Raw genomic sequence first — 72,089 nt, forward strand, 5'->3', positions numbered from 1 at the left:
TGGCAGCTCAGAAGAGAAACATGTACACTGATGCCAGCTCAGAACACCATTAATATTTGTTTATTTAGCAGACGCCTTTATCCAAGGCGACTTACAGAGACTCAGGTGTGTGAACTATGCATCAGCTGCAGAGTCACTTACAATTACGTCTCACCTGAAAGACGGAGCACAAGGAGGTTAAGTGACTTGCTCAGGGTTACACAATGAGTCAGTGGCTGAGGTGGGATTTGAACCTGGGACCTTCTGGTTACAAGCCCTTTTCTTTAACCACTGGACCACACAGCCTCAACTGAGGCCTGTTTGTGAGATCAGTTATGTATTGCCTTTGATTTGCTTTGTTCCTGAAATAAAACTTGATTAAAAGTTAACGGAAGACAACTGACATTATTTTTAAGAAGAAATCGAACCTTACATGTGTGTGCTTTCTTTGGAGTGGGAGGAGCTTTCCCTGATCACCTGCACTGTCGGCCATATTACTCAACAAACCAATACATTTTGACAGGTCAGTTTGAGTTGTACGCTTGCTCATATTCACAGTATTAGTGAAACATCCTTTTTGAAAGGCAGCTGCTTTCATTACTATTTTTCACAAATAAATTGAGGTCCGCAAAAGTGCTTTCATGTGAAAGGATTAAGTCTGCATTTTTACATTTTGGTCTACATGCGGACCAGCGGACCAGTTATTTGAAGCCCTGACTATATGCTAAAAGGAAATAATGTGTACAGTCTGTTTTGGCGCCATCATATTTAACCAAAATGCTATGAATCCTATTGACTGTGCACCACCAATCCCGTTTAATTTACACATCACAGCCCACCAGAAATAGTATGCAACATCATGTACACTCGCCAATCATTTTAACATTTTTCAAATTGCTTCCCACCCACCTCGTCTTCGTATTCTGGTGTGTTTTTTATATGTACATCAAGCAAAGTTGGCGACTCAGTGAGTGCAATAATTTGCGTTAGAAATGGGTAGATTAGTTTGCTACATGAGGACCAGCACTGGTATTTACATTTACTGGAGCTGAGGATGACCCAAAGCCCCAGTACACTATTTGTCAGGAGTCTTTGTCAAACAAAACTCTTAAACCTGCAAAATTGAGATGCCATTTATCTACAAAGCATTTAGAATGTGAAAAAAATAACTTTTTTTTTAAAAAAAGAAATGGGAACTTTGCCATCAGCACTTTAAATGCGCAAAATGACAACATTCCTTGATGAGCTGGAAGCAAAGATTTAAGCCCAGGAATCTCATTAAGTTAGGTACGTTATATAAATACTTTTTAACCATTAGCGGTCCATTTATTCAGCGCGTCAGGTCCAATTTATTTTCACACGTGCAGTTTATTTTTGACAAGCTGTTTAAAAGTATTTTTTTTTACAGTAAAACAGGTTTAAAAGGCACTGCATATCAACAGGACACTCATTACTGCATCTCCAGCCCCGACCCACCCCTTGTTCGCTGTATTTTTCACATACCTCTATCTGTATTCATGAGATACGCCCCTTTTTTTCGGCTTCTCTCGGCTCCTATCAGTCTCACTCGGCCATTGAATGGTTTTCTCTGCTTTTTTCCGGAGAAAAAATGACTAGAGACCTGTTTTTTATGTCTTTTTGATGACTCCGAGTTACCCGAGTTATCACATGCGTTATTGTCACAAAGACGGCCGGAGTGGGTGGCGTCAGACCAGATGCAGGAAATAAACAGACAGAGAGGTGTGGTTTGATGGAGCTGAGCGAATGGTTTCGCTCAGCATTTAATAAACAGCACAGAAAATAAAAGGTTTTAAACACAAAACAGGGCACGGCACTTGCGCCAAAATAAATAGACGAACAAAACGGACTAGACAGTGAACAGACAGACAAACAAAACACGGTGAGCAGATAACACTTATATTTACGCTTTTTCACTTTTAGTTACTCCTTCTCTCTCTCCCGTTCTCCACTCACCGAACACCCAACCCCGACTGAATGAAAATGTGCATCTATATATACTGTTGTGCTGGGATTCAATTACTAATTAATTATTCACTTGAATCCCAGCACGTGAATTCATTACGTGCAACCCCGTGCTCACATATTACATTTAACCAGCACGTGAAGTGATTTGTGCCCTCCTCGTGCCTAAATACAAATCTACATTTTTAAATACACGTGAAACACAGACCCGTTTATATCCCGTGTACCAATCTATACACCGACATTAACACACGCACGCAACATACAACACATAAATGCACACAGGGGCGGGGCGCATTGCCACAGTTATACTAACGATTTTTCCCAGAGATACTTGCAAGGACAAGACGTGAATTTGCTGCAGACGGTATTACAGTCAAATTGTCAACGATTTAAATGATAAATCCATCTAGGTATTCTTTCGCATTTGATTCACACAGTACATATACCTCTGGCAGGTATGCAGAACAGGGAGAGAAGCGCTTGACAAGGGAAAAAATGTGCTAGATGTCAAAGTGGATATAAGAATGGCAGTAATAAAGCCAGTTTTCTTGAAAACATTAAAAGTAGGCCGGACATTTCCATCAAAGGATTTCAAAAATCTGGAATTAATCTGATGCGATCAGAAAACACAGAGGCAGCGTAAACTGTCCTTTACTGTAGCAGGGCTGTTCTTTTTTATGTGAAGCATTTTTGGGTTATTATTTTTTTTTCTTTTAACAAGGGTTGAAGTAAGTAAAGAGAAAATTGTTTACTCCAAACTTATTAGAAAGTCTTTAACAAAATGGTTGATTGTTATTGTCAATATGTGTATATACGACTACTTAAGACACCCATCGCACCGGTATGGCAAAGTCCATAAACAAAACAAAACATTAAAATAAATGAGTTCTGCACCATATAAAGCTGAGCTGATTTTACCAGTGCTTGTTAGTCTATTAACCACTTTGAAATTATTTCGAAGCAAATTAAAGCATTTTCGTTTCGGCTTTATAGTAATATAAGTTTTTTCACGTGGCAACACTGTTCTACAAGTACATGATACTGTGATCTTTCTACTGTGTTATGTTGTGAACCATAGCTAAGTTTTAAAACTGAGAGATAGCTTATGCTTATTGTAAAAGTTTACCGGTAACTTAAAATTAAAGGGCCATATAAGAACTGATTAGAAGGCCTTCTTTGTTGTTCTTCAAGTCGCCGCAGTGAAACTGTAGATGCTATAACAACTTACTGTAAATTAGATATTGTTTTAGCAGACAGATTTCATTCAGTAAACATTTATTTGAATGTTTTGGGAATTAAAAGTATAAATGCAAAATTTTTCTTGTGAACATGATAAGTGAAAAACACCCAAGGTAGCAAATTCGCCAACTTTAATACCAGTCAAAATGTCCAGTTATACGGTATCTTCCCACCCCCTACAGCATTTTCGATTGACATTTAGTGATGTAATTTCCTCCCAGCCCGAATTCAGACTTCAGGCCAGCCAAGGAGTGAAACCGGACTGGAGAATTGGGAGCCAACTCGAGTAACCCAAGTTCTGTGGTTCATGGAAATGTGGTATAACTGGTGGTGAGAACAAACGAAGGCTTGACATTTGAAATTCAAAGGTGCATAAAAAAAGGTGCATAAAAACAAGTAGGTAAGCAGTTTTATTTTACATTTATGAAAAAAAGAATACATCTAGCTGAAGCATAAAAATAAATAATAAAGGTGCATATCTAGTACAAAAATAAATGAACAATGAATTTACAACAGAGTGTGCGATAAGACATATCTTACCAGTATATGTTGTAAATATTACTGTCATTTTAGATTTCACATTAGTGGAGCTGAGAATTGGAAATGTTATAATTTGCACTATTGCACAGTTGAGAATCCTGAGGCAAAGCGCACCAGCTTGAGGGCGGGGGAAGGGCTTTGCATTGGAACATCACATCAGCTGCAAAGCTTAGGTGCAGACAGAAGTAAGACATCACTTAAAGCTTGATCTCTATTAAATTACATCATCCCCACCTGCGGGGGCAGTGTATACATTTGAGGAGGTCAAGCCTTTAGTCCAAGCACGTTCAGTGCTTACACATTCCTACAGAAGAATGTGTGCAATTATTAAAAAAAAAAAAAAAAAAAACATAATGAAATATATATTAACAATATATATTAACATCACTCTTGGACTGATACACTAATGACCCAGTTGTGTCAATGAGTTTTGCAGGTGTGAATGCTCAGTAATGACTCAGTTGATTCAATGAGTTTTGCAGGTGTGAATGCTCAGTAATGACTCAGTTGATTCAATGAGTTTTGCAGGTGTAAATGCTCAGTAATGACCCAGTTGATTCAATGAGTTTTGCAGGTGTGAATGCTCAGTAATGACTCAGTTGATTCAATGAGTTTTGCAGGTGTGAATGCTCAGTAATGACCCAGTTGATTCAATGAGTTTTGCAGGTGTGAATGCTCAGTAATGACTCAGTTGATTCAATGAGTTTTGCAGGTGTGAATGCTCAGTAATGACCCAGTTGTTTCAATGAGTTTTGCAGGTGTGAATGCTCAGTAATGACTCAGTTGATTCAATGAGTTTTGCAGGTGTGAATGCTCAGTAATGACTCAGTTGATTCAATGAGTTTTGCAGGTGTGAATGCTCAGTAATGACCCAGTTGTTTCAACGAGTTTTGCAGGCATGAATGCTCAACAATGCTGTTAAAAAGCCAGGCTTACCCTTACCTGGACCCTATGTATATGTGAGGAAGAAATGGAAAAATCAGATTGCTGCCAATCACTGCGCTGAACTCTAAAATTGTGATTTGCTAAATAAAAAACAATGACAATAAAGTGTCTTAATGAATTATTAGTGCTTTAGAATGTAAAGCCTATAATTACCCAAAGCCTGCAAAGGATCGGTGCCATGAAGGTGGGCATGTAATGGAGACATTCACATTTTGTGGATAGGCAACTTATCACAATGTGACCTTATGTTACCACCTTTAAAAAATCAGCTTGGTTCCAAACAGAGACAAGTAAAAAATATTGCAGATTTGGGCAAAAAACACTATTTGATTTTTCAGAAATATACGTTGATAGATGAAATGGTAGTTATATTAGTCCAGAGAGGATAGACAAAGAGAAGGAGATGCAATCCCTTTTATTGGACTGTTGTGGGGTGGCCCCACCCCTGTGTGTATTTTGTGTTTTATGCTTTATGTGGTGTGTTTCATGTTGTCTGTTATATGTGGATATAGTGGTGCACAGAATATAAATTGGGCTATGTAGCACAAGTGTTGTAATATGTATTTACGCACAGGGACTGCACAATCACTTCACATGCAGATAAAATGTGTATTCGTATGTGAGCACAGGGAGTGCACAAATGAGTTCAGGTGCTGGGATTCAAGTGAATAATTAATTAGTACTTGAATCCTGGCACAACTGTGTATATAGGTACACGTTTCTCTCACTCGGGGTTGTGTGTTCAGGAGTGGAGAACGGGAGAGAGAAGGAGAAAATAATTAAACAATAAATAAATGCTAAGCGTGCTGGAAGACCAGCACGATACTTGTTTGTTTAGTGTTTGTCCACCGTTTGTTTGTGTGTCTATTTGTTCTGGCCCTTGTGCCCTTTTGTTTTGTGTTTTGTTAAGTCTGTGTGTTTGTTTCACCGTCCGTTTATTCTTTAATAAATACTGAGAGCAGCCATTGCGACTCAGCTTCACCCCGTATTCACTCCATGTGTTTCTGTTCCGGATCTGATGTCATCACTACTGCCATCTTTGTAACATGGACTAACTAAACAAAAATGAATCACAAGCTTTCAAAAATCCTTTCCTGCTTCCACCTGAAGAAGAGACCTTTGAGGTCTTGAAAGCTTGTGATTATTTTTTTGTTTAGTTAGTGTAATAAAAGGCATCACATCTCATTCTCTTTGTCTATCAGAAGTATATAAAACCTAAGTTAGATTTTTGCCAAAATGTAAATGTTGCATTTCAGAGGGGGCAATTTCCCACCGCATAGGCACCCATTCATTAACAGTGATGTCTATTGACTTTCTTTATTCCATTGCACACGTACTCCTTTGCACGTAGAGCTGCAGTTATTGATCTCTGCTGTGGTTTCATTCTGAAAGACAAATAAAGATGGGTTACTGCAGATGAAACAGTCAGAGATAATGGGCAGAATTATTGTATCGAACACGTGGTATAATAACGAGAGCTTTAGTCGCAAGTGATTTTCAAACTAAATGTGTAATTAAATCAATCTGTTAATGCTTTGAAATTGAGTCCATGAGGAAGTTATGAATGCATTTCTCATTAAAAAGCTTAATTGTCACAGGTCACGTACATCACTTCCTGTCTCAACGACTAAATAAGGGGAACTCGTTAATAAAAATGCATGTTAACGAGATCAAGAAAAATGAATGGAAGCATAATTTGCTGTTATAGAAACTACTAGCATACAGCAAGATGGCTCTCCCACCAGCAAGCAGCAGCCAAATGGAAATAAAAAATTAATGGGAATATCTATTTTGTGTATAATTTGTAAACTTAATTTACAATTGTGCAGAATGTGCATTTATTAGATAACTTAACATATAAAATGCTGATTTACGATTATCTGGCATGTGGGTAAAAATCGGACGCCACAGATTAAAAAATGTAAACTTTATTTATTTATTTTTTGGATGCCATCTATGTATGTTGGTTGAAATTTGTTTTCTTATAAGAACAAAAGAACATAAGAAAGGTTACAAATAAGAACATAAGAAACTTTACAAACGAGAGGAGGCCATTCAGCCCATCTTGCTCGTTTGGTTGTTAGTAGCTTATTTGTTTATTATATATTTATATTTGTTTATTTAGCAGACACCTTTATCCAAGGCGATTTACAGAGACTAGGGTGTGTGAACTATGCATCAGCTGCAGCGTCACTTACAATTACGTCTCATCCGAAAGACGGAGCACAAGGAGGTTAAGTGATTTGCTCAGGATCACACAATGAGTCAGTGGCTGAGGTGGGATTTGAACCGGGGACCTCCTGGTTACAAGCCCTTTTCTTTAACCACTGGACCACACAGCCGCCTTATTGATCCCAGAATCTCATCAAGCAGCTTCTTGAACACGTACAGTATTATAAGATGTTATAATATATGCATACAAATGTGTGAAGGTGAAAGTGTGCACTGTACATAAAGTGTGGGGGGAGTCTGACAACATTGCAAATACCTTTAGGCAAAATCCATGTCAATGATCTTGATCACTTTACTTATTCCATTGGTTTGGAGACAATCTCGTCCGTGGCAATAGATCTTTTGAAAACAAGCCCTGACAGCCCCATATTGCACTTTTTAACTATTAGATTAAATGTTTACAGAATACTTAACAACTGCTTTAAGGACCATGCTGCATGATTTGTTTATTATTAATAGCGTTATACTTAGAACATAAGAACATAAGAAAGTTTCCAAACGAGAGGAGGCCATTCAGCCCATCTTGCTCGCTTGGTTGTTAGTAGCTTATTGATCCCAGAATCTCATCAAGCAGCTTCTTGAAGGATCCCAGGGTGTCAGCTTCAACAACATTACTGGGGAGTTGGTTCCAGACCCAAATCACGCTTTTATTTACAACAAAGTGAAAACATAGAAATTAAAACGTGATTTGGTATGATTTAATGATAACGCTAATAAATGAATCACGATTATAGCAGTAGTTTTTACGTATTCTGTAAATATTTAGTCTAATGGTTAAAAAGTACAATGTGGGGCTGTCAGGTCTTGTTTTCAAAAAAAATATTGGCAAGGACATTGTATACAAACCAATGGAATACCATGTGTGTATGCGTGTATGTGTGTGTGTGTATGTGTGTGTATTTAGAGAGAACGGCGTTTGCCCCTGATTCTGTAGAGCAGAAATGGAGCACTGAAATACTGCACTGAAATGATATTCTGAAGACATGTCTTGCCCCGTTATAGAGCGCCTGCCTCATCATTAACATATTCGCCGAAGCGATTCTGATGACAGTGCAGTGGGGTCCCAAATAGACAACTGAGCGCTGTGTTAAGACCCGCTGAAACCAGGTTTATTTAGTGGTGCAATCAGGAATATTAACCGTTTGCGGTCCTATGTCGGACCTGGTCCGACATTGCAATTATTCCTATCCGGTCCAATGTCGGACCCTGTCCGACATCATCAGAAAAATGCAAAAAACAGGTTTCTAGTCGTTTTTTCTCTGGAAAAAGCCGAGAAAACAATTTAATGGCCGAGTGGGAGCGACAGGATCTGAGACAAGCCAAAAAAAAAAAAAGGGCGTATCTCATGAATAGTCATACTTGCCCCTGGCATCAGATAACAGCGGCCATAAGGAAACAAGCTGGCTGTTACTGAATCAGCGCACAGAGAATATCACGGACATTTGCAGAGCTTTTTTGAGATGTTATAGTAATAAAATAATGACTTGGATCGCATTATTGAGGAGTTTGGTGATAAAACGAGTGATCAGAAGATGATTGATCGGTATGTACGACTATTATTATTATTATTATTTATTTCTTAGCATATGTGAAAGCTATAGCGAATGAAAGGGTGGGGCGGGGCTGGAGATGCCTAGTGAGTGCTTTGTTGATATGCAGGGCCTTTTAAACCTGTTTGACTGTGGAAAAAAATACTTTTAAACAGCGCGTCTAAAATTAACTGCGCGTGTGAAGATAAATTGGACCTGACGCGCCTGACACACACTTAATAAATGGACTGGAAAAGGGTTAACAATTGAACACACTATAAAAAGCAAAGTAGTCCTAAGTAACAACTGCGTGTGTTTGGACTGACACAGAAAGAGGAAATCAAAGAAAGAAAAGTAAAATAAAAGAATGACTAGGATGAGTGAGGGGTATTTTTCTCTGCTGTACTCCATCGCTAAATTATTGTAGTTCACATTTAGAGGATGCCACAATGATAAATAATTTGCTTTATTTATGTATTCATTTAAGATTGAGTAGTTTGGTATGTAACTATTCACAAACCACTATTTCCAACATCCTTACATTTACAGTTTGGAGGTACTGTAGAGCTATAACTACGTTACTACAAAAACAAATCCATAATTTAAAAAAAAATGATTTAAATAAAAAAATCTGATTTAAATCAAATAATTACGATTTTTTTCTTTTTTTTTCTTTAATTAAAAAATTGACCTTTTGAAAATCCTGCCCAATGGACCTTGTAGAATTGGGGTATTATAGTGTGCTAATGTCCTGCAGTGGAGACGGACACACACTTCCCAGAGTGTCTAACCACTGCACTGGAGAGCCAGGCTGGTTCACAAGAACAGCGTCAGAGCTCGTTGCACCTGTAGGGTTCAGAATCATCACAGCAGATGCAAAGCATGTTGGGAGTTCTGGTTTGATTGCTGTGACTCTGGGAATAGCAGTGGATTCATTACGTTGTTTTATGTTATTAGAATTGTTATTGTGTATTAACTGTTATTTGTTATGATGGATGATGCTTGAAAAGTTGTTTTGAAAAACTTGAATATTTTGGTGATCCTGATCATGTTTGTTGCCCTGAAGAGATGAAGCCAAAACGTCTGTAACAGTTTTTGAAGACATCAAAATGAATTTGCAGTGTTCTTGGGATGTTCTCACTCAGGTTCGTCCAGACAGAATATATTCTCAGGTTACAGTTTAACTAACCAGCATATAACAGTTTTTGACTGGTGTTATCTGAAACCCATCACTATCTCTTACCAGCTTATAGTGGTCTTTACACCATAGATAGATGGAGAGATAAACTGAAAGAAACCGCATGGATATTTCAATTTTGGTTGTTTGTGATGCCAGTATTCATGTCTCACCGTTATGATTTCCATTGGAACTGTAGAAGATGTAAGTTCTGAGCTGTCCTTCTGTTTGTAGATGCGTCCAAACCATTTCCTGTACTCCATTCTCACCTGGTGATAATGAAAAAGAATCAACAATATGCCAGCGTGACGTTCAGTCCCCAGGCTGGGGAACATTGGTTTCTACAACATTGACTGAAAAGACTGATATTGTATTGACTGTGGTACCAGTATTATCAGTCACTCTGCAGAAACCCATTCAGCGTGCTTCCTGTCTTGGCAGTCATCATTGTGCAAACCATTTTTGGGGATATAATGAAAAACAAATTACACTCAGTAATTCTGCGTGGCCATTAATAGATAGTTTGTGGAGTACCACGGAACGATGAAATGGGATGGGATGGAATGACTATTCAGGTGGGGTAAAATTGCCCGTAGATGCCTCACTTCCAATGCATTTATTCATCAGTCCCAGTAATAGTTGCAGAGCAGTATATAATGGTCATTGCAACTTGCAGGACCAGTGATCCAACTCAAGGGTATCCCTGCAAAATACTGGATAGTAGCATAGCATAGTTATATGCAGACAATGGCTTCTTACCTGCTGGTTTAGCACACAGTGCACCAGGAAAATAAAGGGACCCTGCAGTGAGTTAATAATGACAAACGCAAATCTGAAGAACTCCAATCCTTGAAAGAATCCCAGGATCCAACTACAGCCCATGATGAAGCAATGCGCAATGGCTTTGAAAGTCAGCAGTCTAAAGAAACACAAATCCACAGAATTAGGTCACATAGTCCAGTAGAATGCAGTTCTAGTGAATGTGACTGTGATAGTGTGCGTGGATGATTCACACATGGACACGTGAGTCACACAGCTGAGTTGCAGGGATATGGTGGGCGGATCGAGACAGTGAAAATGGTGGACTTCCACAACCGGGTGTAGTACAAATAATAGATTCATTTATTAAATGTAACCACAATAGAATGTGGCCCCCAGAAAACTAGAATCATTGGAACAGCAAAACAAAACTATTTACAGTAGGGTACCTTAGTGTGGCAAGTAAGGGGTAATATGTCCTTAAGGCAGGAAAAAAAAGAGATTTTAGGGAACTCACCACCTTTTGAAAAAAGAAAAGCAGATTGCCCCCTGGAACAATGGAGAAAAATGTAGAACTACTGCCTACTGTTTGTGGTGAGTGTTCTCTGCATTTTATTAATATGTTGTGGCCACTGTTTTATATGTGTGTGTTTTATGTGTGTAGTTTATAAATTGCTTGGCTTGTTTTTAATAGTTGCTGAGAATACCCTGCGATGCCACAGCATTTATGAAGAAATTGTTTTAAAGGAGAATTTTATTGGGATTGATTAAAAGCTGATTGCTTTGCCAATGCATTTTTTCACTTTAGAAATCTGGTTGCACAATGTTTGTAGATTGATGTTTGTGTTATTTGCACATTGTTATCTTAAGATATTAATATGCATTTTTAATTTTGATATTAATTCATTTATTTGTTGTGTGTAGTGTTCTTATTCTGTGTGGCTTTCTGTGCTTGTGTAACTTTGTCAGGAGTTAAGAGGCATTTGTGACATCCTTTGACTCATACAGCAACTTTATATTAAGTCGTCTCAGCATTCATTTGACTTCTTTTAATGAATGAGTAGTGGCCCTGTATTATATAACATAAAGGGAGCCCCCATTACATTAGTAGCATGCATCTTCAGCTCTTTGTAGCTTTGTATTGCTCAGTCCTATCCTAGGTTACCCTGGCGGATGGCGGGTAAACCATTCTCCATTTACAGTTTTCAACCACCGCCCCCACAATACAGAAGATCATTAACATTAATTAGAAGGCGAATCATGCAATGTGTATTCCCTGTTTGTGTATTCTTTTGTAAAATAAATGGTTCAATATTGATGATGTACCAGAGAACAGAATTCAGCAGTGTACTTCAGAAGTAGTCAGAGATAAGAACATAAGAAAGTTTACAAACGAGAGGAGGCCATTCAGCCCATCTTGCTCGTTTGGTTGTTAGTAGCTTATTGATCCCAGAATCTCATCAAGCAGCTTCTTGAAGGATCCCAGGGTGTCAGCTTCAACAACATTACTGGGGAGTTGGTTCCAGACCCTCTCAATTCTCTGTGTAAAAAAGTGCCTCCTATTTTCTGTTCTGAATGCCCTGTTATCTAATCTCCATTTGTGACCCCTGGTCCTTGTTTCTTTTTTCAGGTCAAAAAAAGTCCCCTGGGTCTACATTGTCTATACCTTTTAGGATTTTGAATGTTTGAATCAGATCGCTGTGTAGTCTTCTTTGTTCAAGACTGAATAGATTCAATTATTTTAGCCTGTCTGCATACGACATACCTTTTAAACCTGGGATAATTCTGGTTGCTCTTCTTTGCACTCTTTCTAGAGCAGCAATATCCTTTTTGTAACGAGGTGACCAGAACTGAACACAATATTCTAGGTGAGGTCTTACTAATGTATTGTAAAGTTTTAACATTACTTCCCTTGACTTAAATTCAACACTTCTCACAATATATCCTAGCATCTTGTTGGCCTTTTTTTATAGCTTCCCCACATTGTCCAGATGAAGACATTTTTGAGTCAACATAAACTCCTAGGTCTTTTTCATAGTCTTTTTTTGTGTCAGCAGAAACTCACCTGGTGTCTTTCACTTTGGACACGTCCGTGTTGAGGCCACACATTTGCGATCTTAAAGTCCAGAGAATTGCAATGAAGAGAATGGTGTTTACCTGCGGGGCAAAGGTGTGTACAGTTTAAATCTCTTCAACACCTGTTTATTTTACAAAACTAGAACAAGCAATTATAATAACAGAATTCAAAGGGTCTATTCAGATGTACTGTGAATACCACCATTGTTTAAATATTAAATAAGGATATGTGGAGTCTTGAGAGAGGCTTTCATTCAACACTGGATGAGCACGATGGTGCACAGGGGCTGGGCTCAGGGACGGGTGTTCATTTTCTTCTTGGCTCAAGTTTGTTGTTTATTTTTTCAGTGTTAAATAGTGGAGGCAGAAGTCCATACTGTATGCCACTCTTTGTCTGTCCAGTTATTATTATTATTTGTTTATTATTTGTTTATTTAGCAGACGCCTTTATCCAAGGCGACTTACAGAGACTAGGGTGTGTGAACTATGCATCAGCTGCAGAGTCACTTACAATCTCACCCGAAAGACGGAGCACAAGGAAGTTAAGTGACTTGCTCTTAAGTGGTTGAGGTGGGATTTGAACCGGGAACCTCCTGGTTAAAGCCTGTTTCTTTAACCACTGGACCACACAGCCAGGGGTCACACAGATTAAAGTTACTCTGGACATTCTTTGACACAGGGTTATAGAGAGCGCCTCATAATCTGTGGGTATGTGGAGGCTGTCTGTCACACTTGAGATTGTGCATACATCATGAACATGGCATGGATATCTACTTACAGCGATTGTGACACAAACAGGACCAAGAAAACTCCAGACAAATCCTCTGTCATGACTCAGCCAGCAACTGAGGAGCACAATAACAGTAACAATTACACCTACACTACCTTCCCTTGTAAACGTTTACCACTTATTTTTGCACTTTTACCATGATTGTTCTATGATTATATTATGCATTTACCTAAGTTTACCCTGGTTTGTCAATTTTTTAAAATATACTTTGCCATGCTTTCACTGTGCTTTATTACTCTTTGCTGTTCTTTTACTGAGGGAAGCTTTTACAAGGGTTAATTGCCAACAGGAACTGGAGCACAGTTTATACAAGAAAATGCAAGTGCACTACAAACAAAAAACAATTATTATGTCAAAGAATAAAAAGCTATAACATTTGCAGCTGGTTTCACAGGCCCTGATTAGCACTCATCTTGGACGACCTACTGTATTGTTATTTTAAGTCAGGTAGTCCACAATCAGTACTAATTGGGGTCTGTGTAACCAGCCGTTAGATTGTTTGCTAGCTTGTAAGTTAATAGACACCACTGCTCTGTATAGTCTCTGTATATTCAACACACACATTTTGAACAATGCTAAACCCATTTGTAAACGTTAAGAGTGAACTAAGAGAGTTGTGAGAATCGTATGCTAATGATGGGGTTTAGACAATATAATGTTTGGTTATTACATTATCAGACACCACCTGTTAAAGATAAAGAGGTTGAATTAATACTCACAATGTGTCGGTCCCATACCCCTCCTTAAAGACTCCAGCAGACACAGCCACGATGAGAGCAGGAGAGCCGTACCCAGCCAGCAGCAGGTACCTCCTTCGCAGCCCCTGCCTGCTGCTGTACTTCACCACATTCAGGTTTCTCACCAGCAGGTAGAGCTGCACTCCCTCCAGGCACATCCAGGCAAAACTGGCCGTGAAGAGGTAGTGCAGGAGCCCAGCTATGACTGCACACAGCACCTGAGAAAAGACAGGCAGAGGGGCAGGTCACCTGAGGTTTAAGAGATATACAGCATCCCGCGTGATGATACCATAGACTGCAGAAAGGCAGGAGTGACTAGCTTCAATGTGGGACAAACGCAGGTGGTGAGACACGTTGGTTGATAGAAGTGAACACATCCAGAAAAAGTCTGTCATTACCAAACTAATCATTTCAGGGGATCAGCCTGATTGCCCTTCTCTGCTCCTTCTCAAGTGTCTTCTTTTATTCATAGTGAGGTGAACTGAATAACACTCAGTATTCTAGCATGGTCTAACTAAAACTACCTAGGCTTGAATACTGCTATTTTGTCCATGTAACCTAACATTCTGTTTGCCTTTTTGTTCTCCATGATGGTGAGATCGTAAGAAGTTTTCAGACCACAACTCCCCCAGATTCACAAAGGTAACCACGTCATGTTACCTTTCATTTGAGTGTGGTTGAGGCAATGCTAAATCTGGAAAGCTATGTTCCCTGTTTCTCCAGGTTATTCATTGTAGATGCTGATGTACTGTAACAGCAGACACTCAAGCAGGAAAACACCACATCAGCTTTATGTGGAAAAGTAAACTAACCTTTAACCTGGCATTGCATCAAACTATACAGTCAAAGTGTGTGCTTTTTAAAGTCTTCTATTGTTCTGTTTCCCATTTGTTTTGTAACCTGAAAACCCCTCTGTATCTGCAGGCAGTGACTCACCTTCTTTTCGGTTCTGGACACCCCAACTAGAAACAGGAAGTGAGCCAGGAAGAGACAGACACTCAGGTGCAGGTGAATGGTGGTGTTGGCTTTCTGGATTGAACGGCAGAATATGAATGTAAAGATAGCCAGGCTGAGGCAGACCAGGGATGCGATCACTGCAATGTAGTTGATCACTGTCAAGGCAACATTTTCTTGCATCTGAAAAAAAGACAATAACATTTTAATCAAAGTTTTGGAGTTTCTAAAAATGGCCACTTGGGAATATGTGAGGCATTCTTGGGATTGTTCTCTAAAACAAGCCATGTATGTCTCATATGGCCTGAGGTGAAGGTGTAAGGATATTCATTGTTTAATGACTGCAGTTTGGTAAAGTAAAAATGTTGATCTCACAAATTCATAAAAAATTCACAAAACATGGCTCAGCTTACACTTTGTCAAAGAGGCTGTGATACATGTGTCCCAATAGGCTCTATTCTCAAAACTGTAAGGATTGTTTTGTGGAATATTTTGAAGGACTGTTTTGGCTTAAATTAAAAAGTGGTTTGAAAACTCAGTAATCTTAATAAACTCAAAAAGCTTAATCTCAAAAAACATTTCATGAAATTCAAACTAAAAAAATATTCTTTAAAATGTGGTGATTAGGACGTAATGGCTTCTCAGTGTTATGTCTTTTACATGGAATGTTCTCTTTAGTTAATTAAAAGCTGGTCTTTGAAAATATGGAACAATGTGTCTCAACTATCAGTTACATTACTGATGAAACCTGTTGTTTTTGTATCAAACCGATTTTAATTATTACAAGTAAGTACACACTTGGTTACTTTTGACTTTCAAGGTTGTGCAGTTGCTGTGAAAATGATTTCTGTGTAAGGTAACTGGCTACAGACTCTAGAATACAGATTACATTTGCTGCTTCTTGCGATAATGAATGGGTTTCTTCTTCTAAACACGTACCTGTTGGAATATTAATATTTATCCAAGAACTACTGTTTCATTTGTGTGATGTAAATACCTGTGATTCGTCTAGTGCCATTAATACAGCGAAGCTGGAGAGGTGGTCACAGCTGCACACAGTGTGTGTTTGGTTGGAGTGTAACTTTGTGCAGCCTTCGGTGGACCAAGAGCTTTCCTTTCCTTTGTATTTCCAGTAGACACATATCGTCTCCTCTTTGGTTTTCCTTAACTAGAAAAGAACATTGCCAAACTGTTAAACCACAAACTGTGTACATTAACAACCCTCTGTGTCTACAAAGGCTTCCATGATTACAAATATTTGTGAACTTCAGTAAACCAAACTGTACACTTTACACAAGTGCCAAATTAACTTAGTGGGTGGTGTCTGAGTTTAGCTCAGAGAAACTAGATTAATTAATATTGCTTTTTTACATTTCATTTACTAATGTATGATGTTTGCCAGGCCCGTGCCGAGCACCGAGTACAAACGAGTACTTGTAACAAGTACTTTCCTGAGTTCAATTAATACAGTTTTTTTTTTAAACAGCTCATGGTTCCAATACTGCAGTGGTGACAGTCACTCTCAAGTATAGAGGTAGAGAGCCAATCCAGGGGAGAAGGAGGACGGGCCATCAGCTACTGCTTTCTTCCACTGTGCATTTTGTTAAAAAGCACAGGAATAGTAAAGTATCCCTCCTGTAAGAGGACAGTGTTTTATCTTAACAAAGGTAAGGGGTTTCTTATGCTGTTAAACAGGGTACTTTTTCTTGCGGCGTCTTTAAATTCAAGACTTCTGTAGCAGGGTGATGAGAGATGAAAGGAGTGAAATCTGACCTCCAGACTGGTGGAGGCACTAGAGGGGGCCCCCTGCAGGGCCTCACCAAGATGGAACATGCCTTAAGCATAAAGGGCCAAATATTCAAACATCTTGCGTGTGTCGCAAGGGGAGTTTAGAGATTTTTTTCCGCAAGTCCTTTTTGCGAAAAAAAAGTAGCGCTTCTGAGTGAGATTCAAAATAGATGCTGCGTTGGAAAAAATTGGTTTGTGGGTTCTTTCGTAAGTGCTTTTCCCACAAATTTGGGGGAGGTGTCATGAATAATCCCGCAAATTCACCACCACGAGCTAAATTGAAAAGTTAAATTGCTCGCAAATTACAATGTTGCATGGAAATCACATAAGACTTGTTACACTCCTCTTAGTTATTTCGCAGGAAGTATTTCAGGACAATCTCTGTTTCTAGTTAAAGAGAGAACATGGGATTGGTTTGACCCATGGTCCGCGCTGTAGTAATATCTAACTATATCTAACATTATCAGTGCTGTGAATGCAATAGAACCTGCAGTTTATAGAGATTGCAAAAAAAAAAAAAATACTGTACATAAATAAATAAATAAATAAATAAATAAATACATTTCTGTTTAGGCTAGATAGTTGTTAGCTTGGTTTGTTTTTATTCTCTATTATTTCAATTCTATTCATTAAAAAAAAGAAAGAGAGAACCAGACCGTTGTTATTGTTTTTATATATTTGTTGAATAGGGGAAGTTAGCAGGGCGATGTTCCTGCGTGGGGGTAGGGGCACAGGCAGGCATGAACGTGTTTAAGTTCAACACTAACCCTAAATAAAATGTTGTTCCTGTTATTAAGCAGTAGTATAATTGGAAGAAGGGGTATTTAAAAGTAACAGAAGCCAGTTTTCACTTTAGTGAAGTAGGCTACTATATTTGTTTTCATTAAAAATGTGTTGTTTATTGAAATGAATGTTCCACTTTCATATTGAAGCTTGTTCTGTACTACTCATTCAATCAAACCAAGTAGTGTAGGAATTGTAGACGTTTTTCAAATCAAGTAAGCTTATTTCATTTGTGTATAAAAAATGACAATAGAGTCGCAGTCCTTCTTTCTCAGCCAGTGTCATCTTTATGGCACGTAAATGGTAAAGTAATGAAATGTCCCTGGCAGTGGACTGTCTCTGTTTAGCGCACGCAAGAACTTGCAGAATGGATGAAACTGTGTTGAGAATTGTAAGAAAAAACATTTGAGAGCAAAATATTTAATGACATGTTTAACTTTCACAGCTGAAGAGGTGCTGCGGCTATGCCTCGTCAAGCACAAATAATGCGTCTTCATTTTGCAAAAACTTGCGATGGTTATATACCGCGAGAGAGAGAGAGTTGCGGTTGATTTCCTGTGTTAATTCATGTTAATTTATTAATTTCTGCAGCGCTGAGATAATTGCAGTTTCTCCGCAACTCTTTTAGATTTCACTCGCGATTTTACGCAAAACATTCACAATGCAAGCAGAGCTGCGAGAAAGATGAGAAAATGTGCAAGATCTTTGAATATTTACAACAAAGTCCAGTTGTGACAGCCATCTTGGGAAGGGCAGAAGCACAGGTGCTCCAGGTTACACTGATGTCAAAGCCGGATTAGGTCAGAAATGTAATCGAATAGCGATTGGCTGTGATGGATTGATAGAGGCGGGGTCAGTGTGGAACAGCAGGGGGCTGAACGGTGGAAGACATAAGTCTAGGCAGAGACGGGACAAAACAGAAATAGAAATCAAAACCGAAACAAAAATACACAGGCTGCAGGATAATGTATTGCTTTTCTCTGGGATGGGAACTGCACTACAGGGCGAGTCGAAGAAGTGGTGGAAGGGGGAAGGCTGAGAGACAGAGGCACCCCGTACACAACAACACTGCTGGTGAGCGAGTGAGAGCCCTGACGAGCCCTGGACTACACGAGGGAGACGGCAACAGAGCAGTTATTTGTGTATATGTGTACTGTGCTTGTAAATATATTTGTAAAATTGAATGCACGTGTGGGATTTGGATGCAAGTGTCTAATTTTTATACTGTCTTGGTAGTTTCTGTATACACCGAAACTTTGTGTTTGTAAAAAAGCAGTAGACTTTGAAAGGACAGGTTTTTTTTTTCCCACCATTTTGTGTGGGCTGTTTAACAGGGCAGCACATTTATTTTACCAAGTCCTTTTGTCACCAAATGTTTTTAAACCGTCTGTCTGTACATTGTAAAGGTTACAGGTTTCTATATATTGAGCTTTAATCGCATTTTACAAAAAACAGCCATTATCTTTTCTTTTCTGAGTTGTCTCTCCACCTGCTGTATATATAAAAAAAATACATCAAAGAACACCTGAAACCCCCAAATAACTAATAAATAATAACATCTTGCAGATGTGTTGTTTTCTGTGAGCACACAAGAACCTCCCCATCACAATAACACAATGGAATCCTCAAATAGCTGGTATATTCATAATAATAGATATATCTTGCAGATTTGCATTCTGCTCTAAGTGATCTCATCACACTTCATCACACTGTGTTCATTAAGCACAACCTCCATCCAAATAAACAACTGAAATCCACAAATATCTAGTCAATAAATAATAATACATTCCAGACAATCAAGAATGAAACATTACATTAGGACTTCAAAACTATCATCTTTGTTTCAAAGACAGAAAAAGTACAAACTCATTATTGGAGAAACAGATTCCAGAAACATTCAAAATGATTTCAAACACCATAAGCAGTCATGTAAAAAGCAATTAAAATGAAGCTACTTACTCTTATTATTTTAAAACCTTGATTAGCTTTCATTAAGTGTTGTCCACCTACCTCATTGTGATGGAAGGTTAAATGGACTGGCTCTGAAAGTTTGTGGTGGTTTCTGCCTATAGTAGCAGTGACCACTTGTGAGTTTAACTGGATAGATGATTCATTCTTGTAAAAGCTCCCCTCCAAGATAGACTCCATCCCAGTGTATGAGACAAACCCAACTGTTATCTGATCTGTGGACACAAGCAGTTTAGGATTGGGTTTTTTGATTTTAAGGTTTTACCCAATATACCTCCATTCATCTGCATGGAATGTTTAAAATGTATATCAGTAATGACACCCCCCAGTTAGACTGTAAATACAGAATCAGAGCCATCAGTAACATGACTATCACCATGACGACTTGGTTTACTCTGTATGTAAATGAGGTACAGACAGACAGGTCCCTCTGTTAAAATTCTGACACCCTCAATAACTTGTGTTCCTAATAAAGCGTCCAGCCAGTGTAAGTAAGCAAGTGTGATATATGGACGTTTGACAGACAGTCTTATTTTACAGCAATTGCACAGTGCTGTCTTTAGTGAGATACAAACCTTCACAAAGTAAATGCAGAACTAACAGGGAAATGGAATTGCTAGAGGTATATTATTAGCCATTACCTTGCTTATTCTCTTCCATAAGTTTTCCCAACTTAATCTCCAGTGTGTTATTATTGGCTCGTAACTGTTCCTCTGATGTGTTGTGTTTGAATGGTATAATCAGCAACTCCATATCTTGAAGGAAAAGGCAGTTTGAGGTAAGGGAATTGCTAATCGCTAATTGCTAACCCAGCACTTTCCACACTGTATATACCGCACCTCTGGACAGTTTAATTGAATGTCACCAAAGAGCACAGAGATTCTATTTTTTATTAAATCCCCACTAAATGAGCTGCTACCTTCTGGTCACAATATTAAGAACTTAGAAAATGTATGAACGAGAGAAGCCATTAGGCCCATCTAAACTCATAGTAGCTGATTGATCTCAGAACGTCAAGATAGGTCTTGAAGTGTTTCTGCCTCAACTACATGACTAGGCAGCCCATTCTATACCCTCACCACTCTCTGTGTGAAGAAGTGTCTACTTTCCTCTGTCCTAAGTCTATCTCTACTTAATTTCCAACTGTGTCCTCTGTTCCTGGTTTCTGTACTGTGCTTAATTGGTTCAGGTTAACTACGTCATTCCCTTTCAAGATTTTAAATACTTCACTCCCCCTAACTCTTCTTTATTCTAGGTTAATAGATTCAGCTCTTCATAGCTCAGTCCTTTAAGCCCTGGAATTAGTCTGGTTGCTCTTCTACGGACTCCAGGACAACAATGTCCCTTTGATCCTGCGGTGACCAGAATTGGACACAATATTCTCAGTGTGGTCTCACCAGTGCATTATACAACCTCATCATAACCTCCTTGGATTGATACTCTACAGTTGTGTCTGTATACCCAAGCATGCTGTTTGCCTTGTTGATTGCTTCCCTGCACTGTGGTTGCTGACAGTGATGAGTCTATTACAACACCAAGGTCTTTTTGTTGCTGTGCCTGTTCTAGTTCTATCGTTTTATGTTCTAGTTCTATTGATAATGGGTAAAGGACTCCTCCTTACCTAGATTGTCTGAGCGCACATTTTTCCTTAACAGAGCATCTGAAGGCTCAGTCAACTGCAGCACTGCCCTCTCTACAGTGTCCAGGTATGCTTCAGCTGCAACAGACTTCTCATCCCTGGTCAGGTTACTCCACAAGGAAGTGTCATTCAGAGCAGAGCTTAAAACAACAGCCACTTGCTGAAAGAAAAGAATAAATGGAAGTCCATTAATCCCTGTCACAAAGACGGCCGGAGTGGGTGGCGTCAGACCAGAAGCAGGAAATAAACAGACAGAGACTTGTGGTTTGGTGGAGCTGAGCGAATGCTTTCGCTCAGCATTTAATAAACAGAACAGAAAATAAAAGGTTTGGAACACAAAAACACAGGACACGGCACTTGCGCCAAAACAAACAAAGACAAACAAACACGGTGAGCAGATTTTACTACTTATTTTACTTTTACAATTACCTCCATCTCCAATCCCGTTCTCCACTCACCGAACACCTAACCCTGAGTGAAAGAAACGTGCATCTATATATACTGTTGTGCTGGGATTCAATTACTAATTAATTATTCACTTGAATCCCAGCACGTGAATTAATTCTGTGCAACCCCGTGCTCACATATTACATTTAACCAGCACGTGAAGTGATTTGTGCTCTCCTCGTGCCTAAATACAAATCTACACTTTTTAAATACACGTGAAACACAGACCCGTTTATATCCCGTGTACCAATCTATACACCAACATTAACACACGCAACATACAACACATAACACACAAATGCACACAGGGCAGGGCACATTGCCACAATCCCTTAAGGGGCCGTCCAGAATTATCTTCTTTTTCTGAAAATGTACAAACTGCACACTGGGAGGAGGGGGGCTTGTGGGCTGTGTACGGTATTTGATAATGATGACACTTTTATGAAGATTAAAATATTCTGACTCCTTCCTGCAACAATGCTACAGCTACAATATGTCACACTTGTCATGATATTCTTACACTTCATTGAGAAAAGGATCCTGACACTGGCACAAAGTTTCTTCACACAGCGCAGAGTCTCATTGATCTCAAAAGTAAAGGGTATTAAAGGAACCAAGTGATTCTGCCTCAATAACATGACCAGGTAACCCATTCCATACCCTCACCATCCTCACTGCTATAAAGAATATTTTTCATAAAGCTATTGACCTGTCAGAGTGATGCTAGGAACATGGGAGTGAGGCACGAGCATGGAGCTGACTTTCAGCACAGGTAGTGATAGTGCATTGTGACTCGATTTTTAGTTGTAAATAAAGTTTATTGTTAAAAGGGAGAAGCTGCAGCTAGCTCTCTAGCTCTGAGCTGCAGGTGCTGTGAGCCGAGGTGGACAAGCGGTGTGAGTTTTAGGAATGTGGCTTTCTGATTCCTGTCGTCTCACGCCGTTTCTGGTTGAATTGGGTCACCCTCAGGCTTAATAGGCTATGTTGAGGCCTGTGCTCTAACTGACTAAACAACAAAGCAGTCATTCGCAAGGCGAGTGAGCGGGGAGAAGTGGACTGGCTTTATGTTCTTTAGTCCTGTGCAGCAGAAGGTACTGAGAGCTCGTGGGGGGAGGGGGAGGGTTCAGGTTTAGTAAGCTGTGTTCAGCTGCACTGATAAGGGTAAGAGAACTCTGATTCTGACCTGCACCTGATATCCAGATGTAAAGTTAGTGGAATTGAAGTTAGTGATGAGACAAAACCAGGCAGAGGAACTGTTTAGGTGACTCAATGTCCCTGTCTGTAAAAAAACAAAGAAAAGCACATATTACTATTTATCTTAATAGCAACAGAATGGAAACAGTTGTTTTTTTTAACATTGGGATGCTTACACAAGCACTCATTTCCAATATGTATAATCAGTGGCAGGCCTTTGTTAGTGTCTATAGTGATCACACACTATACTGGTGTACAGTATGAAGGGGTGTCTATAGTGATCACACACTATACTGGCGTACAGTATGAAGGGTAGACAATAGGGCAGGTATGGTGAATAATTGGGACCCTCCTACCTTTGTCTGAAATGTCACATATTTGCATGTTACCATCACCTGAACATCTGATACCTCTGTTTATTAAAACAGATAGAGAGAGGTGTTGGGCATTATTTCTTTTTGGGATTATAACGCTTGCTAGGGATGTGCAGAGTCTCAGATTTTCCAAGTCATTCCCTTTAAAATGTTTTAAGTTGCTAGGTATCAATTCAAATGGAATAACACTCCCTAAACACAAAGCTTTCCCTTGTTTGCCCTTGTCTGCACAATTATTGAGTAGCAATCAATAACAATCTGAATGAGTGGTTTAATATAGAAACTGTCGTGATCAAACCAACTCAAACCACTTACATTTTATCTGTGATCATTTGTTTTCCGTTTCATATATAATCATTTTGATTTTACTTCCTGATTTTCACTTTGCTCGTTTCCATAGAAATGCGTCAATCTCAGTGTGAGCAACATCTCTGCAGTGAATTGTGGGATTGTAGTCCTGGATAAGATTTTACCCCTGATTAAGCTTGACAAACAACTACATCTCCCAGTATACAAGCCCAGTAGATGATTAATTTAGGACGATTAGCTCTGAAGGTAAGGATAAGGAAATGGTACGTGACGAATCGGTGGCATTTGCTAGTTTTGCTGCATGTTGTGTTACAGTTTACAGCACCAGTAACAATGTCAGCACCTTGGGTGAAAGAAACGAGCCTCCAAGCAGCTTTTAAATCTCTCAATGCAGATTCCATTGCCGTGGATTGATACTCAATTGTATAGATGAGGACAAACAAAGGAAAGGCTGCTTTTCTTTTTGTGAAATTATCACATTTTCAACAGGTTCATTTAATACCTGCTGACAAAAAACACATAATCTGCATACAGTACCGCTATTTAATATACACCTCTCTGAATAGCGCTTAATTGTTTGGAGCAGTATAGATGTTTTTTAACAAACTGATCACCTACATTAATTGGAATATTGCAGGTTTTCCCATCTTGGATCTTTGTTAAATCTGAAAAAACAAAACAGCACGAGAATAAGTTACCAAGTAACAGGAACTAACACAAAATATAATTAGTGGAAAGTAGGGCTGTAACGAAGGGTACATTTTGACCATCAACGGTTCGGAACACATTACCGAACGAAGGTTCGAACCTTCGATGGTACTAATTTGCATAGTTTACTAGTGTCCGTCACCGTAGCTACTAAATTATATTTTATTGAAAATCTTATTATTTTACAGGTAATCCATATAAATGGAATAAAACATCCACATGCCGTTTAAAAATACGTTATATAGAACAGTAATCATGTTTTTATAATTACACGTATACACGTAATTGATGCTGCTTGAGATACTTACTGATACATATACAGTCGTGTAGGACCATAATGCAATTTGCTGCTATCGATTATCGTCTGTAAATTATCACGATAATCATGATTATTGGCTAAATCAATATGTAACTGTGACAGGGCAGAAGCCCTGCTGCTGTAAGTAGCAGTGTTGTAATCGAGTCACAAAAATTGGGACTCGAGTTGAGTCACAAGGGGGTAAAGACTCGAGTCGAGTCGAGTCACAGAGTTTGCTTGAGTCGAGTCGAGTCACCTATCTGACTCAAGTCAATTCGAGTCATTAGTTCTGACAGTTCGAGACAGTTTGATTTGATCAGATTCATTTTACAGGAGATTAGCAATCTGCAAGTAAAAAGAAAAGAACATTGCAATTACAAATTGACAATTATAAATGCACAATAATGTGGTCATGCTTGCCCCACTGATGTGCACCATTAAAGGTCCAAGGTTTCTGCCTTGTGTTTTGTCTCTCCGTTTCAGTGAATTCACGATTCCTTGGCCTATTTATAAGCAGATTTTGTTATTGACCATACAGAGGCCCTTTTACCTATGCTCAGTTGGGTTCGATGTACAATAATGGATACCACAAAACAAAAGAATGCATTTAACCCTTTGAGGTCTTATGTCAGACCTGGTCCGACATTGCAATTTTCCCTTTCTGGTGCAATGTCGGACCCTGTCTGACATCATCAAAAAGACGTAAAAAACAGGTCTCTAGTCATTTTTTCTCCAGAAAAAGCTGAGAAAACCATTCAATGGCCGATTGAGACCGATAGGAGCCGAGAGAAGCCGAAAAAAATAAATAAATAAAAGGGGCATATCTCATGAATACAGGAGTTTGGTGATAAAACGAGTGATCAGGAGATGATTTATCAGTATGCACTACTACGAAGAGGTATTATTATTATTTGTTTATTTAGCAGACGCCTTTATCCAAGGCGACTTACAGAGATTAGGGTGTGTGAACTATGCATCAGCTGCAGAGTCACTTGCAACTACGTCTCGCCCGAAAGACGGAGCACAAGGAGGTTAAGTGACTTGCTCAGGGTCACACAATGAGTCAGTGGCTGAGGTGGGATTTGAACTGAGGACCTCCTGGTTACAAGCCCTTTTCTTTAACCACTCAACCACACAGCCTCATATATTGTGGCGAACCTTGGTTCCAACAAGCAGGGGCTTCTCATAGTTAAACAATAGATATGCGTGTGTGTATATTTACTTATTTACACGTAACTCAGTTATTATTTGTTAATATTATATTGAAATACCTGAACCTAATTTGAATACATTTGAACTCATACAGACACACCAATAGTGATGGTTGTTTTGTTGTTTTGACATGTATTAATAACGTTTGTTAATATACTTTTATGGGGGGGGGGGGGGGGGTTGCCATGACGTATGAGGTAGGATCGGACGGGTTCGCCTATCTGATAGTGTCTCCCTGTATTATAACACCTCCAGTGGCACTATCATTAGGGAGACAGGATCGGACGGGTTTGCCTATCTGATAGTGTCTCCCTGTATTATAACGCCTCCAGTGGCACTATCATTAGGGAGACAGGATCGGACGGGTTCACCTATCTGATAGTGTCTCCCTGTATTATAACCCCTCCAGTGGCACTATCATTAGGGAGACAGGATCGGACGGGTTCACCTATCTGATAGTGTCTCCCTGTATTATAACGCCTCCAGTGGCACTATCATTAGGGAGACAGGATCGGACAGGTTCACCTATCTGATAGTGTCTCCCTGTATTATAACACCTCCAGTGGCACTATCATTAGGGAGACAGGATCGGACGGGTTCGCCTATCTGATAGTGTCTCCCTGTATTATAACACCTCCAGTGGCACTATCATTAGGGAGACAGGATCGGACAGGTTCGCCTATCCGATAGTGTCTCCCTGTATTATAATACCTCCAGTGGCACTATCATTAGGGAGACAGGATCGGACGGGTTCACCTATCTGATAGTGTCTCCCTGTATTATAACCCCTCCAGTGGCACTATCATTAGGGAGACAGGATCGGACAGGTTCACCTATCTGATAGTATCTCCCTATATTATAACACCTCCAGTGGCACTATCATTAGGGAGACAGGATCGGACGGGTTCGCCTATCTGATAGTGTCTTCCTGTATTATAATGCCCCTTGCTGGATTTTAATACAGTGCAGTCTGTTTATAAGAATCACATCCGTCCTGGGTGTTTTGATTATTATAAGTGGATGATTCTTAAAAGCGGACCGATATGATTACTGTGGTGCAGAATCAAACTTAGTATGAGAATGATAAGAGTGTGTTTCCTGGCGGCAGTGTAATGGGTGGACCACTAGATGTCACAAGTTCCCGCATGTATACACGCCGACAAAAAAAACACAGCTGCTTTCCTTAACGAATTAAGGATAATAGTTAATTGGTTAACTGCTTGTTAAAGTTAATGACACCTTGATAGAAATGGCTTAGCCGATAGCTTGTGATGGGGGGTATAGAGGCGTAAGGAAGCAGAAGTAACAAAACGAAACCAAAACTCGAGTAAGAGATCTAGTGTTTGTTCCACATACAGTACTGTTAGTTAGAGCTCCAGCTGAGAGCTAGGATTATTTGGTTTGTTTTATTAGTGGTTATTTCGCCACCGCATTGTAAGAAAAATAAAACCAACACCAGTTTAAAACTGTAAATCAAGACTCCAGCCTGATAATTTACACTGTCCTCGGCCACTCTGTTGCATTACAGTTAGCAAAAGCGTGCCATCAGCAGTTTAAATACAGTATACAGATGTCAATGGTGCTCAATTACTAAGGACAATACATCAAAACAAGTCCTCATGGGTAAGCAGCTTGTTATACGATCATGGTTATGACGTATGCTTACTCAAGGCTGCAGAATCCTATTTTACTACAGTATACTTGAGAAGTGATCGTCTCGTGAGGGTGCCTAGTTTAACTGCCGTGCGGTGTTACGTGTAATGGACTTTGAATTAAAATGACATTACAGTACAGTATTTTACTGTCAGGACGACCACTACATTTAAACATCTATGGCTTATTAATTTTCTGTTGCGATGCAAATCTCACAGTTTTTCATAAAACGGAGATGCAAAGCTCTGCAATCCCCCCCCACCCCCTCCTCACCGCGCCGCGCCGCGCCGTCTACATGCATATCACACAATAACACTGTATGTATTCAATGAACGTGTATTCACTTTATTGAAACACACTTTCGCTAACAGAGAACACAAAAAACATACCTGCACAATGCAGTGACGCAGTCACGTTTGATTACAAACAGTGCAGTGTTTTCTGCATCATTGCACTATCCATGCTGCATACGTGCCTAATCACGCGAGATGTGATCAAATTCAAATTCAAAAATGGCTTTTATTGGCGGTACACGTCATAGCACTTGATCAAGTACCGTATTACATGTAGTCAGTTTGCCCCAAAATGATTCTTATAAGCGGATTGCTTGATTCTAACAAGCAGATTATTTTACATTGGTTGGTATAGGAATGATTTGGTCCCAGTGGTTTTGATCACTATATGCGGTTGATTTTTATATCAGCGATTCTTATAAACGGACTGCACTGTACAACAACTTTTGTTTCAGTAATAGGCATTATACAAATCAAAAGATCAAATTTTGCATGTGAGTGACATTTAATGTATGATTTATAGTATTCACACATTGTCAAACGGTTTTTGTTACAGAGAAAAAAATGAATAAACATCTGATTGCCTCCCGGCAAACCTTCAAGGTTTAGAACTAGCTTTGAATTCCTGGCTAGCAAACGAACCTTCGAACCTTTGAACACAGCCCTAGTGGGAAGCGTATTCTGCTCTAGTAAACTCCAGTGAAAGGTGTCTTCTATTTACGTACCTTCACACCGTGTTTGATTGAGTATCCATCTCAATCCAGTATTAGGAAATAATCCAGGATTACAGGAGCAGGTGTAGCTTCTGACAGTGTTGGTACATTGTGCATTCGGACCACAGAGCCAGGGGGTTTGGGCGCACTCATCAATGTCTGCATGAAAACGCATTTGTAATTTCAGTTAGTATCCACTTTGTGTTTCCACTCACAATACTCTCATTGTGCAGTCAGTTTTCCATAGATGAAGGTCTAGTGTACAGCTGTGTTACCAAGCATCATTATACAGCACAATAGTGGTTAAAAGATAGTGTCAAATATTAATATTTCATGCAATATTACTATTAGCGTCATCTTCACTGTCCTGTGTGACTTCTGTGGAAACTAAACCGAAGGAGACAGTCGCACGTGTGCAGTTTGTTGATTCGTCCAGTATTAAATGCTTTGTTAGTTAGGATTAAGTTAAAGGTTATGGGTTAGGATATGATCCTGTGGATGCTTCTGCAGTATTTGGTTCTGGACAAATGGGACACACTTGTGGCGTCTGTTTTAATGCAAATTTATGAACGAGAGGAGGCCATTCAGCCAATCTAACCTTGTCCGGTTCCTAGTAGCTGAATGATCTCAAAACTTTGTCAAGTTGGGTCTTAAAGGATCCAAGGGATTCTGCGTCAACAACATGACGAGGTAACCCATTCCAACCCTCACCACTCTCTGGTTGAAGTATACTTTAGTGACCTAAGTCTATCTCCACTTAATTTCCAATTGTGTCCTCTGGTCCTGGTTTCTGTATTGTGCTTAAAGTATTGGATAGGGTTAACACCTTTTAAGATTTTAAAGACTTCAATCATGCCCCCCTTAAGTCTTCTTTGTACCTGAAATGTAGTTTAAAACCCCACCTCCTATTTCATTAGCATTGACTGCTATGAATGTCATTTTTTGTATTGGAAGAGATTTGAATGTGATTTGTACTTGATCATATCAGGGAGCTTGAAACATCTGCGTCCATACGCATACATGTGGTGCATGTATCAATTCTCATTAAAAGAATGTCCAGAGATTTGTACGTCAAATAAATAAACAAACAAACAAATAATAATATTTGTATTTGCTTGCGATTGTAAGTCGCCCTGGATAAGGGCGTCTGCTAAGAAATAAATAATAATAATAATAATAATAAAGGATTTGTTTTACTCTTTGGCAAATATCAGAAAGAGCTTCATTTTTGGATATTTTCTCTCTTTTTAAGATCTGCGCTTGAGAGTGGTGACACAGTGGTGGATCTAATGCAATGATAGTGTATCTGCAGGATAACTGAGCGTGGTGCTTCTTGTGCTTGTTGTGGGCATACAGTATTTCACTGTATTTTTCCCATCCGTCTGATAGAAACAAGTTTGCTGGCTGTGACAGGATGGAAGCCCTGCATATGTAAATAATGTGTGTTTGCATATATTGTGTGTAACTAAAGATGGATTATTTTGTATTTGAGTTTGGCAGGGATTGGGTTAATTCCATTCCTGACACATCCACGTGGGGAATGTGGCTGGGTCTTGATGGTCCAAAAGAATGTGGAAAGATTAACTGCTACTGGACACCACCTGTAATGGAACTTTTTTGAGAGAATCGTAGAATACAGCTTGTAAAGTCTGCATCATTAATACGGTCAGAGGTTAAAACTAAGTGGCACTGAAACCGTTAATGTCCATTGGACACTTCCTGTAATGGAACTTTATTTGAACTGTTTCAAAGCATGTGGTCTGTATCATTGACATGGCCCCAGTTAGAACAGTGTGGCAGTGAACGGGTTAGTTTTTACTGGACAACAAGGATAATGGGACTAAGAAAACCAAAGAATTATTAACCCTTTAAGAACCGTATTCATGTAAACATGATCATACGGAAGTGTCATTCTGGACCTGTGATCGGGTAAACACAGTAAATAGCACACTTCATTTATTTGATGGGCCACCATACTTTGCAGTGCAGGTTGTAAACACATATTATTGGATAGGGGCGGGATTGCATTTCACTGCCTGATTTGTTTGTTTTTTCGTGTGACGTCACTGAGACGGACATTTGATTTTTAAAGGCAGTTTACAACAGCACGCAGAAACAAAACAGCCCAGGAACTTGTTTAAAAAAACAGGAAACACTGTAAATCCAATGCATTTGACTTATAATTATATTAGAACATTTATTCTGGCTCATGTGTTTTAATATATATACTGTATATGTTACAACATTTATACATATCAAGGAACGAGTGGATATAAGCAGATAATGTTTCATGAACTATCAGGTACGTTTTTTTGTTGTTTTTGTTGTTTTTGCAACACAGAGCAGAGAGGGATAGAAATACACTGTCACATACAGTAAGCATGATCAATAATTATAGGCGGAAACAACAGCAGAGATATTTCAGAACACAGACAGGGATTATATTTAGAACATGTAGAAATACAGCTGTATGACACATCCCTTAACAGAGGCTGGCAGTGCTTATGGGCACACTGTGTATAATACATGCACTCAACTGAGCTGAAAGAGAACAGAGCTCCTTACCTGTATAGCAAAAGAAGGGGAAGCGGTTGCTGCAATTCACATCTGCCCATTGACCCTTCACTAAGTAAAGCATGATTACACAGTTGGCGTCATTCACTTCTTCCCGCATCCTTGGGCTCCCTTTTTGCCAGTGCAGAAATGATGAAATCCCTCCGTCAGACCACTTCCAGGGTGTCTGTTTAAAAAAGCAACAGCAGGTTTAAGAGGTGGTGAAGGTGGCTTCTCCGCCCCCTGATCCTGGTGCCCCTCCAGCTAAGCTGTGTATTGGAATTATTATCTGTTAGGATCCCAAGCCGAAATACGACTCCATGGCCATTGGGTCGACCCTATTGACTTGGGGTTAATTGACATTTTTAGAAAGCAAAAATCTTTTCGTGTTGGCTTGGGGTTGTCTTGCGAATGATCCCATCACAACACAAACAATTCACTTTATTCAGAAAATCATGTCGAAGTGAGACTACTCTGAATTACCAATCTGAATCTTCGTCCCTTTGTGTAAAAGTGAAACTAGTGAAATACAGTCTTCTAGCACTACAGCCATCTCAAGCACTATCAGTTAGTTACCATGAGGGGGTGTAACTGAATGAGCAGCGATGACTTCTGGAAATGATGCTACTGAAGATACGTTTTTGTTGCTGTGCCTGACTATTTTGACGTGATTAATGCTGCTCTCGTTAAAGTGGGCCACAAGATAATGCGATGCATGAAAAAAGAACTGAACCAAAAATATGCAAATGTCACCAGGGCTGTTTTGGAGATTTATTTACACATGTGTAAAGAATGCCAACTAAAAAAGCAACATGCTAAGAAAGGGCAAGTAGTGAAGCCTATGTTTTTCTGATGTATGAATTCCTACTGCCAGGTACATCATATCGACATGCAGACAGAAAGGCATAGAAAATTCTCTTACATTTTAAACTATCAAGACCACCTGACAAAATTCAGCTTTCTCCGTTCTTTGAAAACCAAGTGAGCTGAAGAAGTAGCTTATGTAATCATTGATATTTTTAACATAATTGGGGCACCTTGCAGACTTCAAAGTAACAATGGTCAGGAACCTGCCAATAAAATAATTGAAAATCTAATAGAAGTGTGGCCTGAAGTAAAGATCGCCACAGTAGAACAGGCAAACCAGGATGTCAGAGACAGGCGCCGCAGGGATGAATCAGAACACTGTGTAGACGGCTTGCGTTTTGTTCAGCTTCAGAAAGATAGTGGTAATCACACTGGAATATAGCAATCTCCATATCAGGTTATGTTTGGGACCAGAGCTAGGGTTGGTTTCGCAGATGCAGAAATCTTGACATCGAGGAAGACTTGGAAAATGTCCTTCCATCTACCACTCGGAAGTAGGGAATTTGAGTTAGAGGGGGTTTTATTTTATTTTGATTTGTTGTTTTCCTTCAAAAACAATAAGGCTTTTAGTTTTCTAGTTTTTAACTTTTTCGGACTAGTTGTGGACAAAATTGCCATGTCATCTGTGCTGTTCAGGAACAGGAGGAGGAAGAGTTTGGATCTCAGGTTCTCTGTGACTGGTGTAGCAAGAAACAAGTATACAGGGTTCCCAGAAGCAGCAAAGAGAGCACCATGACATCCAACAATAACAAGAAGTTCAAGCTTGCAAAAAGAGGTGGACTGTCACAGTCAGAATCCCAGATGTGGACCGAGGTAGAGGTGACCCACGAAATGTCATGGCTGTGGTCCTCCAGGAAAAAGTTGGAAGGAGAACCGTTTCTCGCAGGGATTGTTATCTAACTCTAAATGTCATGGTAGCTCAACGACCTGCTGGAAAGTAACATTTCTGCCTCTTGTTACTATAAGTATTTAAATTGTTTTCTTTAATTTAGAACATTTTTATTAAGTTGATAACATGGCAATAAAGGCATTCATTCAGCTTTACCGTCTAAGAAAATAAACAGGGTCTATGGGTAGAATTGTATATAGTTTAAAAAAATATAGTTTTTGTGTAAGATTTATAATTGAGTGTTTAAAGTTGTGGATGAACATATGCTAAATAAAATATGTTCCTTTCTTAAAGTAAGTTAGCTTTCATTTCTCTTCATACAGGAACGTCTTCAGTTTCAAACAATATTAATGTAGTATTTTGATGCAGAGGTATTCAATTACATTCACTGGAGGGCCAGATAAGGCAATGTCCAAATCTTGGGGGGCCACGAGGCACTCATGATGTGCAATGATACGATTGAAATTATACGATTTCTGATTGGCATTTAATAATACATATACAAAGCACATATATTTATCACTGTAATACTATTAAAACTACATGCTAGTAATCTTAATTTTATTAAAACTATTCAATTAAAATGGACATCTAATTCCCTTTCTTTTTCTCTAAAATTTTGACACTCGCACACACCGGCTTTGTTTTTGAAAAATTACTGTGCAACAAGCATGCAAGTGAAGGATTGAAAGCACAGCAATCAGTGGCGGTGGCATGGCAAATTCACCATGACAATGGTGCCGGACTTTCCATGATGAGGGGGAGGGGAGGGGACGGGGGGGGGACGACTGAACAGAGAATTGTGGGGGCTGCACCCCACTTTGTGTGGCACGCGTAAATACATTCAAATTTTCCTTGTCAGAAGTGGACCAGGGTGAACAGCAAGCATTTAAACAAGCCTTAAGGAAAGATAGAAGTTACAGGAGAGGAGTCATTATTTGAAGTTAAATAATAATAGTAAACTGTAAAACAAATATTCCCAGTTAGGTTATGGAGTGTACTGACACAAATGGGAATGAATGTGCATACCGAGCGTGTGACTAAACTAAAGTTTATTGATTGAGGGCAGCTTACATACAGAGTGAGTTGTAAACAAGGAAGGAGAAGGGTTATTACCAGATAAAGTGCAGTGATCATTTGTTCCTGTAAATGTCGCTTGTTAGGGGACGCAAATACCCTGTAGATAGCGGCGACCTTGTATCTGCAACAAATTTGTAATGAAGGGCAGCTGACCAAGGCCCCCAACTATTTTTACAAAACCTTGCCTTCTTCTTCCTGAACACAATTAAAAATTTAAAAAAATGAAAAAGCATGGCCACAGGACTGAATTTATCACTGCTGTGCACTACGTTCTGTGCAGCTGGATGTCTTTGAGATCTGTGCAGTTTGTGTCATTGTGACAGAGATCGAATGATTCTTAGTGTTAGATCTCCTTCCCAACCTGTGAGGGTGCTGAGTAAAGGGAACAGAGTACCGTGGACTAGATGGCCCGACAGTTCATTCCCAGGGTTTGGCAGAAATCGGCCATCTAGAAAGGGGATTGAGCTACAGTACACTAAATCATTGACCCAGAAGGTTAACGGTGGGGCATCCGCGGATTGGAGGAGCGAGTGCGCTCGTTAACCAAGGGGTCATGGTTGACGGTATGAAAAGGGGACATAGTAAGGTGATCTGCGCCTTTGTGAATGATTAAATCGAACAACCAAAAGGAGAACCGGTGTTGTGATACGTGAGTGTTTTGTTTGTTTTGTTTGTCGCTAACACGAGCCGGAGCTGTCGCCAAAGGCCAGCTCTAAACCCGGATCAACATCACTGCACTTTGTTGTCACGAAAGAACTGAATTCACTACGAGCACTAGAGCACGCACTCTGGACTGGTGTTGGTGTTTGGGTATGTGTTACGTGTGGGTGAACTGAAACGGGACTGTTATTATTTCGGGGCAAACCCACGGATTATGAATAAGCAATACACGCTGCTGTATTGCTTCATTAACATTATTATTGTTTACTGCTGTTAACCATCAGGCATTGGATTATACAATTAAACCTTCATTGCACCTGGATTATAGTTGTTTGTCTGATTATTGATCACCTGCACCTGTACACTGTTAACCACTTTGCGGTCTAAAATTACATATTTTCAAATACAATGGAAAGTGAAAAATATCATAATGAATCTAAAGCTCTGTATTTTTTATTTGAAAATAAGCCATTTTTACGGGAGTTACTTTTAATCATGCTGCATTTTAAGGGCTCATTTTTTTATTAACTGTGAACAAGTAGCTTTCTAATATATGAAATATTTCCTTTTTAGGGGTTAGTAAATATAACTTGAATATTATTATTATATTTAGTGTTGCTGTTTTTCTGTGTTTTTCCCCTTTATGAATTCGAGTGATCCCTGCTAGCCATTTAGTAGTATCAAAAATAGACAACCCGCCTAGCATAATTTTCTCCTGCAAAACGTAATTTTAAAAAGCCCAATTTTGCGCAAAAAACGTCCAGTTGGAAGCACTGCAGCTGACATCCCACGGGCCAGACGGAAGGCTCTAGCAGGCCGGATTTGGCCCTCAGGATGCTGATTGAAGAACGCTGGTATAGAGGCTACTTGCTTTACCATTTTGTTTTTGCACTGTTCCTTTTTTGTGTATGTTTATGAATTTGGAATGTTGATATGTGCATGCTTGTAGCAATTAGCTCACTTTTGTAATAAAAATAAATAAATAAATACTGTATTACTTCGAATTAGCGCCGCTGTGTTTATTTTAAACCGTTAAACGGCTGCAGCACTGAAGGCAGCGTTTATTCGAGGGCGGCGTTTATCAGAAATACTATGGCATTTGAACGGTGCAGTGTTTTATTACATGATTTAAGGCATTTTAGAAATGGCGCCATGAGAGCCTCTGATCTGCAGCAATATACTCTTTTGGGAGCTTGAATACAGTACATTTACTGACAGTTAACAAGAGCCTATTAGGTGGGAGTTGAGTGGTCAGGGGAGTACTGTACCAGTGAATCAGGAGTGTGTATTGGTTGCTATTGGGTGGGACAAGTAGAAGAGAGAGAACTGTAGTTGAGTGTGATGCAGTTGTTTTACCTCTGAATATCGGTTTGATTTCTGTTAAAACTAAAATATATCCTACTTGTTTTTTTGTTTTTTTTCTCACTGTAATTTACCTGATTGTTTGTAATTTCTCTGAAACTAAATCTTCTCATAGATAGTAAGCAAGTTATTTTTATATACAGTATTTGTATAGGACTGAGTACAATTCCAATTGAATTAAAAACAAAACAACTAAACCCCCTACAAGAAGATATCTTCAGCCAGCTTTCGGATAGCGCTTAGAGTGACCGGCAAAACTGAGTTTAAGTTTTCACCATCCAAGCTGAGGACGAGGTAAACAGACAGCCCTCATTTTATCCCCTGCTGTGTTGGCACTAAAATCTGCTGGGGAAAAAAAAAGGCGTGAAGGACTGCTGTGCTGTAAGTAGTTCATCTTCGGTTGTCTTTCGGGACTGTACTATAAAATACAATTTGCTTACTAAGGTGTGTGTACATTAGTTTGTATTGCATGCTGGATTGAGGCTGCAGTCTCATCAGGGGCATCACATGTACATAGCCAGAGTTGCAAGTTTCTTTCTTTATTTTTTGAGCAGGGGTAGAAAAAAAATAGCTTTATGTTTCTTTATTGAGAGCGGTGCTAATTCAAAGGCGACGTTAATTCAAAGTAATACGGTGCATACATAAATAAATACATCGGGCGGTTTGATCATTGTATTTAAAAGCGTGGGTCTGCAATGTATTCATTACCGTGTTAAGTTTAAAAAAAAATATATATATTTCCAAAGTAGCCCAGGTTGACACATTTAGAGCTACCCTGGAGATTAATCCAAACTAGTGTCACTTTAACATGAAGGGATGAAAATTCAAATCAGTAATTCAAACTAGTCTCACTTTGACAGGAAGGAATGACAATTCAGACTGGTAATTCAAACTAGTCTCACTTTGACAGGAAGGAATGACAATTCAGACTGGTAATTCAAACTAGTCTCACTTTGACATGAAGGGATGAAAATTCAAATCAGTAATTCAAAGTAGTCTCACTTTGACAGGAAGGAATGACAATTCAGACTGGTAATTCAAACTAGTCTCACTTTGACATGAAGGGATGAAAATTCAAATCAGTAATTCAAAGTAGTCTCACTTTGACAGGAAGGAATGACAATTCAGACTGGTAATTCAAACTAGTCTCACTTTGACATGAAGGGATGAAAATTCAAATCAGTAATTCAAAGTAGTCTCACTTTGACAGGAAGGAATGACAATTCAGACTGGTAATTCAAACTAGTCTCACTTTGACATGAAGGGATGACAATTCAGACTGGTAATTCAAACTAGTCTCACTTTGACAGGAAGGAATGACAATTCAGGTCGGTAATTCAAACTAGTCTCACTTTGACATGAAGGGATGATTTTCTGGTATTGGATGTTCTTTAGATCGGCTTATCAGCTTCGGGTAAAGTGAATTTTCTCCGTCAAGACAACCCCAAGCTGAACATGAAAAGGTTTCAGCTTTATAAAGTCAACCTGATGGAGATGGGGTCGTATTTCGCCTTGGGATCCTAACACATCAATTAGAAAGAGCTGGTCCCTCCATAAGGATTTAGGAGTAAATAGCACGTCATTATGATTAGTATGTTTCTGGCAAGGGATTATCAGTTGCTATTGCTGGTAAATGTAGGGGAAGATGGTAGAGGAGAGGAATTCTCCTCAGGGCTTCATTTTTGAAGTGCTTGCACATGTTTATTCACCTCATTTGAACCTAGCATTTTGTTATGTACCTTCACTTTACCGTAAACAGGAACACTGCCATTAATCCTAACTTTGGGAATGCTTTAACTGCAGCTTCCTGACTCTTTAGGTCTCATTCCTGACACTATCTTGTCACAAACTGTAATTTCACTGTACTTTATCCATCTTTATTTCTCTTTTCTTGTACAAAGAGATTGAACAGCACATAGTGTAGTTATGATTTACCTATTCATACCGGTGATCGGCACATTCAACTACTTTTCAATTGGACCATTTAACTAGATTTAATCACCTGGTTGTGGAGCTAACACCAAACCCTAACACAGAAGAAACCTCACAAATCAAAATAAATAATAACTTTGCTACCTTTTCCAATCACAACTGGATAAATGGTTTTAAAAATATCTCCAAAGTGCAACTTACTTACGGACTGAGGAATATCCGTGTCCCCTGGAAGAATAAACACTCGAGCTGTGATACTGCTGAGCCTGTCACAGTGTAAACACTAGCTGTGTAACTAATGTTACTGAGCCTGTCACAGTGTAAGCACTAGCTGTGTAACTCACGTTACTGAGCCTGTCACAGTGTAAACACTAGCTGTGTAACTCACGTTACTGAGCCTGTCACAGTGTAAACACTAGCTGTGTAACTCATGTTACTGAGCCTGTCACAGTGTAAACACTCTAGAGCCTGTCACCGTGTAAACACTAGCTGTGTAACTCTGAGCCTGTCATAATGTAAACACTCTGGAGCCAGTCACAGTGTAAACATTAGCTGTGTAACTCATGTTACTGAGCCTCTCACAGTGTAAACACTAGCTGTGTAACTCATGTTACTGAGCCTGTCATAGCGTAAACACTAGGTGCGTAACTCATGTTACTGAGCCTGTCACAGTGTAAACACTAGCTGTGTAACTAATTTTACTGAGCCTGTCACAGTGTAAATACTAGGGGTCAATTGCAACGAACTGAAAGCTGCGTACTAACTGGGGATGATCCCGTCATTAGTACGCAGCTCCGTACTAAACTAGTACGCAAGTTAAATACCAATTGCAACGAACTTGGCGGCTGAAGTTAGTCCCCAGCTGCATACTAAAAAAGGTCTCAATTGCAACGAACCCAAAAATAACTGTTGCTGCCCTCTAGAGGATACTAAGTACGGGACTAACTCAGTCTAACTCTTGCTATGGACTAAGAATTTTAGTATCGTACTAAATGCAATAGTGGAAGACATGTGAAAGTCCCAGAATGTACTGGCAGTTTATTTTTGCTGAAATAATAATGTGCGCATATAACATACATATATATATATATATATGTCATCACTATATTTTAAGCATCTGCTTCCTGTACGGGTATTGTAACACAGTGGGTAGAATGTGAGTTAAGTGTTATTTTACGTAGTAGGACCTGGGGGCACATTGAAAAAGAAAATAAACAGCGCTGTTCTCAGGGTGTTTTTAGAAATCATTATCTATGATACTTCTTCGGAATACCACCCCTTCCCTGTTTTGTTCTTGTTGTGGTCCAATGAGAACGGTGTCGAAACAGCCCGTGTGTGTTGACCACGGTTATCCTTTACTCCCTTTAAAACAGCCTGGGCCGCACCGCACGAGCTGCAACTGTCTGTATCATGTATAAATCTAATGTTGTAATCAAAAACAGAATTAGCTTTGCTAGTTTATTTCATGGCATTGCACTTGGTTGAATATTTTATAGGCAGTCCGTCCCTGATATGGAGTATTTTACCATGCATATTCACTGAGTGTACAAAACATTAGGAACACCTTCCTAATATTGAGTAGCACCCCCTTTTGCCCTCAGAACAGCCTCAATTCGTCGGAACATGGACTCTACAAGGTGTCGAAAGCGTTCCACAGGGATGCTGGCCCATGTTGACTCCAATGCTTCACTCAGTTGTGTCAAGTTGGCTGGTAGTGGATCTCTACTCTGAATAGCTCATCCCACAGATGCTCAATTGGATTGAGATCTGGTGACTGGGCAGGCCACTGCAGTAAGCTGAATTCACGGTCATGTTCATGGAACCATTCCTGGACAATCCTAGCCTTGTGGCATGGAGCATTATCCTGCTGAAAAAATCCATTAGCAGATGGATACACTGCTGCCATGAAGGGATGCACCTGATTGGCAATGATGTTCAGATATCCTGTGGCATTCAAACGTTGCTCCACTTTTATTAAGGAGCCCAATGTGTGCCATGAAAACACACCCCACACCATCACACCACCACCACTAGCCTGCAATGTTGACACGCGGCATGATGGATGCATGTACTCATGTGGTTTTCTCCATACCCTAGTCCTCCCATCAGCGTGAAACAGCAAGAACCGGGATTCATCAGACCAGGCAATGTTTTTCCAATCCTCCAGTGTCCAGTGTTTTCCTTCCTTAGCCCACTGCAACTGCAGTTTCTTGTGTTTTGCTGAAAGAAGTGGAACTCTGTTAGGTCGTCGGCTGCCATACCCCATTCGTGTCAAGGTACGACGAGTTGTGCATTCTTTTATGGGTCTTTTGACACAAATGTTGGGTCAGTTGACTAACTGTAGCCCGTCTGTTGCTCTGCACAATTCGTGTCAGCCTCCTTTGGCCTCTTTCATCAATGAGCCGTTTTCGACCACTGGCCTGCCATTGGCTGAATGTCCTTTGGGTGGTGGACCATTCTCGATACACATGGGAAACTGTTGAGCGTGAAAAACCCAGCAGCATTGTAGTTCTTGACACACTCAAACCGGTGCGCCTGGCACCTACTACCATACCCAGTTCAAAGGCACTTACTGTAAATCTTTTGTCTTGCCCATTTACCCTCTGAATGGCACACATACAAAATCCAAGTCTCAATTGTGTCAAGGCTTAAAAATCCTTCTTTAACCTGTCTCCCCTTTATCTACACTGATTGAAGTGGATTTAACAGGTTACATCAATAAGGGATCATAGCTTTCACCTGGATTCACCTCGTCAGTCTATTTCATGGAAAGAGCAGGTGTTCCTAATGTTTTGTACACTCAGTGTATATCTTAAATAAAAAAAAATATTACGTGCACACATTTAAATATATGTTAGAGCCGAATTAATATTTATGTATAAATGTTGGCCTATTTGTAACATTGTAAAAATGATTATTAGCTCATAATATCGTAAAATACATACATTACTGGTACAAATATTTCAAATGTTCTGATTCAAGACATCCCGCCTTGCGTCGTGTCTGACTCCCTTTAAAAGGATAAAGCGGTTCTGATAATGAATGAATGAAAGAATGATTCGGAACCCCCTTCAGTTCCTGTTTGGTAACAACAACAATGCTTGATCCTTAGTACCGTACTAAAGCTGGAGATCAGCTCGTCTCCAACTTTGTTCCGCTTGTTTTTTCGATGCAATTGGTACGAACTCAATTGGTAAACACTAGCTGTGTAACTCATGTTACTGAGCCTGCACCAGCTGCAGTACAGAAGATGACTCTTTTTAATACTAGCCTTCCAGTTGTCACGATGCAGCCCGATCCAGATGCGTCCAGCCGAAGCATTTTCCGTTATATTGTACAGGTGCTCTGCTTCTTCCTTGGTGTACACAGTGACCAGGTCTGTGTAATTGCTTCTGCAATGGTTCTGCGCTTCAGTCCAGGTCTTCGGAGTTGTCACTAAATGGTATTGTGTGGTGTCACAGGAGGGGACTGTACAGAGCGCTGGAAAAAGAAAATACTGCTTAGAAAAGCTGTTCATGTATAGAAAACAAAGGCTACTATTCAAAACATTTCTTCACACAGAGAGTGGTGGGTGTATAGGAATGGACGCCCTCAGATGAGTCGAATGGACTCCTCTCATTCATACATTTTCTTACGTTTTTTTATATTCATGTATTAACTTTCAAATGAACATAAGAAAATGTAATATTTGATGAATCTCTGAAACCCATTAAGAAGCCTGTCTTTCTTTCATTCTTTCCCTTCTGAACCTGTTGTGGATTCTGCTGTAGTCATGGGTCCTTTTACGATGTAATATAAAAAAAGAAACAAAAATTTGTTTCCCTCATAATGTCCTGATGTTGATCTTATTGTGTTTATTTTTATTTTCCCTTTGTCTCCAGCAAAGCCCATTTATACTGTTTCCACACTTCAGCAAAATGAATCCAGGAGTTGAATCTGCAATCAAATCTGGGAGTAGTTAATGCGGCTTTGCTGCCTGTTCTGTTCACACTAGAAACTAATCCCAGATTTGATGCAGTTTATTTTTATGATGCAGTCTATTGATCACTGATGAGCACATTGCTCTTGATTGAAAATATGAATGTGATGATTGTTTACTGCTATCAGATCATGCATTCATCTGTGTTTCTTTTTCTTAAACAGGGAGAGGAGTTTTATTTGTAATGTTTATTGAATGGCATTCTATTAAAATACTAGCTTCCTGATGTTTTTATGGTGTTAGTCTATTTAATAAAAATATCACACTGGTGTTAGTATGCTTAATAAAAATATGCTTTGTGTAATTATTATTTTTTTGTAAGTTAAAATAGATTTCTCTTAAACCTATTTTTTCTCAATTAATTTGCTGGCCACACTCCCCCACAGGTGAAAACAAGAATCAAATGTTTGGAACGTTATTAATTGCAACTCACCAGTACATGAACCATTTGACAAGGTGAATCCAGCTTTACAAGAACTGTCTGCCAAGGAACAGCACCAGAGCAGCAATCCCACAATGATACCTGAAGACATGGAAATGGAAAGCACGTTTAGACACACTGCAGCAATATGGATAGCACAAGAGATATGAATTCACACTCTCAGGGAATTCGTGTTCAGTGAATTTGTACTATAAGAAGTCATTTTCAATAAGAAACTGCTACGTTTGTCTGGAGCCATGTAGAAAATGTGGTCAAGCATGCTGGTGTATTGAACCTGATTGGTTTCAGGGTTCAGTTCCTTGTGTGACAGCTTTTACATTTCTGCTGCCATGCTGGGTAAATCACTTCAGTGATTTGAACAAGGAGCTGACTTACATTCTTTTGTAAGTACTAAAAGAAATGTAATTAAATACAACGACAAACATTTCTACTAGAAGTCCTTCTCAGTGTCTTCAGTGTGGAAGTATTGTATCAAACGTTGTTCTGGTGTTGTTTCATCAAGGAGTCTTCTTCTGTTTTGTAAGTGTTACCTGAGGTTTCTATTTGCTCAGTACACCATTGGAGACACTGAGAAAGGGTTGTCATTGAATTTATTACATTTCTTTTAGTATTTATAAATGAAGCACTATTGAGTGTTTATAGTTCTGCATGGTCTTTTCTGTATTACACACAGCACAGATGGGAACAATCTTACCCTTATTAAATTTACTAATATTAAAATAATAGGGATAAGCAAGGTTAAATGTCCCCTCTGCAGAAAAGGAGAGCGCGTCCACGAGAGAACCGCACATAGCAAGCACAAGCCTCCCACACAGACAGTGGCCTGCCACAGAGAACAATCACGCGTGCATTACCTGAGCCCCTTGAAGCCAATGGGAAGCACCATGTCTAGAACTCATTTTAACAATCTTAAATTCATTTTCATTAGCAAAGAGTAAGTAAAAGATACGAGTTCACTTTACAAGCAGTGTGCACCCCGCTACCCAAAATTATATATCTTACTAAAAACAACAACAAAATGTATGTATGATAATACCGATTTCATTCTTATACCACTCCCCGACTCCTGACAAGTAGATACAAACAGGTAAGTGAATAAAAATTCATTTATGGGATAGTTTTTATATCTAGTTATAAAAAGAAAGTTCATAATTTTTTAGTTGCAGTTTCTTTTTTAAAACTACTGTGTGTGGGTAATCGTCAGAGAACCGCATTCTGAATGAGTCATGGAAAAACACAGTCTATTGCTACACAGTCAGAGAGAATTCCGTTTCTCCATCACACTCTCAGCTTCGGAGGCGTGTTTGTGTATCCGAATGGGTACTCGGGACTCCAAGTGACCACAACATGCTGTAACATTTATTTGACAAAGGTTTTGAAGTCCTGAAGTATATGTGTCTTTATTGTGTAATCTATCTGTGAAGAACAAGAAGTTTTACGATTGTGATCATGTCATTTAGGATTCATTAATTGTTATCTGGGCATTTCTGTAGTTTTTGTGACGTATAATACACTCAAATTCAATATTAGGCTAAATTGGTTACTGTAAAATGCAAAAAGCACTGCAGGCAAGCATCCCATTGGTCTCTGAACCTTGGTGTTGTAATAGATGCTTCCCTATCAGCAACCAGAGTGTGGGGGAGCAATTCAAAAAGGCATACAGAGTGCTTGGGTATATAGAGTAGACGACAAATCCAATCCATGATTTTGTTTATTTTCTATTGAATGCTAAACACATGAATAAATAACTATAAAAAGCCTAAAATGCAACAGACTGATTTGTTGCTTGTTAAATAATGAGTTTACATTATTATGCATTCATTATGTTCACAAGGTGGCCCAGTCTATTGTTAAGTGACATAGACAAATGTTCATGCTGTAAGGATTTTAGATGGTATTCTTATATGAATTACATGGAGAACCACCACATTGTGTGCAAATCCTCAATTCACCATCAAGTGACTGTAGTAAATACTGAAGAAACAGGCAACACTACCTCTAAACACAGCTACGGGCTGAAACGGATGCTGAAACACTATAGCTATTAATAATAGGGTCAGCATGTAACTGCTTTTTGATTCAGTTTGTTTTCTTACATTACATTTTTAGCTGTTACTCATAATCTGCCTATGTGTATTCAGCTGATATTAGATATAGCCTTGTGGCAGGGCAGAAGAGAGCCCTCTCTGTAAAGAGGGGCCGGAAAGAAAGGCCCTGCTTGTGATAAATGTATTGTGAGGTGTGTTTAATATGATTTGTGATTTAAATGTATTATTGTGGGTTGATTTAAAAGTAATGGTTTATTGTTATTATTGTTATATTATTACGTCACCACTTGAGCCAACCGGTCACAAGCCTACATCAGTGTTTTTTATAGAAGGCCATCCGGGTCAAAAATGCATTATTTAGTACACTTTCTCATTTGACTTTGGTACATGTTGTAATTATAATTACTATGTGTACTCATTTGGCCAATCAGATGGCTGAAAATGAAATGAGAACCAATTAATTAAAAGAAAATAGTATGTGTAATAAATTATCCAATTAAAAGTCGCCTTGCATCTGCCATTCCCGCCCAATTTGTGATGGTATATGGAATTGGCATTGGGTAAAGTCTAGTGAAAGATGGTGTAGACATGGCATTCTGCATAAAGTATTATTATGTATTTGCTTCTAGTTTTCATTTCTATTATAAAGTTGATAGTTGAAAAAGTTTAGTATTTTCATATTTTGATAAGGCTAACAACAGATGTAACACAAGAAGTAAAGACTTAGCAGTTTCCCTTTTCCTCCCTCAAAAGCTAGACATATGCAGCTTCCCGAACCGTGATGTCTGGGCACACAGCCAGAGTTGACATGTGTTTAACCAAGATGTACAGAGAGAAGGAAAGCAAGCCTATGTCTGCAGCATAAATGTGAAAACTGATTACCGCAGAGAACAAACCAGTTTAAACTAGCTTTTTCAGCTATAGAATGAGTGCATTAGGTTTTCTTAAGTTCATAAATGTATAATTGTGACGTGTGATAGAATATTCTAGAGGTTTTGGGCAAATTCCCCCCCTGAAGCTGAAGGTGTGTATTAACAGGGTGGATCAATACTGATTGGAAAAGAGTAAGGGAAATAGGAGGGGAAATGCTAAAATATTATTTAAGTATTTAGCATAATGTTTCTGTTTGAATCGTCAGTCACTTCCTTTGACTCCACATGACGTCTGTGTTGTAATGCAAACGTATGCATTAGGCCATGCTGTGACCTGCGCGTCTTTGCTTGCTTGTATCTAATGTTTATACAATTGTATTTACTATATTTCTTTTGTGCATATCAATTATTTTTAATAAATCATTTGTTGATTTACTCTCCCTACAATGGATAGACCCGGAACCTCCGAGACGAGCATCAACCGGCAGTTTCAGAGTCTTAGGAATCGTTTTAATTCAGCGGTAACCCCACTATAACTAATATGTAATTTTAAACAAGTGTTGAAAGATCTGACATTGAATCTAATATTAGCTACAGTAACTCAATATTTTGGTGTAAAACTGAAATAAATATAATTAGAAAATAAAAAACGATTGTGCACATCGTTAATACAAACTGAACCGTGTCACGATCAACAATGTCTGTCTCAAGAAGTCGGCAGCACTCCGCAAAGCTATATTTGCACCGTAGAAGAATATCTCTCTCTGCCATGATTTGCAATTTTCTTTATTCTTGATTTTTTTTAAAGCACATTTTATGTCTGAAATTGAAAACATTTTATCCTGAAGGTGATTGGCTGCTTACGCTGCATGACCCGCCCCTATGTAGAAAATGCATAGTTAATTTACATTTATTTAGAACGCGTATTTTTTTATTCTGATTGGACCAAATCAATACGTGTACTAAATATTTGAACACGTACTACTAAATAACATGTTTTTCACCCAGGTGGACTTCCATAGGTTTTCAACCTGTGGTACACGCACTAGTACTGATACGTGACATGCTTGCAAATGGTACGCACTGGCAGGTGTTCTTTATGACGACATGATTCCTTCATGCAACAGACGATAAACCTTCAATCACACCATTGCAATGTATCAATCTGTTTGTACCACCGAATCTCAGAGAAATGAGAAATTATGATGCAGGGCTCCAGACTGCGACTAGAATATTTACAAATTAGACAACAAAAAAGTGTTGACAACTGCTTTTTAGGCACACCAATGCTGCCTCTCCCTTTAAACGCATGAGATAATGTTTATGAAAGCGACATGACGTCACTCTGTATAAAAAAACGCATGGCACATGTTTTAATAAACTGAAGTGCAAGAAGGACGTTAACAATTTGATCGAATATAAATGCTTGTAAATGCAGAGAGGTATTAACACCAGCAGAATAGGAGAACCCCAGTTTCATGCAACAGCAGTGACCAAACAAGTACTGTTGTGTAAAAATGTAGCTTAAAATGAACAGTTGCATTTAAGAAATCTAGAACAAGAACAGCGAAAACAAAAATAAAAATACACTTCAGATTTGTGTGTTGCACACGGGCCATGAACTAAATTTCCTGGAAACTTATAATAAAGAAAATAATTTTGGGCTGTGATGCAGCAAAAATCTGAACAATCAAACCAAAAAAGGAAGTGAAAAGGTTTGTGTATCAAGCTGAAAAAAGTTATTTTTCGTGAACTCCAATAAACTAACAGTCAAATCGTAGAGTGCCTAAATAAAGTTTTGAGTCAACACAAACAGATTTTTATCGTCTGTTGCATCTTGCATCCCAGATATAATAGATGTAGTTACATTGTTTATGGTCAGGAGTTTAAGGATGATTTAATTGTGCAGCAGATTCCCCAGTTAGATGAAGAGCTAACAATATCTCTTCAGCCAAAGAAGCAGGCACAGTAATTTAAGAGTACTGTTACCATAAACAGGGTCAGCTGTTTATTTCTCAAACTGACCATTTTAAGGAATGTGAAAGCAGAACGCACATAAATACTTGGGACTGCTGAGAAAACAAATAAATAAGGAAATTAAAAATGAAATGTACGCCATTCACTAAATTTAGCTCTCAAATTGTGCTAATGAGAATATCTAAAATGTATGACGATGTGCTAGCTGTGGTTTATTTAATATCGTAAATTTAACAGAATTAACTCACTGTGAAACTTGTTTTCACTGAAAAATAAAAGGTAGCATGTAAATCATAAGAGCTGTCTGTATTACATGGCAGATGAAATTTAATGTGAATAAAGTCTTGCACACAGGGCACAAAAAGTACAAGTACAGAATGAACAGTAACGAAATAGAGGAGGCTATGTATGAAAATGACTTGGGGGTAGTAGTGGATGAATCTCTTAAGCCAACCAGACAGTGTGGAGAAGCTATAAAAACGGCAAATAGAATGTTAGATTATATAGCCAAGGCAGTTGAATTCAAATCAAGAGAAGTTATATTAAAATTATACAATGCACTGGTACAACCGCACCTAGAATATTGTGTCCAGTTCTGGTCCCCCATATCATAAGAAAGACATTGAGGCATTGGACAGAGTACAGAGGAGAGCAACACGATTAATTCCAGGATTGAAGGGTGTCATATGAAAGACTAAAAGTGCTTAATCTGTATAGCCTAGAAGAAGGAGAGCCAGAGGTGACTTAATAGATGTATTTAAAATTGGCAAGGGGTTTACAAAGTAACAGCTGAGAATTATTTTTCACAGGTAAGAGAACAGAACCAGGGGTCACAGGTGGAAGCTGAAGAAGGGCATATTCACAACCGAGGGGAGAAGGAGCTTTTTCACAGAAAGGGTGTTGAACCATTGGAACAGGCTGCCGGACAGAGTTGTTGAAGCAGAGACTATGGGATCCTTCAAGAATAGACTGGATGCTGTCATGAATAATACTGTATAACCCTCTCTAACCTTTAGCTAGCCGCCTGGAGGAAGGGCGAACCGTTTAGCCACAAATTCCTAGAGGTTTCATTTCCCCTAATAACCTCTCCTGAGTGTTAACGGACAACGCTTTCATTAAGTGAGCGAGCATGGGTGGGCCGAATGGCCTTTTCTCATTCTCAAATTTCTTATGTTTTTATGGTCTTACATGCTGTCAGATCAGGACTTCACTAACACTGAGCACAGGAGCTGCAGCTAATTCCCATATTATAACTAGTCTGTACACACTTAAAGGTACGATCACCAATTCCATACACAACACTTGCAAAATATTTCAAATATAAACATGCTGAGTTCATTGCAGTCATCAGCTGCATAGATTAACCATTCAGCAGAATGAGGCAACAAACAAGTGAGTACACAACAAACCTGGTTGTAATGGTCTTGGTTTTACAACAGCAGTTTAAGATTGGACATAGTGACTGGTACACCTGGTGGTCCATGCTGGAAACACTGGTACTTGAGATGAATATGTTGAAACCAGGTGTACAGCGACCTTGTGGAGGAGGCCCTAGCATTTTGCGTGTACTGACGACCGCGTCTGAGAGCTAAGGTGGACAGACGGTTCCGTTCAGGGGCCAGACCCACAGTTGGAGTCTGCCCGGTTCTGGGTGCCAGAGAGTACCTCTCGCCTGACTGAGGAGATCCATGCGCAGCGGGATCCCCTAGGGCTGGCCTTGTACAGCTAGCAAAGGTTTGCAAACCAGATTGTCCTGGGCCATCTGGGGGCCACCAAGAGAACCGCCTCAATGGTGGAGGGAGAACCACAGGGGGCAGTGAGTCGTCTCTGCCGTGGCAAAGAGATCTACTCGGGCCCTCCCGAAACCGTTCCCAAATTCGCTCTACCACCTGATGGTGAAATCGCCATTCTGACGGGTGAGGACCCTCCCTGGAGAGGAGGTCCACAGCCCAATTCACCACTCCAGGGAGATGAACAGCCTGGAGGGATAGCAAGTGCCTCTTTACCTAGGTCAGTAGTTGAAAGGCTATGTGGTGCAACCCCAGGGACCGAAGTCCCTGGCGGTTGACATATGCTACTACTGACATGTTGTCCGTGCAGACAAGGACATGTCTCCTCTGGAGCACTGGGAGGAAATGCTGTCTTTTTTATGATTGTAGCCAAAAGGCATTGAGCCAGGCTTGGATCGGGCGCATGTGGAGTAACTCCTGTTGGATGGCTGATGAAGCTGCGGCCATCAGACCCAATAGTTTCTGACACAACACCAATTGTACTGTGAATCCCTGGTGACCATCTGGTACCTCCTCTCCCTCAAGAACCCGTTGAGGTGTCAGGATGGGGCGAAGGCACTAGATAGTATCTTTTTTTGGCACTAGATAGTATCTCGAGTAGATTCTGCGTTCTACGAGGCGAATGGCTTGCTTGAGAATAATGTTTTTACTTCATGTGGAACTGCAGCGCGTGTACGGTGGCGAGCACCCAAGAGTCTGAGGTGCAATTGTGCCAGTATGTGCCAAAGCTGTCTGCGCACCACTACGAGACCCACCAGGCTTCTACCCAGGGCTTGCCCTTGGAAGCCTGAAATTTGTAGCAGCGTACCTGAGACCAAGCGCAGCTCTGAGGCTACCAGTTCAGGGAGGAGCACCCATCGCAGGATGCCATCCAGGTACGCCGTTAGGAGACCTGCTGTGTTGGCCAGGCGCGTTATCTGTGCTTCGGCTGCGTACACTTTTTTAATGTGGGCCTCTGTGATCCTGGATTGGCCATTATGGCATACAGGGTCCTTGGACAGACCTCCTACAGGATGGGCTCGCACCAGGGCCGCTGTGGTGGAATCCACCGGCAGGAATTGCGCTAGTCCCAGCGCCCCCATGTTTGAGACACTTGGCGCTGAGGTCTGTCGGTGTCAGGAAGACTGTACCAGGAACACCGGAAAAGACTGGGGGGTCGAAGCTTGCGCCAATCTGAATACAGAGTGGTGTTGTTCAGGCACTGCCTTCCAGGGAACCTGGAGGAAATTGGAGGCTCGCTCCTTAAGCGCTCAAACCGAGCTCGATGGAGGGGTAACACCAGTCTCCGAGTCCGGTTACTTCCTGGACCTCAGTCTCCTGCTGCTCTAAAGAGTCCCCATCCCAGGAAGCCGCGATCGGGATTGCGTCCTGTTCCGCCTCACTATGCACATATGCACCGATCCAGGGAGCAAAGCACCAAGGCACCGAAGCACCGAGGCTCTGTGGCACCGAGGCACTGAGGACACCGAGCGTCGGACACCGAAGCACCGAGGCTCTGAGAAAACGAGACATCGAAGAACCGAGGGCACTGAAGGCACCGAGCACTAGGGGCATAAGCACCGAGGTTACTGGGCCGGGTGCATGCAGTCTGGTGGCCGCATGCAGTCACACAACCAATGCTGCTTGCAGCGGTGTGGAGCACTGCCTACAGACAGTATCAGTTTGGACTGGGTGCAGTCACACAACCGGAGCAGCGCAAAGCTTACAGCGACACGGAGCACAGCCTTCAGACAGTATACAGAAAAAAGCAGAAAGAGATTTTTTTTGTTGTTTTTTTAGACCTAAGCACCGAGGTGGGTGGTCAATGTATGCGAGTCTACGCTACAGTGGGCTGTTCAGACCCAGAGGAGGAAGCACACGTTGTATTTTTATTTTATTTTATTTTTTAGAAAAAACAAACACACACACAGCAGAAGCTGAAGGGTAGGGTATACCATTTCTTTTATTTAGGCCACACACACAGAGTGGGCGGGAAAGGTCTACTATCTAAATACAGTGTTTAAACATTAAAAAAATTGGAGTGACCCTGTCATTTTACTTATTTTTAAAGAGAAAATTGCAATGATTGAAGCACTGATGATATTTAGAACTGTTTATATCAAACAGAAATCATTAATTATATTTCACTGTTTTTTGACAGAAAATGTAATTGCAGTTTCTCAAACAATTTTGTTCACAGAAAAACTGAAGTAAACTTAATTAGATTTAGCTCTGTACCTAAAAAAAGAAAACCCTTCAGTCGTAGGTTATGCAGCAGTTCTTTGACAAACATTTCAATGAGAAGTCTTAAAATTATTGAGAAAAACGTCTTACTGTTTAAAACATTTTTGAACCCGTGTGTAGCAGTGTTTTAGGTTTGTATTGCTTTAAAATAGGGTCAAATTTAGTATCTATTTATGAATGTGTTATTAAAGGTTTTTCGATTATTAGTTACTAAGTTACATTAACTTTCTTTAACCACGGTAGTGTTATAGTATTACTTTCTACTGTTGTTGGAACATTTTATAGAAGAGGGTATTTCAATTGCATGTTTTATTAGTATTATAAATAAAAACAAAAACCCTATTATAAAACCCTCAACAACATTGGTGCTCAAATTATGCCAAAGATCCCCTTTTCTCAAGAAATTAGGTAGGCATTTACTTCTATCTTTTTTTGTCAAAGTGTTTGTCTACTTTCCTGATGTTTGGTTTCACAGACCCCGATTAATCTTGGACTACCTCATTTTAATTTAGGTAAAGTAGGGTTAGTGCTGATCTGGAAAGCAGACTAACGTTTCGGCTTGTGCCTTCATCAGAGCACCTGCATGTTGACACACAAACGTGACCTAGCACCTTGAAAATAGCTCTGCTTTCACACCTGATAAAAGCCTGTCCACAATATAGATAGAATGGTTTCCTACCTGCTTTCACACAGTAAAAGCCTGTCTGTTGTACAGAGAGAATGATTTCCTACCTGGTTTGCAGTGAGCCTGCATGTCTGCAGTGTTTTCAGGAGCTGCTTTGCGCACGTCTGCAGGAAACTCTTTTAAGCAACTGGTCTTGTTAATGTGTCCACAGTTTCCTTTTATAATATTGTGCTCAAGTTCTCTGCAGAACAAGGAACTCGATGCAGTCTTAGCATGATTCAGCTATATACAGCATTGTGACAGAGAGCAAATGAATCAGTCAACAATCCTTACCTGTGAGGGCACAGTATAACAGGAACAGTGTGCCCCGGACTGGATGGGTTGACAGTTCATTCCAGGGTCAGTCTTAGCATGAATCAGTTATATACAGCACACATGACTATTTCTCAGATTCATGCAGCCCTGTTATGTGCGACCACTATGGTCTATTTAGTCTGTCTATTTGGTAGGGATATATACAACAATACAGCAACATACAATTGTCATGATTATTGTAAAACAATATTTAATCACTACTGTCAGGAAAGGGTGTACTTTCTATGCATATATAAATTATGTCAGTGAGAGAAATTATACTCTGAATGACAACCATATCTTTAGCCACACAAAGCAAAATAGAATACACTCAAATGAGGCTTTCCTCAGTCCGTTCACACTTTCTGTCTTAGTACATCATAAAAGTCATTCACACAGGTAAACAAAGTGACGTACACAAATTGTGGAAACCTTTGACCTCCAGGTCAAGGGCACAGCAGGCCCTTCCTCTGTTTTTTGCCTTTCAAAGTAGGAATAGAGCTGATCCTCTGATTTGGAAACAATTTTGTACAAATACAAGGTTAGGTGTGAACTTGGCTTGTGCCATTTATAAAGCAACAATTACAGATACTGCAATACAGTATTCTAGATGCTAGACTCAGTGACTGTTTAAACGTTACATAGTTTAACAATACCTTTCCTCTCTACCTGCTGAATGTATTTGAAATAAATACTTACAGATTTAAAAAATAACAAATGTTATGGTAAGATGTATTTATTTTTATGTTGTCAGGATGGGTGTGTGGCGTTACTTGATTAAGCCAAACATTTCAAATGCTGGACCTAACTTAGGACAGTTTTTTTAGAACTGCCTAGAAACCTATGCGATGGACCAAATGGCTTACAAAACTATCACTCTTAAAAATAAGGCAGCTGTCATTATCAACAAGATATTGCTCAAATGCAGCTTCCACATCCAGCTACTTGACCACAGTATGATGCAACAATAACAACATTTGGTGGAATGCCAATACAAATCTTGCATTGCAGAGCCTGTCGTAGTGAAGTGCAGATAAATGATTTGGCTGTAACATCACTGATTTTGTACTTTACAGGTTACTAGAGACAAAAAAAAACTATTGTTGAAGAACCCAATAACCTAATGCAAGTAACAATTTAAAAAATGTAGAAAGAAAAACAGTGTAATTTCTAATGATGTTATGTTTTATTTTGATGTACAGTATAAATAACAATATAACTCTTGTCATAGAGGCCCATTACTCCCTTAACTACGAGAGAATATATAGAAGAACCTTGGGAGATAAAATACTGAAACTCCCCATCCTCTCTGAGACTCCAAAGATAATTGCTTCTTTAACACTGTTCTCTCGTGATTGTAGACTTTTTACTATTCTTGACGTGTAATACAACCTTACAAAGTTACTTAACAAAATCAATGTTAATGATCTTCACTCAGCAGGTGTTACAATACTGCAATGCTGAAAGTACCTTTTTCTTGTTGCTACAGAAGATTCCTGCTTGTGCTTTATTTTCATCAAGTCACAGTTCTTAGGTGCATATATTTTTCTGCTAGGAATCTTCCAGAACTCTACATCTGTAAAGAAGCAGTGTTTAACTTAGCAATGGTGTGTGGTAGTCTTATTAGAATCACAAACAGTGGACAAGTGAACAGCTGGACAAGAAATTAAATATAACTTTTAGATACTACAGAAGCATTAACTGAAAGTGACATTTAATTTGAAACTACTGATATGCGCCAGCATACATGTCCCCTGCACATCCAGTACGTACTCAAAGAGCAATTCAGTAGTTCGGGACAAACACCAATAACAACATGTTTTAGTACAAATATTTATTGAGGAGAATGGAGAGAATGCAAAATTACACAGAAGTATGTTATATATACACATTCATTTCATCAAACCTAGCTTGGTTTGAGGGCTCGCTGCCTGGCCGACTGGATGAGGCTGAGACCCCCATAGACAAAACCTACATTTTTTAAAGAGGTGGAGATGGGGAGGTGGTGGGTTACGATGAAATCAAAATGCAAATAAGAGGTAAGTGAAGAGGGTATTTATAGTGCTAACAATCTTAATTAGCTAATGTGTAAATTGAATGATTAAAAAAGAACAAGCAGGTCTCGATGCCGGGCAAGGTCTACTATCTAAATACAGTGTTTAAACATTAAGGAGGCTGTGTGGTCCAGTGGTTAAAGACAAGGGCTTGCAGCCAGGAGGTCCCCGGTTCAAATCCCACCTCAGCCACTGACTCCTTGCGTGACCCAGAGCAAGTCACTTAACCCCCTTGTGCTCCGTCTTTCGGGTGAGAAGTTGTAAGTGACTCTGCAGCTGATGCATAGTTCACACACCCTAGTCTCTGTAAGTTGCCTTGAATAAAGGCGTCTGCTAAATAAATTATATATATACCTGTATATATACATATAAATACTTTTTCAGCTCAAACAAAACTTTTCCCTGTGATTCTAAAGCAAATGGGTTATATGCAAACAAGCAAAAAAAAAGAATGTAGCCATCCTGGGGGAGGGAGGGTTAGGATAGTGTATTGCAGGGGTTGCAATGTGTGTGTGCGCGTGTGTGCAGGGGTTGCAATGTGTGTTAATCCTCACCGATCCAAGCGGCTCTGAACTCAGGATATCTCTCCTGGGTGTCTGTATTTTAAGGACTGGACTCTCAACAAGCTGATAAAGACCTTTCTCAAAAACGGCAGCGAAATCCCAGCAGGGAGCAATCGAGAATCCCTTTTTATTTTTTATTGCAAATCCATATCAGCAGAACCTGTTTTTCCACCCAAGAAAACTCCCCAGCCGCGCTCAGCTATTCAGCGACCCAGGTCAGACAGCTGGCAGAGCGTCTCAGAGCAAGCTACTCCCGCTGCAAGCACGTCATTATACCATAAAGCCACTCCAGCCAGCGAAACTGAACAGGAACATTCTCGCATTTTCAATGAAATACAAGCATTCATGCAACTATCCTCAGTCAATACCAAACTCTTAAAATACCAAGCACTTTGGATAAACGGGTGTCCAACATGGAGCGAGAGAAGCAAGGTTCCGCAATTTCATCATTTTCCTCCATTCCTGCCACAAACGCAGCTGCCGTAGCAGCTACCATCACTTCTGGTTATATACCAAACTCAGTCCCCACAGTAGAGCCTTCGGTCTACAACCTTGTTTCTGCAACAGCATATGGTTCCGTCGCCTCAACCACTGCTCGTCATCACTCAATATCCCCACAGAGCCGACGCAGCATAAATAGAAGGTAAGGGGGTTAATCTGGTTTCTCTATTACTGGCTACATCTGAATTTCTGGACCATAGAGTGATGGATTGCAGAGATTTATCAGTCACGCTGAAATCCAGAGACCCCAGATTACTGAAAATTGTAACCTGGGAGAATTCATCCTTGCCTTCACTATTACAGAGATGTGCTGTGTTCAGTATACCCAAACCACAGACAAGTACTGGATTCTCACGAATTCTATACAGTGGAGCCATCTGTCAGATATAGAGGAACTATGTTTTTTGATAAATATCATATGAGAGATACTGAAATTGAAGAAGGGAACTATGAAAAAGACCTAGGAGTTTATGTTGAATCAGAAATGTCTTCATCTAGACAATGTGGGGAAACTATATAAAAGGCCAACAAGATGCTTGGATATATTGTGAGAAGTGTTGAATTTAAATTAAGGGAAGTAATGTTAAAACTTTACAATGCATTAGTAAGACCTCACCTAAATACTATGTTCAGTTCTGGTCACCTCGTTACAAAAAGGATATTGCTGCTCTAGAAAGAGTGCAAAGAAGAGCAACCAGAATTATCCTGAGTTTAAAAGGCATGTCATATGCAGACAGCCTAAAGAATTGAGATCTATTCAGTCTTGAACAAAGAAGACTACGCTGCGATCTGATTCAAACATACAAAATCCTAAAAGGTATAGACAATGTCGACCCAGGGGACTTCTTTGACCTAAAAAAAGAAACAAGGACCAGGGGTCACAAAAGGAGATTAGATAAAGGTGCATTCAGAACAGAAAATAGGAGGCACTTTTTTACACAGAGAAATGTGAGGGTCTGGAACCAACTCCCCAGTAATGTTGTTGAAGCTGAAACCCTGGGATCCTTCAAGAAGCTGCTTGATGAGATTCTGGAATCAATAAGCTACTAACAACCAAACGAGCAAGATGGGCTTAATGGCCTCCTCTCGTTTGTAAACTTTCTTATGTTCTTATGATTACCACAAATCATTTTCAGCAAAAGCAGCAGCTATTTTGGCAACAGACAAACACATCATCGACTGGGCACAACCTGATTTAGACCTATTCTATTCTGGTCTCAGAGCCAACGCATGCAGGGTCTGTGGTTCCACTGGCCGCTCAACCTCGCTCTGCCGGGAAGGTGCCATAGCATCAACCTCCTCCAGGTCAGCAGTCTGTAACACTCCTCCCTGTTTCTCTAACAAAATCTCGTTTTCAACGGGTTTTCAACCGGACTCACTCAAATCCCTCCCCCCTCCTTTCAAAGCACAAAGCTCCATTCTGCTACTCAAGAGCCCAAGACAGTACAATCTCTTATTCAAAAACAGATTAAAAAGGATTTATGGTTGGCCCATTTGCAACTCCCCCATTTCCATTGGCGACTCCAGGATTCTGAATGTGGGGGCGAAGGGGTGGCAGACAGTATAAGTTATTTTTCGTAATATTTTTAAAATGAGAAAACACATCTTTAAAGTAACAGTATCCTACATCATCTGAATTTGTCTGTTGTCAGGACTGCAGACAAACTTGTTCAAACAGCATCAAGGTCCAGGTTTTTAGCCAAGTCACTTTCCACAGCCAAAATGGCTAGATCAGAAAGACGGTCATTGCCCATTTGGTTTCGCATATATGTCTTTAAATGTTCCTTGCATGAAAAGGTACTCTCAGCAGCAGCACTGGATGGAGGAAAGGTAATGGCAGTTTCTATTTCAGGCAGCAAACTATCTGCATGGAAAACAGAATACCCCATTAGTTATTACACTATGTTCTATCCAAGGGAACATACTTAACCAATCCCGATTAAAACTTTGGAAATATGTTCCGTATTTTGCTTGTGGATAAGATCTATGACGGAATTGATTTGGGACATCAGATATGGCCTGGGAAATATCAGAAGGTCCAGGTAGTTCTCTCTGCCATGTTTCTTTGACACTAGACACTTGAGATTGGCTCTCTATTCCTTGTGAGGAAGGGACTTGTAGATTTGAATCACATCATCTTCTTCACTACTTACATCTTGGTCAGTTTGTGTAGTTGGAGCATTTGATGTTGTGGCAACCGCATCTTGTTCAGAATCTGATTTTGGGGGGTTTGTTTTAAAAGTCATGAATCAGACGGCTCATTGTATATGACTTGTGTGCAGTCTCATAGGTTATTCTGTCTTCCTCCTTCTGCTCACACTGCCTCTCTCTGCTGACCTACACCTCACCTGTTTCTCTCCTCTCTACTACTATGTAATTAAAAACATAAATAAACACACACACACACACATAAGGAACATGTCACTCACATAAACACTATCATGAAAGAAATAGGTGAAAGATTTAAAAACAATAATATATTGTATACCATCGTGGAGAGTCCGGGCAGCAGTGTGGAGTAGTGGTTAGGGCTCTGGACTCTTGACCGGAGGGTTGTGGGTTCAATCCCCAGTGGGGGACACTGCTGTTGTACCCTTGAGCAAGGTACTTTACCTCGATTGCTCCAGTAAAAACCCAACTGTATAAATGGGTAATTGTATGTAAAAATAATGTGATATATGTATAATGTGAAATAATGTATAATGTGATATCTTGTAACAATTGTAAGTCGCCCTGGATAAGGGCGTCTGCTAAAAAAAAAATAATAATAATAAAAAAAAATAAATAATAGTATACATATTCACAAGGTTCCACTTCCAGCCTCAACCCAGGTAGTCGAAAGCCGAATCTTGTTCATCTACTGAAACGCCGCTTCATACTATTGTGACAAACATAGAATATATAAGAAAGAAAAAAAAAATACAATACAATAATTCATAAATATAATTTCCAGGGAATATATATATTCGTCCCATCTGGGGTGCCACTTTCTGTAACGGTGCTACTATAATAAATACATTTGGGGTGCCAGGAAGGGAAATACCCTTACCAATAGAAAAGTAATCAAAACAAACAATAACAGAGAAGCAACAAAACATAAAAAAAACATGAAATAAGCACCATTACCAGACTACAGATACCAGTGACACAGGGGCCACCTGACCTGCACCCTGAAGCAGAGTTACTATCAAGTAAACAAAAAAAGATTACAATTAATTACAAAAAACTAAATATACCTGTTTTTGTAAGAACAAAAACCAAAAGAAATACAGAGCACACCTAATAAGAAATAACCTTAAGTACCATACTCTAATAAAACTATACCAAGAAATAAAGAAAACAGGACACCAAAGTTCTGAGGCAATTAATAGTTGTATTATTCAATCAGAGCCGCAGCACAAGCCACACAATCACACTCCTAACCCCTACCAATAAATAATTAAGCGTAATGGTGAATTAGCAATACACACTAAAAACCCTAATCACATTTAATTCAGCACCTGGGTTTTTTAAACTAAACACCTAATAACAAAGTATTTATACAAACAAAAAAATACCCGTTATAAACTATATAAAAGTTAGCAGAAAACGAGAAGTCTATAAATAAATAAACAGACTTAGAAGGACTATATACTTTGTCTCAAATCGTACATAATAACTAACACAGTATAACGACAAGAGTTAAAGAAGGAGTCATTAGAAACGTAATAATTACCAAAAGAAAAAGAAACAGAAAAACAAACAACGAAAATAGAACAAAATACAAGTACCCACTGATTTACTTTCTGGGTCAGCGTTTGTCAATACACACCATTCACTCTGTAGATTTAAATTAACAGTCCAACCCCACTCCTACTAAGGACTGAAGAGACCTCCATGAATTTTGTATCCCGTGTAATATAATCCATCCATGTTTGCCGCGAAAAACCCATTTAGGAATTCCTCCACATCAGAGTCCTCCACGATGGTATACATATTCACAAGGTTCCACTTCCAGCCTCAACCCAGGTAGTCGAAAGCCGAATCTTGTTCATCTACTGAAACGCCGCTTCATACTATTGTGACAAACGTAGAACAGAGTTTAGAATTAAAGATTACTACCCCAGAAAACAGCAGTAACGAAAAACCACAGTCCAGGAAAAAAAAGAAAATACGCTCTCTCTCTAGAAAGAAACCGGCGCCTTATTAAGGCTAAAGGGGGCGTGTCATTTATTACACTCAATTTTCTTAAAAGGACAGACAGGGAGAACCGTGACTCGTCACAGTCTCCCCCCCCTAGAAAAAATAGCCAGAATAAAAAATTAGAATTCGGTTGATCAATCTGGGAACCCCACAAACTCCTCCTCATCCGAGTCTGCAGCAAACATATCCAGCACCTTCTGTCGCTCTTGGGTCTCCAATTCCAAAGCCGAGGGAAAACAAGGTTTAAGGTTACTCACATGCACTGTTTTGGCATCAGCCCCAGTCACCTCCAGAACAACCTGATAGTTGACGGGGCCTAGCTGTTGCACAATTCGGTAAGGTCCCTTCCATTTTGGGGCAAGTTTGGCACTGAATTTGTCAATAGCTTTAGACAATGGATGAGCTCGAACCCAAACACGGTCTTGCGGGTCAAAATGAACCTCGCGACGGTGTTTATTATAGTTCCGTCGTTGGCGATGACGAGCTTGTTCCAAATTTTTCTGAGCGTGAACATTAAAAGACTTCAGTCGCTGTACCAGATCATAAGAAGGTGAACAAGGAGAAATAGAACAATCCACCTTACCCTCCAGGAGTTTCTCCATAGGCCCGCAGGCTTCTTCCAATGTTCAACTCTGCAGGTGATAATCCCGTGGACTCATGTGTTGCAGAATTTAAAGCAAAACGAAACTCAGGAAGAAACTGATCCCACTTCTTATGTTGATTTCCCACATAAGAAGAGATCATGTGCTTTAAAGTCCGGTTCACTCTCTCCGTCAAATTAGTCTGTGGGTGATAAGCAGAGGTTACCTTTGGAATGACTTGCCATTGTGCACACACAGCTCTAAAGACAGATGAGATGAATTGGGAACCTTGATCAGATAGTATGAAATCTGGAACACCCCAACGAGTAAAGATGTCTCTGGTCACTATCCTGGCGATAACCTCTGCAGTAGCTTTCCTAAGGGGAAACAATTCAACCCACCGGGTATAGTAATCAACTACAACAAGCAAGTATATATTCTGTTGAGAACTACGGGGCATTGGTCCCATAATATCAATTCCCAGCATCTCCCAAGGACGATGCACTACAGTTTGTTGAAGAGCACCTGCAGGTTTACGATTCTCTGGTTTATATAATTGACAAACTTGACAGGATTGTATATACCGTTTGACATCAGACCACAGATTCGGCCAATATGCCACTGATTGAAGTCGCTTACTGGTCTTAAAAACACCAAGGTGTCCACTCAATGGAGAGTCATGATAAGCATGCAGCACAGAGTCTCTCAAGCTTCGTGGTACATATATCTGGTACTTCACCTGATTGCCAGCTTGGATCTTACGGTACACCTTGTCCTCCAGGACAGCAAATCCAGTAGTAGTAGTAGTAGTATCATTATCAGTCAACTCTGGTACAGTCTCCTCTAAAAGAGACTGATCGACAACTTGAATTTCTGAATCCTTTTGTTGTTCTTTCCAAAGGGTCACATCATCAAAAGGAAATTCCTGGTTAGCTTGTAAACTCAAGTAGGCACTGCAAGAGGGTAAAGAAACAGAATCATCAAGGGAAGCACGTGACAAAGCATCTGGTACTACATTAAGCTTTCCTTTACGATATTCCACCACAAAATCAAATTTCTGCAACCGTAATGCCCAACGAAGGAGTCTAGAGTTGGCTTTACTAGTATTGAAGACCCACAGTAATGAAGAATGATCCGTAACTACTGTAAACATCTTGTTCTCCAAGTAGAATTGCCATTTTTCTAGTGCCCATACCACAGCAAGACACTCCCTCTCAGTGGTCGAGTAATTTGTCTCAGCACGATTAAGGGTTCGGCTGGCATAAGCCAGGACTTCCTCGGTCCCAGGCCCCATCTTCTGAGCAAGCACGGCTCCCAGACCGGTCTCACTGGCATCGGTATAAACAATAAAATGGAAATCTAGATGGGGATGTCCCAAAATAGGGGGACAGGTTAAATGATGTTTTAAAACATCAAAGGCTTGTTGACATGCTGGTGTCCATATGAATAGTGCCCCTTTTTTCTTTAAGGCATTTAGAGGTTCAGCCAACTGTGAAAAGTTGGGTACAAACCTGTGGTACCAACCTGCCATGCCTAAAAAGCGTTGTACAGCTTTGAGGTTTGTTGGAACTGGGAAATCTTGAACAGCCGCAGTCTTCTCAGGATCAACGTGAATACCCATGGCATTCACCAGATGACCTAAAAATTTAATTTCAGTACGACAAAAGCGACATTTTTTTAAATTCAATGTTAGACCCGCCTCCTGCAGTCTGCTAAAAACAGCTTGCAGATCTTGTAGATGTTGGGAGACTGTGGAGGAATAGATAATTATATCGTCTAAATACACAAAACAAAACTTTCCTCTCAACGTACTCAAAACTGTTTCCATCAATCGTTGGAACGTTGCAGGAGCATTTTTCAACCCAAAGGGCATGACTGTGAACTGGTGTAATCCATAAGGGGTGACAAAGGCGGTTTTACTCTTACTTTCTGTATCCATGGCAACCTGCCAATATCCACTATTCAAATCAAGAGTAGTGAATACTACTGATCCAGCTAAGGAATCCAGAATATCTGCAATAGTAGGAAGCGGATATGCATCACTTTCGGTAATGGCGTTCAGTTTTCGGTAGTCAACACAGAATCGTTGTCCTCCATCTTTCTTAGGGATCATAACAACTGGTGAAGCCCAACCAGAAAAAGAGGGTTCAATGACTCCACTTGCTGTCATCTCATCCAGATGCTCCTTCAAGAGAGATTGCTTCATTGATGACAATCGATAAGGTCTCTGCTTGATTGGAACATCATGGGTAGTGTAGATCTTATGCGTCAGAAAATTTGTACGGCCAGGTTTCAAAGTGCAAATCGAGTTGTACTTCTCAAAGATTTGTAACAACTGTGTCTTCTCAAAGTCCTGTAGACTAGCCTGTAAAACAGCTTGTTGAAGATAAAAAGTAGTATCCATTACTGAAGAACAAGAAAGAGGTACATCAACAGGGACAATAGCAGTGAACAACGAATTTACAGCCTTTTGATCACCCATGGCAGTTGGATAATATAGACTCCATCCAGCTACGTGAGATGTTCCGGGTTGGAAAGGATAAAGCATTTTACAATTATTTTTTAGACTGTACACTTGGTGCATTACATCAATTTGCACACCACTGAAGTACATAAAGTCCAAACCCAAAACAACAGCAAAAGCCAGAGCAGAAGCAGGTAAAACAGCTGTAGGCAGGGTCAAAGTCTGATCATGTAAACATATTTCCAGATCCAATCGCCCCAGGGGGCAAGTTGCATCTCCATTTGCCAAGTACAAAGGTCCTTCTTCCCACTTCTTAAGGACTTCTTGTGGGCCCTTACATTTTAACCAAAGATGTTCATGTAAGAGAGTATAGGTGGCTCCAGTGTCAAGAATAGCTTTACCTTTCCATTGACGAATAGACAAAGGTACAATCAATTGGCGTGGTATAGATACAAGAGGCATAGGTTTACTGGGTCCTTGGCTAGACTGAAGCTTTTCTTGGAAGGGTAAAGCTGGAATAGGTGGTAATGTTGTGACTGACCTGTTTCCTGCAACACGCCCACTGGGTTGAACTGGAATTTCTGAATGCCCTGAATTTACTGGTTTAGACTGGCATTTGTTGTTTTTGTACATTGGACAGGTGCCAGGATCATGCTGTCCTCTACATCTCCAGCAAAGCAGTTCTGGCCTATCAGGAGTTTTAGTATAACTTCCTGTAGTACTTGTTTTTAAAAACACAGCTCCACTGGGAGGATGAGCTCCCTTTCGTTTGTATTCCTGTTGTTGTTGCCGGTCTTTTTCCAATTGATGTCCAAGACGTACAACTTCTTCCACAGTGGTAACCCGTCCCCGCAACTGACTGGTAAGATAAGGATTAATGTTTTTTAAGATCATTTTAACAATATCCACTTCATTCATTGTAGGTTTCCATTTTTTACACAAGGCTCTGTATGAAAAAGCAAAATCTCTTATTGGTTCATTTACTCTTTGTATTCTGGTACGTAATCTTTCTGCCAGTTCATCCTCATAATCTTCTGATAAGAAAGCAGACATGAACTGTTTTTCAAAATCTTTCCAATTCTTCACGTGTTCTCGGGCAATTTCCCACCAATCACGGGCCGTGCCATATAGTACACTGCGAAGAGTAGCAAGTACTTCAGAATCAGTTAATGGTCTAAGAGCAAGAAAATCATGACATTTAGATAAATACAGTAACGGTTCAGAATCGTCTTGAGGTCGGCCATATGTAGGAAATGATAATTTAATTGGATACTTGCCATCCATAGAGTTTAATGCAGATCTCCTAAAATTTAAACATCCATGATTCACCAAACCTCCTTCAGTTTCAGACAACAAGGGGTCAATATCTGATCCAGCAGTGACCATGCCTGGTCCCGATTCTATTTTTTTCTTGACCTCCTCTGTTGAAGTCTTCTGCAGAGTTTCAAACATTCGCTGTAACTCCAATAGCTGAGAATGACATGTTTTTACTTCAGTATGCAAAGCTTGTGTGTTAATCTGACTGCTTTGAAAATCCTGTTGAAACTCAATTTGTAATTGTTGAAACATCCATTTCAATTCAGAAGTCAGTACAACAGACATATTGTGTACTTCCTCTTTAACAAGACTGTTTATGGTTTTCACAAACAGTTCACGTTCTCCGATAACCTCCGTCTTAATGTCTCTGAGGAGACCACCGACCTGTTGATAATGTTCTTCCCCAATGGTCACTTGATTTTGCAACCTCTGAAGCATCTCCTGCCAATAGATTTTATGACTAGTAGTGAAATCAGCAATAATTTCCTTAATAGACATGAGAGTAAATATGTCTCTAGCCGGAGTTGGAGCAGGCAACAAGCGAGGTGGTGGTATTGGTGAAGGAACCTCCACATCCAACTCAATTAAAGATCCAGGAGATGTTAAGGGTTGAACATGAGGGCTAAAACTAAAATCACCGGCAGGGCTTTTGTGTCCAGTGTTCTGTATAGACAAATCAAGATTGCTTACACCCATGAAAGGATCAGGGGACTGCATTTTTAGAAAAAAAAAGAAGAAAGAAAAAGAGAAAAAAAAAATACAATACAATAATTCATAAATATAATTTCCAGGGAATATATATATATTCGTCCCATCTGGGGTGCCACTTTCTGTAACGGTGCTACTAGAATAAATAAATTTGGGGTGCCAGGAAGGGAAATACCCTTACCAATAGAAAAGTAATCAAAACAAACAATAACAGAGAAGCAACAAAACATAAAAAAACATGAAATAAGCACCATTACCAGACTACAGATACCAGTGACACAGGGGCCACCTGACCTGCACCCTGAAGCAGAGTTACTATCAAGTAAACAAAAAAAGATTACAATTAATTACAAAAAACTAAATATACCTGTTTTTGTAAGAACAAAAACCAAAAGAAATACAGAGCACACCTAATAAGAAATAACCTTAAGTACCATACTCTAATAAAACTATACCAAGAAATAAAGAAAACAGGACACCAAAGTTCTGAGGCAATTAATAGTTGTATTATTCAATCAGAGCCGCAGCACAAGCCACACAATCACACTCCTAACCCCTACCAATAAATAATTAAGCGTAATGGTGAATTAGCAATACACACTAAAAACCCTAATCACATTTAATTCAGCACCTGGGTTTTTTAAACTAAACACCTAATAACAAAGTATTTATACAAACAAAAAAATACCCGTTATAAACTATATAAAAGTTAGCAGAAAACGAGAAGTCTATAAATAAATAAACAGACTTAGAAGGACTATATACTTTGTCTCAAATCGTACATAATAACTAACACAGTATAACGACAAGAGTTAAAGAAGGAGTCATTAGAAACGTAATAATTACCAAAAGAAAAAGAAACAGAAAAACAAACAACGAAAATAGAACAAAATACAAGTACCCACTGATTTACTTTCTGGGTCAGCGTTTGTCAATACACACCATTCACTCTGTAGATTTAAATTAACAGTCCAACCCCACTCCTACTAAGGACTGAAGAGACCTCCATGAATTTTGTATCCCGTGTAATATAATCCATCCATGTTTGCCGCGAAAAACCCATTTAGGAATTCCTCCACATCAGAGTCCTCCACGATGGTATACATATTCACAAGGTTCCACTTCCAGCCTCAACCCAGGTAGTCGAAAGCCGAATCTTGTTCATCTACTGAAACGCCGCTTCATACTATTGTGACAAACGTAGAACAGAGTTTAGAATTAAAGATTACTACCCCAGAAAACAGCAGTAACGAAAAACCACAGTCCAGGAAAAAAAAGAAAATACGCTCTCTCTCTAGAAAGAAACCGGCGCCTTATTAAGGCTAAAGGGGGCGTGTCATTTATTACACTCAATTTTCTTAAAAGGACAGACAGGGAGAACCGTGACTCGTCACAGTCTCCCCCCCCTAGAAAAAATAGCCAGAATAAAAAATTAGAATTCGGTTGATCAATCTGGGAACCCCACAAACTCCTCCTCATCCGAGTCTGCAGCAAACATATCCAGCACCTTCTGTCGCTCTTGGGTCTCCAATTCCAAAGCCGAGGGAAAACAAGGTTTAAGGTTACTCACATGCACTGTTTTGGCATCAGCCCCAGTCACCTCCAGAACAACCTGATAGTTGACGGGGCCTAGCTGTTGCACAATTCGGTAAGGTCCCTTCCATTTTGGGGCAAGTTTGGCACTGAATTTGTCAATAGCTTTAGACAATGGATGAGCTCGAACCCAAACACGGTCTTGCGGGTCAAAATGAACCTCGCGACGGTGTTTATTATAGTTCCGTCGTTGGCGATGACGAGCTTGTTCCAAATTTTTCTGAGCGTGAACATTAAAAGACTTCAGTCGCTGTACCAGATCATAAGAAGGTGAACAAGGAGAAATAGAACAATCCACCTTACCCTCCAGGAGTTTCTCCATAGGCCCGCAGGCTTCTTCCAATGTTCAACTCTGCAGGTGATAATCCCGTGGACTCATGTGTTGCAGAATTTAAAGCAAAACGAAACTCAGGAAGAAACTGATCCCACTTCTTATGTTGATTTCCCACATAAGAAGAGATCATGTGCTTTAAAGTCCGGTTCACTCTCTCCGTCAAATTAGTCTGTGGGTGATAAGCAGAGGTTACCTTTGGAATGACTTGCCATTGTGCACACACAGCTCTAAAGACAGATGAGATGAATTGGGAACCTTGATCAGATAGTATGAAATCTGGAACACCCCAACGAGTAAAGATGTCTCTGGTCACTATCCTGGCGATAACCTCTGCAGTAGCTTTCCTAAGGGGAAACAATTCAACCCACCGGGTATAGTAATCAACTACAACAAGCAAGTATATATTCTGTTGAGAACTACGGGGCATTGGTCCCATAATATCAATTCCCAGCATCTCCCAAGGACGATGCACTACAGTTTGTTGAAGAGCACCTGCAGGTTTACGATTCTCTGGTTTATATAATTGACAAACTTGACAGGATTGTATATACCGTTTGACATCAGACCACAGATTCGGCCAATATGCCACTGATTGAAGTCGCTTACTGGTCTTAAAAACACCAAGGTGTCCACTCAATGGAGAGTCATGATAAGCATGCAGCACAGAGTCTCTCAAGCTTCGTGGTACATATATCTGGTACTTCACCTGATTGCCAGCTTGGATCTTACGGTACACCTTGTCCTCCAGGACAGCAAATCCAGTAGTAGTAGTAGTAGTATCATTATCAGTCAACTCTGGTACAGTCTCCTCTAAAAGAGACTGATCGACAACTTGAATTTCTGAATCCTTTTGTTGTTCTTTCCAAAGGGTCACATCATCAAAAGGAAATTCCTGGTTAGCTTGTAAACTCAAGTAGGCACTGCAAGAGGGTAAAGAAACAGAATCATCAAGGGAAGCACGTGACAAAGCATCTGGTACTACATTAAGCTTTCCTTTACGATATTCCACCACAAAATCAAATTTCTGCAACCGTAATGCCCAACGAAGGAGTCTAGAGTTGGCTTTACTAGTATTGAAGACCCACAGTAATGAAGAATGATCCGTAACTACTGTAAACATCTTGTTCTCCAAGTAGAATTGCCATTTTTCTAGTGCCCATACCACAGCAAGACACTCCCTCTCAGTGGTCGAGTAATTTGTCTCAGCACGATTAAGGGTTCGGCTGGCATAAGCCAGGACTTCCTCGGTCCCAGGCCCCATCTTCTGAGCAAGCACGGCTCCCAGACCGGTCTCACTGGCATCGGTATAAACAATAAAATGGAAATCTAGATGGGGATGTCCCAAAATAGGGGGACAGGTTAAATGATGTTTTAAAACATCAAAGGCTTGTTGACATGCTGGTGTCCATATGAATAGTGCCCCTTTTTTCTTTAAGGCATTTAGAGGTTCAGCCAACTGTGAAAAGTTGGGTACAAACCTGTGGTACCAACCTGCCATGCCTAAAAAGCGTTGTACAGCTTTGAGGTTTGTTGGAACTGGGAAATCTTGAACAGCCGCAGTCTTCTCAGGATCAACGTGAATACCCATGGCATTCACCAGATGACCTAAAAATTTAATTTCAGTACGACAAAAGCGACATTTTTTTAAATTCAATGTTAGACCCGCCTCCTGCAGTCTGCTAAAAACAGCTTGCAGATCTTGTAGATGTTGGGAGACTGTGGAGGAATAGATAATTATATCGTCTAAATACACAAAACAAAACTTTCCTCTCAACGTACTCAAAACTGTTTCCATCAATCGTTGGAACGTTGCAGGAGCATTTTTCAACCCAAAGGGCATGACTGTGAACTGGTGTAATCCATAAGGGGTGACAAAGGCGGTTTTACTCTTACTTTCTGTATCCATGGCAACCTGCCAATATCCACTATTCAAATCAAGAGTAGTGAATACTACTGATCCAGCTAAGGAATCCAGAATATCTGCAATAGTAGGAAGCGGATATGCATCACTTTCGGTAATGGCGTTCAGTTTTCGGTAGTCAACACAGAATCGTTGTCCTCCATCTTTCTTAGGGATCATAACAACTGGTGAAGCCCAACCAGAAAAAGAGGGTTCAATGACTCCACTTGCTGTCATCTCATCCAGATGCTCCTTCAAGAGAGATTGCTTCATTGATGACAATCGATAAGGTCTCTGCTTGATTGGAACATCATGGGTAGTGTAGATCTTATGCGTCAGAAAATTTGTACGGCCAGGTTTCAAAGTGCAAATCGAGTTGTACTTCTCAAAGATTTGTAACAACTGTGTCTTCTCAAAGTCCTGTAGACTAGCCTGTAAAACAGCTTGTTGAAGATAAAAAGTAGTATCCATTACTGAAGAACAAGAAAGAGGTACATCAACAGGGACAATAGCAGTGAACAACGAATTTACAGCCTTTTGATCACCCATGGCAGTTGGATAATATAGACTCCATCCAGCTACGTGAGATGTTCCGGGTTGGAAAGGATAAAGCATTTTACAATTATTTTTTAGACTGTACACTTGGTGCATTACATCAATTTGCACACCACTGAAGTACATAAAGTCCAAACCCAAAACAACAGCAAAAGCCAGAGCAGAAGCAGGTAAAACAGCTGTAGGCAGGGTCAAAGTCTGATCATGTAAACATATTTCCAGATCCAATCGCCCCAGGGGGCAAGTTGCATCTCCATTTGCCAAGTACAAAGGTCCTTCTTCCCACTTCTTAAGGACTTCTTGTGGGCCCTTACATTTTAACCAAAGATGTTCATGTAAGAGAGTATAGGTGGCTCCAGTGTCAAGAATAGCTTTACCTTTCCATTGACGAATAGACAAAGGTACAATCAATTGGCGTGGTATAGATACAAGAGGCATAGGTTTACTGGGTCCTTGGCTAGACTGAAGCTTTTCTTGGAAGGGTAAAGCTGGAATAGGTGGTAATGTTGTGACTGACCTGTTTCCTGCAACACGCCCACTGGGTTGAACTGGAATTTCTGAATGCCCTGAATTTACTGGTTTAGACTGGCATTTGTTGTTTTTGTACATTGGACAGGTGCCAGGATCATGCTGTCCTCTACATCTCCAGCAAAGCAGTTCTGGCCTATCAGGAGTTTTAGTATAACTTCCTGTAGTACTTGTTTTTAAAAACACAGCTCCACTGGGAGGATGAGCTCCCTTTCGTTTGTATTCCTGTTGTTGTTGCCGGTCTTTTTCCAATTGATGTCCAAGACGTACAACTTCTTCCACAGTGGTAACCCGTCCCCGCAACTGACTGGTAAGATAAGGATTAATGTTTTTTAAGATCATTTTAACAATATCCACTTCATTCATTGTAGGTTTCCATTTTTTACACAAGGCTCTGTATGAAAAAGCAAAATCTCTTATTGGTTCATTTACTCTTTGTATTCTGGTACGTAATCTTTCTGCCAGTTCATCCTCATAATCTTCTGATAAGAAAGCAGACATGAACTGTTTTTCAAAATCTTTCCAATTCTTCACGTGTTCTCGGGCAATTTCCCACCAATCACGGGCCGTGCCATATAGTACACTGCGAAGAGTAGCAAGTACTTCAGAATCAGTTAATGGTCTAAGAGCAAGAAAATCATGACATTTAGATAAATACAGTAACGGTTCAGAATCGTCTTGAGGTCGGCCATATGTAGGAAATGATAATTTAATTGGATACTTGCCATCCATAGAGTTTAATGCAGATCTCCTAAAATTTAAACATCCATGATTCACCAAACCTCCTTCAGTTTCAGACAACAAGGGGTCAATATCTGATCCAGCAGTGACCATGCCTGGTCCCGATTCTATTTTTTTCTTGACCTCCTCTGTTGAAGTCTTCTGCAGAGTTTCAAACATTCGCTGTAACTCCAATAGCTGAGAATGACATGTTTTTACTTCAGTATGCAAAGCTTGTGTGTTAATCTGACTGCTTTGAAAATCCTGTTGAAACTCAATTTGTAATTGTTGAAACATCCATTTCAATTCAGAAGTCAGTACAACAGACATATTGTGTACTTCCTCTTTAACAAGACTGTTTATGGTTTTCACAAACAGTTCACGTTCTCCGATAACCTCCGTCTTAATGTCTCTGAGGAGACCACCGACCTGTTGATAATGTTCTTCCCCAATGGTCACTTGATTTTGCAACCTCTGAAGCATCTCCTGCCAATAGATTTTATGACTAGTAGTGAAATCAGCAATAATTTCCTTAATAGACATGAGAGTAAATATGTCTCTAGCCGGAGTTGGAGCAGGCAACAAGCGAGGTGGTGGTATTGGTGAAGGAACCTCCACATCCAACTCAATTAAAGATCCAGGAGATGTTAAGGGTTGAACATGAGGGCTAAAACTAAAATCACCGGCAGGGCTTTTGTGTCCAGTGTTCTGTATAGACAAATCAAGATTGCTTACACCCATGAAAGGATCAGGGGACTGCATTTTTAGAAAAAAAAAGAAGAAAGAAAAAGAGAAAAAAAAAATACAATACAATAATTCATAAATATAATTTCCAGGGAATATATATATATTCGTCCCATCTGGGGTGCCACTTTCTGTAACGGTGCTACTAGAATAAATACATTTGGGGTGCCAGGAAGGGAAATACCCTTACCAATAGAAAAGTAATCAAAACAAACAATAACAGAGAAGCAACAAAACATAAAAAAACATGAAATAAGCACCATTACCAGACTACAGATACCAGTGACACAGGGGCCACCTGACCTGCACCCTGAAGCAGAGTTACTATCAAGTAAACAAAAAAAGATTACAATTAATTACAAAAAACTAAATATACCTGTTTTTGTAAGAACAAAAACCAAAAGAAATACAGAGCACACCTAATAAGAAATAACCTTAAGTACCATACTCTAATAAAACTATACCAAGAAATAAAGAAAACAGGACACCAAAGTTCTGAGGCAATTAATAGTTGTATTATTCAAATCAGAGCCGCAGCACAAGCCACACAATCACACTCCTAACCCCTACCAATAAATAATTAAGCGTAATGGTGAATTAGCAATACACACTAAAAACCCTAATCACATTTAATTCAGCACCTGGGTTTTTTAAACTAAACACCTAATAACAAAGTATTTATACAAACAAAAAAATACCCGTTATAAACTATATAAAAGTTAGCAGAAAACGAGAAGTCTATAAATAAATAAACAGACTTAGAAGGACTATATACTTTGTCTCAAATCGTACATAATAACTAACACAGTATAACGACAAGAGTTAAAGAAGGAGTCATTAGAAACGTAATAATTACCAAAAGAAAAAGAAACAGAAAAACAAACAACGAAAATAGAACAAAATACAAGTACCCACTGATTTACTTTCTGGGTCAGCGTTTGTCAATACACACCATTCACTCTGTAGATTTAAATTAACAGTCCAACCCCACTCCTACTAAGGACTGAAGAGACCTCCATGAATTTTGTATCCCGTGTAATATAATCCATCCATGTTTGCCGCGAAAAACCCATTTAGGAATTCCACCACATCAGAGTCCTCCACGATTGTTTACATATTCACAAGGTTCCACTTCCAGCCTCAACCCAGGTAGTCGAAAGCCGAATCTTGTTCATCTACTGAAACGCCGCTTCATACTATAGTGACAAACGTAGAACAGAGTTTAGAATTAAAGATTACTACCCCAGAAAACAGCAGTAACGAAAAACCACAGTCCAGGGAAAAAAAAGAAAATACGCTCTCTCTCTAGAAAGAAACCGGCGCCTTATTAAGGCTAAAGGGGGCGTGTCATTTATTACACTCAATTTTCT

At 39.7% G+C, this 72,089-nt stretch overlaps 1 protein-coding gene across 1 annotated transcript; it reads right to left on the reverse strand.

Moving 5' to 3' along the window:
• Window positions 1-3,601: 3,601 nt before the first annotated feature.
• On the reverse strand, window positions 3,602-51,799 carry LOC117402131 (adhesion G protein-coupled receptor E3-like). Its single transcript, XM_034910469.2, has 18 exons — window positions 51,729-51,799; window positions 42,078-42,167; window positions 40,937-41,145; window positions 30,888-31,062; window positions 28,335-28,481; window positions 24,064-24,110; window positions 22,752-22,847; window positions 21,104-21,281; window positions 20,124-20,237; window positions 19,525-19,697; window positions 15,941-16,111; window positions 14,926-15,126; window positions 13,972-14,207; window positions 13,241-13,307; window positions 12,452-12,543; window positions 10,387-10,546; window positions 9,801-9,896; window positions 3,602-6,074 (listed from the first exon to the last, which is right to left on the reverse strand). Exons 1-18 carry the CDS (start codon window positions 51,748-51,750, stop codon window positions 5,994-5,996), a joined length of 2,355 nt encoding a protein of 784 aa, XP_034766360.1. The 5' UTR covers window positions 51,751-51,799; the 3' UTR covers window positions 3,602-5,993.
• Between the last annotated feature and the right edge of the window lie 20,290 nt (window positions 51,800-72,089).

This window comes from Acipenser ruthenus, chromosome 34 (genome assembly GCF_902713425.1).
Source record: "Acipenser ruthenus chromosome 34, fAciRut3.2 maternal haplotype, whole genome shotgun sequence".
NCBI lineage: Eukaryota > Metazoa > Chordata > Actinopteri > Acipenseriformes > Acipenseridae > Acipenser > Acipenser ruthenus.

Bases quoted from the DNA above. Each gene is read 5' to 3' on its own strand.
- LOC117402131 (XM_034910469.2), bottom strand. From the start codon at position 51,750: ATGCAGGCTCACTGCAAACCAG. The intron at 24,111-28,334 runs GTACGTAAATAG...TTGTTTTTTCAG, and splicing joins CAATCAAACACGGTGTGAAG to ATTTAACAAAGATCCAAGAT. The intron at 22,848-24,063 runs GTAGGTGATCAG...GTTTTTTTACAG, and splicing joins CCTGCAATATTCCAATTAAT to ACAGGGACATTGAGTCACCT.